The sequence below is a fragment of the Lynx rufus genome, unplaced genomic scaffold, assembly GCF_022079265.1.
Source record: "Lynx rufus isolate CCGP_SWC_20201006 ecotype Redwood Valley unplaced genomic scaffold, mLynRuf1.p SCAF_4, whole genome shotgun sequence".
In the NCBI taxonomy this organism is placed as follows: Eukaryota; Metazoa; Chordata; class Mammalia; order Carnivora; family Felidae; genus Lynx; species Lynx rufus.
In genome coordinates, this window is record NW_025814856.1 from 151,915,979 (window position 1) to 151,987,864 (window position 71,886).

At 46.8% G+C, this 71,886-nt stretch overlaps 1 long non-coding RNA gene across 2 annotated transcripts; it reads left to right on the plus strand.

Moving 5' to 3' along the window:
- Positions 1-782: 782 nt before the first annotated feature.
- On the plus strand, positions 783-31,963 carry LOC124523202 (uncharacterized). 2 transcript variants are annotated; one of them, XR_006964948.1, is made up of 3 exons: positions 783-884; positions 3,169-3,361; positions 31,645-31,963. It is a non-coding gene; the product is annotated as an uncharacterized LOC124523202 (long non-coding RNA). The 2 variants fall into 2 exon arrangements; XR_006964947.1 differs by lacking the exon at positions 31,645-31,963 and adding an exon at positions 19,764-20,116.
- Positions 31,964-71,886: the final 39,923 nt, after the last annotated feature.

The window sequence follows — 71,886 nt, forward strand, 5'->3', positions numbered from 1 at the left end:
GAGCTTGTTGGGAAGGATTCCAACTGCACACCATATCAAGCCAAAGTACAACCACATTTTTAATGAATCCGTGAAAGCAACTCAGTGCCAATGATCGTGGGTGTGGAGGGGGAAAAAAAACCTCTCATTTACAAAAGATCTTTTGGGAGATCTTATCGATGTTACTTACTTTTCTGCTCCCGGGCCAACCCTTTGGAAACCCAGTGGCGTGCTGAGGGATCCAGGACCTTGGCCCTGCGTGTTGGGGTCCTCTGTGGGAGTGTTTCTGAAAGGGCCAGACTGCCCCACCCCCTTGGGGGAGCTTAGGGCTGCCGGGAGCACCCGGAGGGGACGTGGGAGCACCGAGCAGACTCTGATGCCATAGATACTGATGCTGGGCTGGGGGGCAAAATCCAGCTGTGTCCTTCTGGCGGAGGGACCTGGGGCTCATCAACTGCCTCATCCCCTGGTTCCCTCACCCGTGGATGGTCAGAATAGCACCTGCCGGTGGGGTTACTGCGGCCACGCAGGTGCGCTCAGTTATCCTAGTCCCATCAGTCAGTCAGGACTTACTGAACACTGACCACCAGCCCTTCCCTTCATGGAACATTCGTGATTGAAAGCACACACGCTCAAAGGGACACGTAAAGATGACATAAATCCCACCAGGTAACTAAAGGGCCATCCTTCTCTATTAGCCTGCTTTAAAAAGAATAATTTACGTGTGTTTAATTTATTTAATATTTAATGTGTACATTCTAATATATACTTCCCTCTTTTTTTTTTTTGTTTTTAAAGACTGGTTAGCTCCCCTCAGCCCCCCAAGTGGAGCTCTGGCAGGCCCTGGGGGCACAGGGAGTTGGGCCAGGCGTGTCCGGCTTCTAGGCTGGCCTCCCGAACCACAGGTGAGTCATCAGGTCGGTCAAGTTGGTGGGGCCGGAAGAGCCTGGCTGGCCCGGAAAGCTGCCTCCCAGGGCGGAATCCTAGAGAGCACTCGTTGGGAGAGGCTGGGAGAGCCTTGGGACAGAGGGTGTGTTCCTTCTGGGTTTATTTCTACATTTCCGCTTGGGGGCAGGGGGTGGGGGAGGGTGGAGGCCGGGGTGCTGGCGTGGGGGTGGGGGTTGGGGTAAGGATGAAGGCCAAAGGAACAGTTAAGTACGTTTGGAAAAATTGCTGTGTACTTGGGCGTGACTCTCATTCGGTCTTTAAAAGAAAAGGACAGTTGGGTCCTCCTTTTATAATTAGGAAAAAATGTTAAAAATGAAAAAAAAAATCAACTACGTGGAAGACTTTTGATGATGGTTGCGGGACTCTGTCATTTGTGGAGTCCGAACCCTGACGGGAACCACTAATCTAGTGCTTAACACGGGTGCCTCATCGCGTCCTCTGTTTCACCAGTGCTGACTTCCCGTCTCCAGATGGATTTGTTATTATTATGCGGGGGGCAGACCTTCCCCAGGGAGGCCCGGGGCAGTCACTTGGTCCCAGGCTGCTGCTGCTGCAGAACCCTCGGTTGAGCACCCCAAACTTCCTCCATGAAGTTTTTTTCAGAGGTTTAAGTGGGAGGTGATAGCTCACATTTAGAAGGTTCTTCATGGCGTACAAAGCGTCTTGTTTACACTTTGAATGTGACCTTCACCACGAAGCGGGGAAGATAACTTTTGTTACTGTTTGTACGCGACTTGTTAGTGAACCAAAGCTCGGAGAGGTTAAGAAGCTTGCCAGACGTCACACGACCAATTAGAGGCAGAACTGAAATCTCTGGGTTGCTTGCGGGGAAAGCTCATGATGTGCCTCTGAAGTTTCCAAGCCTTGTTACAAGTCAGATTATCTCATTTGCCTTTCTAACAGCCTGTGCATTAGGAGGGTGGATGTTGTCATCTTTCTCTAAGAGACAAATTAAGGAAGGCCCCCAGTGTCGCGCAGGGGCAAGGGGCCGAATGTAATGCCAAGATCTCTTTGCTCTCCTAAGTGTCGCCTCCAACGTTTGTGCGTATCATGAGCAGAGGTGTGTGTGGGTGTGGGTGATGTTACCAGATGGAAAAAAAAAATACATAAAAGGAGAACGCTACATGAATTATTCGTCTCTGGGCAACAATCGCTTCACAGCTCGGCTCAGAGAGCTGGCAAGTCCCTGATCTCAAGCTTAAAAATGAGGGAATAAGAACCTCAGATAAGCGCGGTGGCTTTGCTCCCCGCCCGTGTCACATCCGTTTGCCCTGTGCTTCTCTGTTCCACACTGGCTGCTCCTTTCCCGACACTCTCCCTGAGAACCCGGAGGCTCATCGTCACCCCCGCCGTGCCCCCGCTGTCATGCCCGTCCTCATTCTATTTTGGATCTCTAGAAACACCTATGAGCCTGACTTCTCTTTCCAGCTCTCTTGGGGAGAGAGACCTCAGTCCATTTCAAGCAGTGGAGACCGTCGGGTTGAGCTCTGCACGGAGCGGTCCTCACTGCTGCTCCCTCCGTCCCCAGCATTGATCAACTGTAACTGGCTGGACGGGCGACCGGTATCTGCCACCCGGAGCCGGTCCTGGGCACAGAGAAGAGGTGCCGCGCGGTCCCCAGGGGAAGGAAGTCGGCTGTGAGCGAAAAGCCTCGCCGGGTTCCCTCCTCTCCGGGGTGGACTGTGGGGCCAGTGGGAGTAGCCGTCTGGCACACGTGAATGCTAAGGGTCACCCTTGCTCTCCTGCCACTGGGCCGGCTCTCCCCAGCTGGAAAGATGTACCCAGTCTAGCTCAGGAGCCGCGTGGAGACCTCCATGTGGCCAGCCCGTGGCCAGGGCCCCTAGTCGGGTCCCCCAGGTGGCAGGCCTTTTGCAAGCCAGCACCCAGAGCCCCGGGATACTGGTGTTCGTCCTGGTACCTGCTGTTCACGTGCCCTGTCTGGCTGCAGCAGGGGGTGGGCGGGCAGAGGGGCTGGAGGGAGACTACCCACATCCACGGAGCAAAGATAACTTGGCTCTGGCGTGTCAGAAGGGGCTGTTTTCTGCATTCTCCACCTCCACCCAGATCCCTCAGCGGCTTTGATGTGTTTCAGCGTCCCATCCCCCATCACCTTCTAGCACCTTCTGACTTGTCAAGAAGCATAAAGTAATTGGCAGAGACGAGATAAAAGAGGGGTGTGTGTGTGGGTGCCGGGCGTCTAATTTCCTTCCACCGCCTTATTCTACCCCCCCCCGCCCCCAGATTTCTAATTGCATTTGAGAAAGAATAATGAGCATCAAATAAATACAGAGCAACTTACCCCTGCTCCACCTGTGGGACACCGCCTCCTGAGCGTCATAACACAACAGCAGAAGCAGCAGCGTGTTCCAACACATCTTTTGCTCCAAAAAGGTGACACTTGTCCTCGAACCCTATGGGACTTCAGGAGCTACAGGTATGCCCGGGCTGGTCCTCCCAGTGTGAAGGTAGAGTTCTTACCCCCCTTCCCTTTACAGAAGTGCAAAAGGCGTCCTTTCCTGCCCCAGAAGGGTGGAGGCAGAGACTGCCTCTTAGGGGGGTGGGGACACAGGAATTGGGACCTCTGCTAATTCGACTCTCTCTGGGATTGGGGGACCGGGCTTCCACAGAGAGACTCTGTTTTTGAGCACATCTGGAGTGACTCACGGGGCATGTGATCTCCTTGGCAGTGGGGTGGATAAATATAATTTCTGTACTTGAGTTCCATGTGTTGGATGGACCCACTGGAATTTTTCTTTAGCAAACAGACTCGTGGAACTTGTTAGAGAGCCCGGCAGAGAGCTGGCTGCTGTCCGCATCAACACACACACACACACACACACACACACACAGAGCAGAGCCAGGGGTGTAGACTGCAGGAAGAGCCAGGAGGCTTGGCTGGCAGACCAGACGCTGGGGCTGGCAGCCCAGCCTTGCCTTCAGGACAGCAGAGTCATTGTGGTGTCCGGGCTGAGTGTCACTTGCTGCCCTTCCCCTGAGCTGGGCCTCGCCACGTCGTGCCTGGGGCCGGCTCTGAGAGCCTTCCCCAGGTGGCAGGGTCAGCGGGTTGTGAGGGGCAGAAGCAGAGCAGTGCTGTGGCACGGGGGTATTGTATATGCAGGTAACCATCCAGGGACCCACAGGTGACCCTCTCCTCCCGGTCACATTCATGACGCCCCAATTTCTGGGCTATGTCTAGCTAGACCTGGGACCAAACCGCTTTGATTCTCCTGAGCAAAATGGTAGTGTTTTTCCATGATCTTTTTGGGGGTGACTATTTTTATTGAGGTCTAATTGACATATAACATCGTGTAGGTTTAAGGTGTGTACAACGTGACGATTCGATTCGATGGCCTTCTGTATTGCAATAAGATCACCACGGTGGCGTTAGCTAACACCTCTATCGTGTCACGTAATTATCATTTCTTTTTCGTGGTGAGAACATTTAAGGTCTGTGATCATTTTTTTTTTTTAATTTTTTTTAACGTTTATTTATTTTTGAGGCAGAGAGAGACAGAGCATGAACGGGGGAGGGTCAGAGAGAGGGAGACACAGAATCTGAAACAGGCTCCGGGCTCCGAGTGGTCAGCACAGAGCCCGATGCGGGGCTTGAACTCACGGACCGCGAGATCATGACCTGAACCGAAGTCGGCCGCTTAACCGACTGAGCCACCCAGGCACCCCCGTGATCATTTTTAAAGTACTGCCATGGACACCTTGGTTTTTGTCTCATACCTTCTTGACCTTCTCCGAAATGGTAGATGTGTAATGCCGGAGCTTGAAGGACATTTTAGGATGACTTATGTGCATGGTTTCCCACCTAAAGAGGTGGTGCCCAGGGTGCAATGGCCCCTGGAGAGACCTCAAGGTCTCTCTGCTTTGATCAGAACTGAATTTTTTTTTTTTATCCGTTACAAGAAGTTGCTTGAAAAACAAATTTGACTATAAAATTTGAAAATCACTGATCTGGGATGCCTGGGTGGCTCAGTCAGTTCAGTGTCCAACTTCAGCTCAGGTCATGATGTCACAGCTTGTGAGTTCGAGCCCCACGTCAGGCTCTATGCTAATAGCTCAGAGCCTGGAGCCTGCTTCGGATTCTGTGTCTCCCTCTCTCTCTGTGTTTCTCTCTCTCAGTGTCTCTCCCTTTCTTTCTACCCCTCCCCTGCTCATGCTCTGTCTCTCTCTGTCTCAAAAATAAATAAACATTAAAAAAATAAATAAAAAACCCACCGATCTTACTAATATTGACAGTAGCTATTGGGTGCTTAATTTGTTTCAGGCGCTGTGCTAGGCCCTCTCCTTGTCTTGACTGATTTAATGCTTGCATTGAGCTCTGAGGTCTGTACAGCACTGCTCTCCTGTCTTGTAGGCATATACTGTGAGTCACAAATGTAATTTAAAAATTTCTGGTAGCCCCATTAAAAAAAGTGAAAAGAAACAGTATTACACCAATCATAATGATATATTTTATTTAACCAAATATATCTAAAATATAATTTCTACATGTAATCAATATACGTCTCAACAGACTCTTTCCTATTCTCATGTGTATTTCGCACAGCACATCTCAGTTCAGAACAGCCACATTTTAATTTATTTCCTTGTTTTTAATGTTTATTCCTCTTTGAGGGGCAGAGAGAGAGCATGAGCAGGGGAGGGGCAGAGAGAGAGGGAGACACAGAATCTGAAACAGGCATTAGGCTCTGAGCTGTCAGCACAGAGCCTGATGCGGGGCTTGAACTCAAAGACCACGAGATCATGACCTGAGCTGAAGTTAGAAGCTTAACCGACTGAGCCACCCAGGCGCCCTCAGGACAGCCACATTTGAGGGGAATGCTTACATACATGTGGCTAGTGGCTACTGCACTGAGCAGAGCAGGGCTAGGAGAGGTTCTGTCACCAGATCACCACAGTAAGTTTAGTTATTGCCTCACAGAAGTTCTACTTTCTTAGCAACTGTCACATGTACAAAACAGTGTTATCAGTTCTAGTGTCCATGATATACATCGCATCCTCAGGACATACTTATCTTATAAGTGGAAGTTTGTACCTTTGACCACCTTCACACATTTCTTCTATCTTTGGAAACCACCGATCTGTTCTCTGTTTCTTTTCTTTCTTTTCTTTTTTTTTTTAGGTTTTACATAGAAGTGAGATCATATGGTTTTTGTCTTTCTCTGTCTGGCTTATTTCACTTAGCACAATGCCCTGGAGTTCCATTCATGTTGTAGCAAGTGGCATGATTTCCTTCTCTCCTATGGCTGAGTGATATTCCTGTGTGTGTGTGTGTGTGTGTGTGTGTGTGTGTGTGTGTGTATGCACACACACCACTTCTTCTTTATCCATTCATCTGTCAGTGGACACTAGGTTATTTCATGTCTTGGCTATTGTGAATAATGCTGCAGTGAGGATGGGGGTGACATGGTTGGATCAAATGATAATTCTATTATCAATTTTTTGAGGCCCCCCCCATGCTGTTTTCCACATTGGCTGCACCATTTTGCATTCCCACCAACAGTGCTCAAGTGTTCCCTTTCCTCTACATCCTCACCAACATTCGTAATCGCTTATCTTTTTGATGATGGCCAAGCTAACAGGTGTAAGGTGATATCTCATTGTGCTTTTGATTTGCATTTCTCTGGTGATGAGTGATGTTGCACACCTTTCACATACCTGTTGGTCATTTGTATGTCTTCTTTGGACAAATGGTCAGTTCTTCCGTCTGTTTTTTAATCGGATTTTTTTTTTTGGCTACTGAATTTGTATGAGTTCTTTATGTATGTTGCATATTAGTCCCTTTTCAGATATATGATTTACAAATATTCCTTCCCATTTTGTATGTTGCCTTTTCATTTTTTGGATGGTTTCCTTTGCTATTCAGTGTACTTCTTTTTGTTTAATTAGTTAATTTATTAGTTCAGAGAGAGAGAGAGAGAGCGCACACAGAGGAGAGGGACAAAGGGATGAAGAGAGAGGACCCCACCACTACAACATGGCAGCAGGAGGCAAATGTCTAGGTTCTCCAGGAGCCTCACTGAAGGCTTGGAAACCCCTGGCCTAATACACTGACTTTTTCATGCTCTCCTTGTTTTTCTTATTCATGCAGCAATTCTGTGCACACGGGCTGAGACCAGCAAACCCTGGGCTTCTGTGATGACACAGTAAACCCCAACACTGGAGCTTCCCAGAGTTGCTGATTGTGTAAAGAACACTTTGGGGGGTGGGAAGGATGTTCTACTTAAGGCAACAGCCTTTGAGTCCATTTTCACCTCTGAACTCCCGCTGCCCTTACCCGTGTACCTCTGATCAGCAGCAGTTGCTTTACAGCTTAGTCATACCTAACCATTTACTGAGTTCTGACCACACACCTGATTTTACTTCGTTCAGGTTTCATGGCAAGTCTGTTTGGTGGATACTATAACAGAGCTCATTTTATGTGTGGCAAATTGAAGCTTAGAAAGGATAAACAGCTAGGGTCACACAACTCTTCAACGGTAAATACTCTTATAAGCTACCTAGCAGGGGCTGAGATGAAAACGAAACGCCAGTGAAACAGCTTCTACTCACCGGAAGCATCATGCAGCAGAGGGACTGCGGGGCTGGGCCCTTGCCATATAGAGTAATAGGTGGGGGAAGCTTCTGGTCATTTTGAGGGCTTCAGCACCGAAGTGGGACAGTCAATACCCATTGGTTTGTCATTCACTAATTCATGCATCTAGTCTTTGGGCATCAACTCTTTGAGTTGATCAGGCAATAGGCATATCAAACCGCATGAGGGGTCGTCCCCAGCATCAAGAATCTGTATTCTAATCAGGGAAATTGGCACCTCCATAGATATTTAGAACATGCCGTGTTAGATTTAATGATGGAGGATCCTATGGTAGGAAATGAGAGGGGAGAGTTATCAGGGAAGGCTTCTTGGAGGAGTTGAGACCGGTATTAAGTTTTTAGGGATGAGTTGGATTTAATTAGGTTGTGGAAGAAGGAACAGTGCGGCGGGGGTGGGATAACCCGAAAAATGGCACAGAGGGGAGAGACAGGTTGATGTGTATGTGGAACTAAAAGTGGTGGCCTTGTTGGAAGATCAAGGATGAACCAGGTGGCAGTGGGAGGCAGGCTGGGAGGGAGGCAGGGCCCAGTCAAGGAGAGCCTTTTGTGCCATTCCCGGACTGTGCGCTATCGGGAATAGCGAGTCATCAAGGCCACCGTCGGGGGAGTGAGGTGGCCAGCTTTATGGTGGCTGTGCTGCTGAGGGTGGATTTGACAGAGTAGTGGCCAGTCAAGGAGACAGCAGATACGAAGCCCTAGGGAAACATGATAAGGACCTGAAGCAGGGCCGGGGCTAGTGGTGAATGTGAGGAGTGCATGACTTGAGCAAGCTGGAAGTGGTAAAGTCAGGGGCACACGGTGATCTCACAAAGAGCTGAGAGAGGAGAGAGGGGGCAGACCAGAACTTCTGGGGTGTTCCCAGCTGAGACTGTGGGCACGGAAGGAGGAGGTGCTGGTTTCGGGGATGTTGTGACTTCATTGTGGAGGTGTGGAGTTTGTGTGCGGGGCCCGCGTTGCTTGGTTTCTAGGCACTCGCTCCCTACTGTGCCCTCGGTGGCGTGCAGCTACTGTTTACCTGTGAGCCTTGGGGACGGCTTCTCACTTTCTGAGCACTAACCTCCGCATACGGGGGTTCTCTGCTGTGGTCTGCAGCGGTAAGGATGGGAGACAGCGTAAACTTTTCTCGGAGAGAAGGGTTCTTTGTAGATGGATTGGGATATGAATGAAAATAGATCCCCCATTGGAAGGAAATATGGACACCATGGCATAACTCTTTTGGGGTCTCCCCCCTTAACCAAGAGGGGGGCCTTAAGCTCCCCTCTTTATCTGGTTGACTCCATTCATCCTTTGCATTCTGGCTCAGGTGTCCCTCTCCCTGGGAAGCCCCTCCTGGCCTCCCTGCCTAGAGCGATTTTCCCAAGGGAGCATATTTATAGCGCTGTCAACCTATCCTCTGTATCTCAATCCATTTGTAATTTTACTTTGTGACATTAAAAGAAAATGTTTTATTTATTTTTGAGAGAGAGAGTGTGAGAGTGTGAGCGAGGTGGGGGGGGGGGCAGAGACAGAGGGAGACAGAGGATCAAAAGCAGGCTTTGCCCTGAGAACGTAGAGCCTGATTCAAGGGCTCGAACTCATGAACTGTGAGACCATGACCTGAGCCAAAATCAAGAGTCGGACGCTCAACCGACTGAGCCACCCAGGCACCCCTTTACTTTGTGAGATTTTGATGAAGCCTATTAAACTGTAGATTGTAAGCCCTATGAAGGCAGGGGCTATGCCAATGTTTGCTCACCGTTGTATCCCCAGTACCTTCTGACACTTAGTAGGTGCTCTGCCAGCAAGGCAGCTGGGCAGTAGGGGTCTCTGTCAAGGTCCTGGCAGAAAACAGGTGGCACTCTTTAAAAAGGAGCTGAAGCATCTAACGTAGAGACTCTTTACAAGGAGAGAAAGCATTAAGGGACCAGTTCAGGGACTCATCGCAGTGGAGGCTGTTACTATGTGGGTGGGATCGAAATAGGTCCCCCAAGAAGATATTTTGAAGTCCTAACCCCCAGTTTCTGTGAATATGATCTTATTTTGAAATAGAGTCTTTGCAGATATAACCAAGTTAAGATAAGGTCAGTTTGGGTGGGCCCTCATCCCATGTGACTGGTATCCTTCGAAGAGGGGACACAGACAGAGACACGTGAGGAGAAGACGGCCATGTGATGATGGAGACGGAATGGGAGGGATGCACCTGTAAGCCAAGGAATGCCAAGATTGTGGGCCATGATCCGGAGCTAGAAGGGGCAAGGAAGGATCCTCCCCTACGTGTTTCAGGGGGAGCGTGGCCTTGCCAACACCTTGATGTCAGACTTTCTAGCCTCCAGAACTGGGAGACGATACACTTCTGTTGTTTTCAACCATCCAATATGTGTCGCTTTGTCACAGCAGCCACGCGACTCTCCTACACCCTCCCTCCACCTGGGGGACAAAGGAAGGAAATAAACTGTTTGAAATGAGCTTTAGCAGAGAGGCCACCTGCCAAGAGCTGGGGCCCAGGTGAAAGAATACAACCACTGCCAACTACGGTCCAGCAGGGAACAGGGGAATACACGCCTTGACCTCTCTCCTCTCCCCCTTTCTAATTTCCCTCTCCTGCTTCCATTAGTCTAACCCATCTGACAGCCAGAGGGCAAGGGAGTGGGGCGATGGGGTCTGTAGGTGTCAGCCTCCTGGGCACACAGCAGAGTGGCCAAGGGGGAGAGTGATGCGAGGGCCGGGAGAATAGATCCCATCCCGTAAGTAAGTAAAATGAATGGGAGCAGGACAGAGGCAGAACTCCAAGATCATTCTCGTTTCTAGTTTGGGAACGGACAGTTTTATGGCACTGTTCCGTTTCTATCATGCGGAGAAAAGAGAGGAGACCTAGGTTTTAAGAGTTGGGACTTTTGTGTCTGGCTTCAAGCCCTGCCCCCTGGCTCAACACCCAGGTTCTGAGTCTTATGAAGCCTCCCTCTCTGCGTGGCCAGCCGGCACCTTTAGGCTGGATTCTATTTTAAGGCTGTAAGTGAGGTAATTTGGTGTGACAACAGAAACACAGCTGTAATTATGAAGGGCCAGCCTCTAAAGCAGAAAAGTCACCGGCCCTGAAGAGTTGCCAACACAAATGACTCAGTAGTACGTGCACGTTTGTGCCAGGCCGGGCCAGGACACCCCCCGGCAGCACAGAGGTCCCCTGCACACAGAGTAAAAGGAACATTCGGGTGATTCAGCTCCTGTGGCGACATAAGGCCTCCACATCCAGGCGTTGGCAGCTCTACGGGCCCGGGCAGTCATTTGGGGGAGTAAAGGTGAGGCCCACCAATTGATGGGCCAGTTGAACAAAATGGGCCGGATCTCTCCTCTGGTGGACATGCCATCAGGCTCAGGCTGGGCAGCAAAGCCCCGGAAGCCGGGTTTACATGTCACCACAGCATCTGAAATGGGATCAGTTCAGCCGCCTGGCTTCCGCATAGACGACGTGACCGCGTGGTCTCCATTGTAAGTGCAGGTGCCGTGTCTGGGGAGGCCAGAGAGAGGAGAGACTGTGTTTTTGTTTGACTTGTCCAGCCTGGGATCTTTGTGTTTCTCAGATTAAAAATAACCAGTTAGACCCTTTGCTTCTAGCGTGTGTGTGTGTGTGTGTGTGTGTGAGAGGGAGGGAAGGAGGTAAAACAGGGACATAGCATGCATTCAGATTTCACTGGAACAGATTCTAGACATTCCTATCCATCCCTTAGGCTTCCTAACTCTATTCGTGATGCTACTAGTCCCTCTCAGAATTGACCCAGTTGTCTTTATATGACAAACAGGTGTCCACCCCTGCAAGCCACCGTGGAGAAAACATCAGTGGTGGCATTGTCCTCTGAGAGGTTCCAACTTTTTTTTGTTCTTTAGCGAAAGCAACTGCCAAACAGGATCCCCCAAAGCAAGTTACCAGGGAGTCTGAGATAGGCAGATAGGTAGACAGACAGATGGATCGATGGCCCCATCCAATCCAGTGCTCCTGGGGTTGCCTCGCCTGAGGAAGCAGCTGAAGGAGTCTTTGCGGGAGGGGCTCAGATCTTCAGTATGGTTTTCCTCTTCTTCTTCTTTTTTTTTTTTTCAATTTTATTGAGAAATTATTGACAGACATCCCTGTAAAAATTTAAGGCATACAGCATGATGGTTTGATTTGCACATGTTGGGAAATGATGACCACGGTAGCTTCGGCTAGCGTCCATCTTCATGTAGAGGTAGAATAAAAAGAAAAGAAATTCTCCACGTGAGGAGAACTCTCAGGACCGACTGGTCGGGACACCGCTGTCCTCAGCAGTGTCAGCTGTAGTCCCCACACTGTACGACGTGTCCTTAGGACTTTCTTATCTGATAACTGGAATTTTGTATCTTTTGACTGCCTTCCTCCAATTCCCCTCCCCCTGGTATAGTTTTCTTGACTGAGCACAGTCCAGAGGGATCCCTGCTGTGGCTTCCAGAAGGCACTCTGCTTATGGTGACTACATACCCCGGGGAAGTAAAACTCCTCTCCAGCCCTCAGCCCCTCACTGCTGTTGGCACGGCCGGTGAGGGCTAAATACCGTTTGATCCCTCCTCAAGACTTCTCATTTCCTTTGCATTTTGTCCTCCAATGCCCTACCTACATACTAATAAGAACCTGGGTATTTTTGGATATTTAAAGGCAAAGGAGCAAGGGCCTTAGACAATATCAGCTGGATTTCTAGTTACTACCAACTAGGGGATGTTGGTTGAGGCATGCTATTTGCACTGCAAACTGTAAAGAGGGGTGTCTCAGTTACACAAAAAAGTATAAGTCACACTTGCTCAAAGAATTATGACCTAGGGGTGCCTGGGTGGTGCAGCCAGTTAAGCGTCTGACTTGCGCTCAGGTCATGATCTCGTGGTTCGTGAGTTCAAGCCCCATATCAGGCTCTGTGGTGACAGCTCAGAGCCCGGAGCCTGCTTCGGATTCTGTGTCTCCCTCTCTCTCTGCCCCTCCCCAGCTTGTGCCTGTGCCCGTGCCCTCTCTCTCTCTCTCTCTCTCTCTCCTCTCCAAAATAAACATTAAAAAAAAATGAAAAAGAAAAAAAGAATTATGACCTAGAAGGCAAGACATTTAATTAGAAAAAAACTTATAGTCAAGGCAATATCTGCGAAGAGCAGTGGGTATTAAATGTGTGACACAGCCCTGTAGTATGTTAATCCACTGGGATGTTGGGAATGTTTGTTACAGGAATTAGGCCTACCCTGACTAATATTCTGTGTGTGTGTGTGTGTGTGTGTGTGTGTGTGTGTGTGTGTGTTGGGGAAGGTGGGAGTCTGGGGTTGGCGTCTTGGCTGTTCTCCGGCTAAGATTCCATAGAAGGCGAAGACATTGCCGAGACTTTATAAAGGAGGAAGTGATTGGCGTCCCTGCAAGTTAAATCCCACCTCTTGCCCTGAATTCTCGCCTTGCAGGGATTTGATGAATGGATGTGAAAATATGCTCCGAAGCTGTCACTTACAGTAAATGGCGGGTCGGCTCTGCTCGGAGCCAGTGGGTGGCTGGGCTGGGAATGGGGAGGAACAGCCAGGGAGGCGTTGGACGTCCGTGATCCCAGCAGGCTTGGGGAAGAGAGGCTAGTTATGCAGGGAATTTCCTGCCTCTGCAACCCCTAATGCCAATAACCACAGCTTAGCAAATTTACCTCCTGGCCGCTTTTGGTAAAACTGCAAAACAGTGCCTCAGAAGCTCTTTCAGGTTTGTCCTTAAAATCCAAATCCCGTCCATGGCGGGTTACTTTCTGAATCAAATTTTGGTAAATAACTGCCAGCTAGTTGATTTTCATCAGCGATCAAGGGGGAAGAAACTTTCCTTTTTCTTTTCCCTCTTAATGCAGAAATGCTGGGGAAAGCATTTGTTGCGGAAAGAAGAGAGGGGTGGAGGCTAGGGGAGAAGTTAGAAAAATATCTTGGTTTTCGGATGGCATTGTCAGGGCTAGGGGGCACCAGGGGCTGGGCCGGGGCAGTCCGGCGCTCCTTATACATGGGGTTGTCATTTTAAGAGAAGGCTGAGAGCAGCTTTGGGAAAGGACCGAGAAGGAGTCAAGTAACCGACAAGCCCCACCCGGGCCTGCTGTGTGGATAAATGAGAGCGATGAGCACACGGACCTCCTCCTGTTCAAGGACCCAGGCAACAGTTTCACTCCCTATCTTGGAAAAGCAGAGTGGGGAGCATGTGCGTGGGAGGGTGTACGTCTTGATTCGAAGGTGCTGGGAAAACAGCAGGACATGAGGTCAGCCAGTGCACATAAGGTATTCCTGGGGTGACCTTATGGGGTGACCTGAGGAACAAACAGTGTCTGAAGGGGACGCCTAGGAATCTGAGTGGCTTGGGTAGAGGCCATTTTGTTGCAACATCTACACTTGGTTGTCCGCTTCCCTTTACTCATGACCCTGTGCAGTAGAGATCAATAGAGAGATGGGACTATTAGGAAAAGGGAGAGGAGAGGAGAAGTCTGTAAGAAAGGAGAGATCAAGGGCCAAGCTAGGAGGGATGAGAAGAGACCAGGAGGGAATGGGGTGAATTTGCGTCCCCCCAACTGCTCTGCCCATTGTATATCCCGTGTGAGGAGGCTACATGGGTGAAGGGAGGCCATCATTGGTGGAAACCCGTGCCCACAGGGGGCACGGCAGTAATAATTTAGACAATTAGGGCTTCCAGTCTTCGCGGTGCAATAACTATGTGTTGACTAAATCTTAAGGCAAAGTGATTATTTTGTGTTTTTTAAAATGTGTATCCAAATGACTCTTCTCAGTCTTTTGTATGCATGTCCAGGAGGAGTATAAAAGTCCCTGCCTGTGGCTAAATGGATGCCCGACTTCATGATGGGCTTTGTGCACTGCAGTTAGACCTTCAAGGTGTACTATGGGTGTGTTAGACAAAATCAGAATCAGAAAGAATATGAAGGAGTGTTTGGAATTCATTCAAGGGTCCGTCTGTTGGAAGTGCTTTGGAGACCTGGTTAGTGGTCCCCCACGGGCGGTAGTCCTTCCTTTCTCAAGGGAGATCAGTCGTTTTCCCACGCAGTGCAGAGAAGTTGGCTGAAGCGGATACATTTATTTACATCTCACGGTGCCCGCTGGCCGCCTTCAAGTTGCTCCCAGTGGGGAAAACAGGAGAGCATCTTTCCTTTGAGACTAGGAGTCATCTGCTGAAGCGAAATGGGTGTGTTTCTTGTACCACAATAAGATCTCCAGTCTTTGCTGGTGAACCCGTAGGTACAGAGTCGCATCCTTGCGTATGAGGAAACACCCACTTTTGCCCTGCGATTTCAGAGGTCATTGTCATAACCCTGTGAAGTAGGTGCTTGGCAGCAGCTTTTAGAGAAGAGGTTGAGTTAGAGGGTTTTATGGTTGAAAGGACTTTAGGTCATCGAGTACTTCTCTCTCTCTCATCTTGCTATGACCTGTGGAGGGTGACTGTCCTTAAAGTTCATTTGAATAGAGAATTGAAATAGGCACCTGAAGCCATTTGCTAAAAAAAAAAAAAAAAAAAAAAAAAAAAAAAAAAAAAAAAAAAAAAAAAAATCAAATGAACATAATAACCCCAAACTAAAACCAATGCAAGTATCCATTAATAAGAGAGTGGATAGGTGTGCCTGGGCGGCTCAGTCGGCTGAGCGTCCGACTTTGGCTCAGGTCATGATCTCACGGTTCATGAGTTCGAGCCCCGCGTTGGGCTTGAGGCTGTCAGCACAGAGCCACTTAAGATCCTCTCTCCCCTTCTCTCTCTGCCCCTCCCCTACTCATTCTCTCTCTCTCTCTCTCTCTCTCTCTCTCTCTCTCTCTGTCTCAAAAACAAATAAAAACCATTAAAAAAATAAGAGTAGATAAACACAATGTGTTACGTTCACACGGTAGACTATTATCCACCAGTAGGAAAGAACAAATTACTGACACATCACGGGTGAGCCTAAACAGCATTATATTGAACAAAAAAATATGAGGTTGATATGATATATATGATGTTGAAGAATAGGCAAAGCTATATATACTATGGCACTAGAAGTATAAAAAAGAGGTTACTTCCTGGAGTGAGGGAGGCTATTGCCTGGAACAGGGCAAGAGCTAACTTTCTGGAATGGTGGAAATGTTTTATATTTTTATCCAGGGGAAATCTGTGTGTGTGTGTGTGTGTGTGTGTGTGTGTGTGTGAGAGAGAGAGAGAGAGAGAGAGAGAGAGAGAGAGAGGAATGATTGAGCTGTATACTTAGGGTCTGCACATTTTACCAAATGTAAATCGTACCAGAAAAAAACCAAACCAGACCAAAAAACAAGCCTCAAAACCAAAACCCAAGCAATGAACACATACGGAACGGGAACTATGCGGTTAACCGACTTAGAGACGTGTATTGGTGGTATGTTCATGAAGCAGATCTAATAGTAAGCAACCCTAGTAGAAGTCCTGTGCCTAGCATTTTAAGTAACTTGGGCACATCACTTAACGTCTCTGAAGTGTACTTTTTTTCCTATCAAAAGAAAAAGGGGTTCACTTATTCATTCCACGCGGAATTGGCCACGTCAGATGGCACCGGTCTAGCAGTGGAGAGGACACACAGGCTCCAAATACAGACCTTGCTGTCACTCTGCCAGCACAGTGAGCCCAGAAACACAGAAAGAAATGGAGCTGCCAATGCCTGCCCTGCCCTGTCTCCCTTTTCCTGCCTTTCTGCTGCAGCCAGCAGCATACTGAAAAGGCCTTATGTTCAGGCCCAGACGGGAGCTTCTTCCCCTCGTCCGGGGCCTGCTGTCCCTGTGCTCCTGCCCGCTGGCCCTGAAGTGGTCTTTCTGTTTGGTGAAGGAGTTTGAAGCCAGAGAGAGAGAGAGAGAGAGAGACAGAGAGAGAAGAGAAGAGAGAAAAATAGAGAGGAGACAGAGAGAGAAAGAGAGAGAAGAGAGAGAAAGAGGAGACAGAGAGAGAGAGAGAGAGAGTGAGTATCTGAGGGCACTGGACTCACACCCAGCCCCGGTCCCTAAAATATGTGGCCAAGAATCCAAGTGTTACTTCCCCTCAGGGAGACAAATGATAGAGATCCTCCTTGGGGCTGTTCCAAAGAGTATATAGAGATACCAACCCCTCCCCAGCCCAGCCCACTACCCCAGGCCACAGAGCTGGTCCTGAGCAGGGTCCTTTTATCCTTTCATTGCCACGGAGCCTCCTAGAGGGAGAGAAGGGGACCGTAGGCTTTGGGCCGAGGCAGCCAAGCAGCATCCGGGTCATTTTCCATCTTGCTTCCTTTACTCACTCATTGCCTCCTGATACAGGGAGGCAGACGAGTTATGTGGATCTTGTTTGCCGATGGCAAAACAGGCTTGGAAGATGGAGGTGTCCTAACCGGAGGCCCTTGGCAAGAGGTTACACCTGCCTTCCCTGATTGAGCCTCAGGATCAACCCAGGAGACAAGCTTATCTCTTTGACCTGGGTGGAGTAAACAGGCCGTGGCCAAGGCATTCTCCTAACCGGGGCAGGGCTCAGTAGAAGCACAGATATTGGCCCAGTAACACCATAGTTCCTTAGACAGGAAGGGACTGGAGATCAGAGACTCCAACTCTATTCCATAGAGCAGGAAACTGAAGCCAGGATGGCGAGTAACTTGCTGAGGGACAAAAGCCAGTCAACGACAGAGCCAGGGAAAGAGCACGAGTGGCCGTGTGAACTCAAATTCCCGAGTCAACGTGATGTACCCCCCCCCCCCCAACCTCAGACATTGCCAAATGTCCCCGGGGCTACAGAATCGCCCAAGGTCGAGCACTTCTGCCACAGAGAGCCCCATCTTTCAGCTCCGCACACAAGGACGTGCTGTGATGCACTTATTTGCAGATCTGTCTCATGCATGAGTCTGAGAGTTCTCTGAGGTCACAGACAGGGTCCCGTTCACCTTTATGTTCTCTGCGTGTGGCATAGGACTTGGCACGGGAGAGATAGGCCGTAAAGGGTTTGAACGACGGAATGGGCAGCTCACGGGGAGACCCTGAAACGTAGACTTTCACTTGCTGGGTGTCTAGTGTTAGATGAAACCCCAGCCTGGAGGGCAGCCAGAGGATATGACCTTCCTGACCTTCTATCAGAGGGAAGTGGGGGCCTCCTGTTCATCTGCTTTGTCATCTACTGTCCTGGCGGGTTTTTTTTTTTTTTTTTCCTTGAGTTCCTTTTCTCATGCTCCAGGCATAATTATGCGGCTTCTTCATTCTTACGACACGATGGAATAGATACTCTACCAGAGAGGTTTTTCTCACTGGGGATAAAGCCAGCATTCTGGCATGTTAAGCCTTGAGATTCTCATGTTAACAAAAAAGCCCCCAAATGCTGCCTTTTCGCAGCCATGAGAGCCTCCGGGGAATATCTGTTATAGAGTCATATAGTTTTGGCACTGGGAAAATCACAAGTAAACTATAAGGAAAAACCCCTACCACAAAATCCGATCTTCTTGTTTTTCTTAGTCTCAGAAATTTTCATCGGTGTTGGCTTTGGGCAAGTGGGATACTCCTCTGTGTCTGTTTTTCCAAACAATCCAATGCTTGAGAGGGTAGAGTTCTTTTTTGTAGGGGGAAAAAAGGGCTTTAGGAAGCCTTATATGAAAGTTACAAAATGTAAGTTCCAGTGAATCTTGAAATTCACTGCAACTTTCTCTTTTATGGTTTGCTTTGGGCAGAAAAAAACCCAGCAGAGACGGAGAGAAAATACAAGTATTTGGTTAGATAGGTCCCGCAGGGGAATTAATTTAACAAGAAGATGGATGGACCTTTCCGAGGACTTTACTGGTCAGTCAGTTCAAATGGACAAACGGATTTCAGTGTGATTAGTGAAAGAGAACACAGTTAAAATAGAGCAAAAGGACCATAAAGGGAATAAAGACATGGCAATGAGGGAGGAATGGGTGGTATTGGGTTATATTACTTTATATATAAATATATTAATGTTTATTTATTTTTGAGAGAGAGAGAGAGAGCGTGAGTGGGGAGGGCCAGAGAGAGAGGCACACACAGAATGCGAAGCACGCTCCAGGCTCTGAGCTGTCAGCACAGAGCCCAACGTGAGGCTTGAACCCATGGACCCTGAGATCATGACCTGAGCGGAAGCTGGTCACCCAACTGACTGAGCCACCCAGGAGCCCCATATTGGGTTAATATTACTTTTAAGGGGAATCTTACCAGGCTGTTCTGCATCAGGGACTACTTCATAACGCCCTCGTGTCTGGCCCTCACTGTGTTAGAATTCACGTGATTGCTTTTGGGGCATCTGGGTGTCTCAGTTGGTTAAGTGTCCGATTTTGGCTTGGGTCATGATCTCACAGCTCATGCGTTCGAGCCCTGCGTTGGACTCTGTGCCGACAGCTCGGAGCCTGGAGCCGGCTTTGGATTCGCAGTCTCCCTCGCTCTCTGCCCCTCCCCCCGCTCACACTCTGACTCTCCCTCTCTCAAAAATAAACATTAAAAAAAAAAAAAAAGAATTCACGAGATTGCCTTCAGCCTAAACTTGGGTAGATGCCTGTTTCTCAGGGATGATGACCCTTGTTTATTATTAACTGGTTTCCCTCGGAGCAGTGGGAGATCTACCAGGACCAGAAGAGGTCCCACAGAACCAGAAGGCTTGGGGCCCAACTCAGATGAGGACCTCCGAACAGGACCCACGTTCAGGATGGGAGGGTGGAGGAGTGTCAGATGATGTGTCAGGAAAAGTTGGGAGACAGTTTGCCACTGGGGCTTCTGGTAAAGAAGTCACTGGGACAGGAGGTGGACCCCTGGATGGTCTGGGACTGGAGTAGGTCTGGGCAGCACCAGAGGGAGGAAGCCTGGACTTTCTCAGGGGTGGATAGACTTACAGAATTTTGATCAGGAAGGGCTTTAGGCATCTAAATGAACCTCGCAGTTTTTAGATGGGGCAGATGGAGATTGACATATGCAAGCCAGAGGTCTCCCTCCTAAACTTCACTATCTCTTCTAATATTTATTTATTTTTTTGAGAGAGAGAGAGAGAGAGAGAGGAGGGAGGGGGAGAGGGGTAGAGAGAAAGGGAGACACAGAATCCAAAGCAGGCTCCAGCCTCTGAGTTGTCAGCACACGGCCTGACATAGAGCTCAAACTCATGGACCCAAAATCATGACCTGAGCCAAAATCAGACGCTTAACTGACTGAGTCACCCAGGCGCCCCGGCTTCACTATCTCTTCTAGGGAAGTGGTCCCTGTTTTATTCTGAGACCATAGAACGTATTTATTCGTTTTTTTAGGTATTCAGCATGACCTCAGGCAAGCGAGTCTGAAGCAGCCAGACATGAAGCATTCCCAGTGAGGTTTATCTCTGACACTGTTCCGTGCCGAACACAGAGCTACATCATTCTACGTGCTTCTGGTGGGGACCCCCATAAATCCTCATCTGCAGCAAAGGAATTCTGTCGTACTTCAGGTGACCAGCCTAGGACTGGATGGTGGCCAGAGCCATCTGGGGGAGAGGGTACAGGAGATAGGGGTGAGAAGGGAGAAATGATGTGATTGGTCGCCAGATTTAGCACATCCGAAAAAATGAATGATTTTTTAGTTTAAATATGTTCCCCAATGGGGCGCCTGGGTTGCTCAGTCAGTTAGGCGGCCGACTTCGGCTCAGGTCATGATCTCGCGGTCCGTGAGTTCGAGCCCCGCGTCGGGCTTTGTGCTGACAGCTCAGAGCCTGGAGCCCGTTTCGGATTCTGTGTCTCCTCCTCTCTCTGACCCTCCCCTGTTCATGCTCTGTCTCTCCCTGTCTCAAAAATAAAGAAAACGCTACTCTCTGCCCCTCCCCCGTTCATGCTCTGTCTCTCTCTGTCCCAAATATAAATAAACGTTGAAAAAAAAAAAAAAGTTTAAAAAAAAAAAAAAAAGGAGCGCCTGGGTGGCGCAGTCGGTTAAGCGTCCGACTTCAGCCAGGTCACGATCTCGCGGTCCGTGAGTTCGAGCCCCGCATCGGGCTCTGGGCTGATGGCTCGGAGCCTGGAGCCTGTTTCCGATTCTGTGTCTCCCTCTCTCTCTGCCCCTCCCCCGTTCATGCTCTGTCTCTCTCTGTCCCAAAAATAAATAAACGTTGAAAAAAAAAAGTTAAAAAAAAATAAAGAAAACGCTAAAAAAAATAAAAAAAAAATATGTTCCCTAATATTGCACGAGATATATACTAAAAATGTATTCATTGTTCGTCCGAAACTCAGATTTAACTAGGCGTCCTGTGTTTTATCTGGCAATCCTTTCTTGAGACTGTTGGCAGCAAGGGAGCCTGAATCCTTGCTGATGGTGGTGAGGTTGGGGGCGTGGCTCTGCCCCTATTTCAGATGAAAAGATGGCTGCCCGGGTCCTCCTTTCTCCTTCCTTCTCTCATCTGCCTGGGTTTTGAGAACACACAGGAAATCCCATTGCCTTGGAGACGTCCAGGCAGCAAAGGAAGGAGAGAGGAGCTCTCGCAGGTCATTGCTACAGCACATTTCTTTCTCTAGTTCCCTTTTGTCTTGCGCCAGCGAGAGGAACAACACACCCTTCAAGGATTTGAGGACAGAAGGAAATGTGGCTAGATAAAGCTAGCACCCACTGTAGCATGTGTCCTGGGGAGATAATGGCTCTGAACCTGCTAAAAGAAATGGCCGGCTTTGTTCTTGAATAATAACCAGCTAGCAGCTTTGTCCTGTCTTCTCGACAGCTGGGTGAGGAGATTCAGATTTCAGGGGAAAGCAGTGACGTAGGGCTGACCATCGTGGACGGGGGGTGAGGTGGGTGGTGGGCAATTTACCACACCAGACAACCCTCTATAGGGTGATACAGCCCCTTGCTACAGAGTATTTCCCCATTGCCTGTCATAACGCCCAAAGTTCTACCGTTAAGTCTTAAGACTAATGACCTTCTCTTTTAAAAATGCACATAAGCCTGGGAAGCACAACATATTAAGCCAGTATCCTTTTAGAGTGAATTAGCTCTTTAGAGTGTTTCTAACCCCACGTTTGGCTGAGAGCAGGGTCTTGGGGTTATTGGATCCTAGGACAGGTAATTCTTGTGAGGACTAAGTGGCAGAGTGGTTGACCCACCGAGAGAGAATATGAAGAAAGCCCAGAAATTAAAGGGTCCAGGCAGTTTCAGGAGAACAGGGGAAGGCAGGGAGAAGGGGGCCGGAGGGGGGTTAGGTGGGGTGAAGCTCCCTGCCTTACCACCGTCTCGGCTGGTGCTCCCACGAGTAGAAGCGTCCCCGGCTTTCCAGACAGATTTGGGTTAAGCATTGCCAAGGTCTGGGCAACTGAATTCCTGTCCTGCTCTACTGCGTCAGTCAGAACAAGTCAGTTCTGCTCAGTTCTCACCCCTCCTGCCAGATGCCAGGAGGACACATGAGAGCCTGGAGAGGAAGGCTCTGCTTGGCCGCAGCAGGGAGAGAACCCACATCCACCAGCTTGAACCTCACAGGGTCTTTTGGTCTCGTGCAGCAGCAAGTTCGGAGTAGCCGGGATGGGCTGGCTTCGTGCTTGAGCGTGCCGTCCGGGATATGGACACTCTCCACGGTCCTGCAGCAGAAGAGGGCAAGGGGTAAGGACTTGAAATCAGTGCTAAGTAAGCTGCAATGCCCCGGAAGGAAATCACTAGAACATAGGCTAGCCCTGGCATTCGGGACCTTTTATCCATTTGAAGAAAAGTCTACCATGCTGATGTTTTGGTTTCCAGCTCTGTTCACCTTGATGAGTGGTTGAATTTTTAAAAAATGCTTATTTATTTGGGGGGGGTGCAGAGAGAGAGAGAGAGAGAGAGAGAGAGAGAGAGAGAGAGAGAATCCTAAGCAGGCTCCACACTCAGCATGGAGCCCAAAGTGGGGCTCTATCCCACGACAGTCACATCATGACCTGAGCCGAAATCAAGAGCCAGATGCCCAACCGACTGAACCACTCAGGTGTCCCAGTGGTTGAATGTTTTCTTTCCCACCAGGTACTTGACCCTGTGTAGTCTTCACTCATAGCTTCCCCTCCATTTAGGAGGGTCCCAGCCACACTGAGGGGGCCAGTTCCGTGTGTGGATATCATTGGATTCTCTGGGCACAGGATGATTTTTCCCAAACCCTTCACCCAACACCTTTACAAGAGAGCAGTGGTCAGAATTCTTGCTCGTGCTACACAAAGAATTCTTATCCACAGCTAGCGCGCTTTTCATTTTATTTCGGAAGACTAACGCCCCAGAAGAGGTACAGCGTGTGCCTTGAAGGTCAGAAAGCTCAGACCCGCTGGAGGAACACACGTAATTTTCCATCGGGAATGGCTTGTGCTCTCCTCCTCCCCCCCTAGAAGCCCTATCAGTCCCAGAGAGTTCCCTCTGCTCAGGCCTGGCCAGCTGACGGAATAGTTCTAACTCAGATCACAGCAGAATTTGGAGTGTGATAAAGCCAGTTGCAAAACTCCCTCCTCGGATGGATAGACCATCACATAAATGAAGATTAGGGCTTCTAGGGCCAGCGCCTGTACCTGGACTCGAGCCAGCTCTCCTAGAAATGTGTTCTCTAGAATGCGTTCTAAAGAACGTGTAGTGTTTCCCCTCCATGTGACAAAAGCCGTCTGATTGAGTGACGGTAAGAGCTTTGGGATCAGGAGGCCAGAGTTGAATGGTGCTGTACTTCAGGACTTAGGCTCTCAGAGATTGTTTTCTCCTCTGTGAGGAAGGAATAAAAATCCTGGATTGCCTCTGTCATAGGGAGGCCATGGGTGTGAAAGCATGTTTCCAAAGCTGAGCTTTGGAAGTACAATTCCCTGACTGTGATCACAGTTGTGGGTGGAGAGTGTTGATTTCATAATCAAGGGGCAGCCCATTCAGTTGATTCTGCCCCTACCGTCCCGGCCTTAGACAGTGAGTGATCCCTAAAGCAGTGCCTCGAACACCGCAGCTGCTAATCAAAGTCAAGGCGACATGAATTAACCTCAATAAACCAATGGCAAATGCTCCTCATCTCTACTTTAGCTCACCCCAGGACTTGGGACGCTGGGGTCCAGCCGGGCTGTTCAAAGGGATTGTCCGTTACGGGACATCACACATCGCTGAATGTGCCCACGAGCAGAGGCTGGGCACCGGTAAGGCGGAGTCCCGCTACATAAGCCCCTCCGCATGAAAGGACATGAGAACCCGCTTCCCTGGAAACCCTTCTCGGCTACTAGAAAGTCTCTCTTCATTTTCTGACAAAAAAAAAAAAAAATGCTAGTATAAAAAATCATTGGTTATCTCCAAAATGATCAAATAAAGGCAGTTTTCCTGGTAAAACCTGTGGATTCTGGTATCCTGTGCGTTGACGTGGGGGACACAGATGGACAGAAAGAACAATGGCTGATATTTACTGAGTCACTACTATGTTCCAGACACTGCCTGAAACGTTTACACATATTACTGCGTTTAATTCTTACAACAACGCGCTGGGTTGAGTACTCTTCCTACACCCGCTTTACAGATGGGGAAACAGGTTCAGGGAGATCAAGGAATGTGCCCGTACAGCCGGGAAGTAGCAGGGCTGGGCCTTAGACCCAGGACTGTCTGATTCCAAAGCTCATGCTCTTAACCACGGTGCAATTATTTGACCTTTGCTCTTTGCCTTGTTCTTCTCCTCAGTTTGTAACTTGCAATGGATCCAAGTGAAAATGTATCCCTTGTGCCCTCCTGCCTTCTTTCTTCTATTGGGCAGCCCTGGGTTAAATTCCGTAGTCAGGCTCTGCCACACTGGAGGAGACCAGGGTTTGGTGTTGAGCTCCGTCTGGCCCAGGCAGGCTTTGAAGCTGTACTCAGGCTGGCTCCCTCTCTGGCGATGATTACCGCCCCCCGCTGCATCTCCCCCCCTCCCCGCCAACACTAAGGGTGCTGAGATGTCCCTGGCAGTCCTTGTGGTGGGCGGGGGCGCAGAGCTGAAAGGGTCAGGGACAGGATGTTCTGCCACCATGGGGCACTCTCTGAAGCTGGGAGGGCTTCTTCCGCACCTTGCCAGCACTGCCCCCCAGCCCCAACCCCAGAGGCCGCCCAGAGCAGAGCGGAAGTCTCTCTTCTCGCTTTCTCCTTCTTTGAAATGGGCATCCTGATGGGATGATGGGGGCAAAGGGATGAGAATGTGCATTTTGCCAATTGTTTAAGAGAAAAAGATGCTCGGAATCGGTCTCATGCCCCCTCGTTCCGCAAGCCTTGCAGCAGAGCTTCTAGCTGCTCCTTCCCATGTTTCTTAAATCAGCGCTAAAGTCACATCCCCAAGTCCTCCTTGAAGATCCGGGCCGGATAAGGGTACCCTCCCTCCATGCATTCCGCTCTCACAGTGCCTTATTATTGCAACAGTGCCAGTTAGTGCCTCTCTTACCAGTTTGCGCGTTGGTCTCCACCTAGCCTGGAAACTCCGTGAGGGCAGGGCTGCATTTCCTGGCACATAACAGATACTTACCCATGTTGGTTGATCTGGACCATAAAACTGAACCGAAGGAAAGATCGATATCCGTTGCAAAGGTTTTGTTGTTGTGGCTGTACATGTGTATGTGTTTGTTTTTGAATACTCTTTTCACCCCTAAAAGGAGTTGTAGATGTCTTTAGAAGTTTATTGGCCTCACTCAGATCTCTGGGTCATAATTTAGTGTTCCAGAGAATTCTAAGGGAAAAAAAAATTATTTGCTTCTGCAAACCCCGTCGTCCACTGTTCTGATAAAGGATCCCAGCTGTGACAAGGAGATTATTTACTTGAAAGTAACGAGCAAAGCTAATTACTGCAGTAGATTGGGGCAGGGACAGAGTGTACCAGAGCAGGCTGTTGGCAAATGTTCCCAACCCTCCAACTAGGCAACGGGGCCAGTGAGCCCACTGGACGTGCCGGTGCCTTTTGGTCTTCGAATCGCCTCCTCAATAGCAAACAGACTCTAAGACTGTGGTTTGGGACTCACTTGTCTGACAGGAGCCAAGAATGAATTTCTGTGGCTTGTTCTTCTTCTCCCTGGTTCCAATTTTTGTAGAATATGCAATAAAACAATTAAAGTCTGACTTTGTGGAGGAAGTGGGATCCACTCATCACGTCTCCAACTTCGTTCCTCACAACTTGTGCGTGGCTCCTTTCCTCTAGGACAGGGAGCCTGCTTCTTGCCTGTTCCATTCTCTGCCTGGAGTCTGAGCCACGTCCCGCCCAATGCGACTCAAGCTCACCTGCCAGGAAGTCATTGCCACCGACCCCACCTGACGATGCGCATGCCCCTTTTTGGCATTCTGAGCTGTGCTTGTACCAAGCCGCCAAATCCCATTCTAATGAACTATGTGGGACATCCAAATTCTTTCCTCTTGGTGGAATTTTGTTAAAATTAGAGCTGAGAGAAGGTAATAGTGTTACAGCGTAAGAATCAAATAGATGGATTAAATTAAATAACATAAAGTGCCTAGTCTAGTGCTTGACATAACCTATATACGTTTAATTTTTTTTTAAGATAGAGGGTGAGAAAGAGTGCTCGTGTGCATATGCGCGAGCGAGTGGGGAGGGGCAGAGGGAGAGGGAGAGAGAGAGAGAATCTTAAGCAGGCTCCACACTCAACGCAGAGCCTGACGTGGGGCTTGATCTCACGACCGTGAGATCATGACCTGAGCTGAAAATCGAGAGTCAGATGCCTAACCGACTGAGCCACCCAGGCACCTCCTAGACATTTAATTTTAATACGTGTCTTTAGAGCATATATTGGGAGGGCCATCCTGTTCTCTCTACTGAGTACACACACACACACACACACACATAAGCACGAGCACACGAACAGTGGTCTCTGCTTTCAGATGGTTGGCCATTTTGAGGAATGATAAGACACATATGTGTGACAGTCTAGAGACAGTCTTCATTCATGTGACGCATAGGCTACAGGGAGAGAGCAGGCATGGACAGCAGGCAGAGGAGTGCTAGAATTTAAAATGAGGTGAAAACAGCCAAGGGTGAGGCTAATTGGAAAAGGCTTACTGGGGAAGGACGGTCTGAAAGTGTAGGTACGCTTTTGCCAGAAACTATTGGAGAAGGCACCATGGGCATGAGGAGGGGGTGGGGAAGCCCAGAGATGGTTACCATGGCAACAAAGGATGAGTGGACTCAGGGGCAGGGTCCGCAGGAGCCAGGGGTATGATGGCACCCGGGGTTGGATCGTTAGTGAGACTGTCAGGAGGCCCAACAATCATGGCTTCATGAGAGGGGTTGGTAGATGACGGGCATTTCAAAATCTGCATAAGGAAAACATTGGCTTTGCCTGGAATTCTGGAGTGAGGAGCATTACCTAGCTTAAGGTAGAAGCAGGCAGGGAAAGGGTCTCTGTGTTTAAGAGGAATGGGGCTGAGGGGCACTCTGGGAAATGGCAGGTTTGGCCAAGGTGACGGTGGAGGCGAGAGGTGAACGTGGCCTACAACAAAGGTGATTTAGCACTAGGGACTGAAGCCTCACATTACAAATCATAGACACTGTAGCAGAAAGCTCTAGGGCAAAAAAGAGTGGATACCCCCTGCCTCGTTTCCCCCCCCCCCCCCCCACAGAATTAGCAAACACATTCTGTGCTTGGTGCTTTGGGTCCCTAAGGACAAATAAGGAATTGTCATGGATCTATGTTCTCGGAATTTTGTTTTTTAACTGACAATAGAAAGATTCTTATCTCATGCAATTGGTCAAAATAAAGGGGAAAAAAAGTTGTGGAATCAATATAAACATAGGAGCTATACATCTTAAGCATTTTATTTTAACTTAAAATGTAAAATGTACATTCATTCCCTAACGTTTTAATGTCGAGTCTAGGCTTTTTCTCTGACCATGAGCTCCTCATTTTCTTTCTTACATGAGCCACTTTCATAAGGATCAGTAGTGACCACTGATCATTTGCTACTCCTTCCACTGAGAGGTGGAGTTCAATTTTCCTCTGCTTGAATCTGAGCTTGTCTTAGTGACATGCTGGGATTTCTATGGCTAGACTTGGAACTCCCTGCTGGGCTCCTTAGAATGTTCTTCTGAGAGGCCTGAGCTCCATGAGGCAGATGCCGGGTAAGAATTTACTACCTTAAGTTCTCCGGGCTTGAAAGGCCATACATGCGTGCTCCAGAGGATAGTCCCAGCTGGGCTCAGAGTTCCGGGCATCTCCGTGAAGGCACAAGCATGTGAGTGAAGGTGGCTTGGGTTCTTTCTCATTGACATGACCTGAAGCAGAACAATTGCATGGCTGAACCTTGTCTGAATTCCTAGTCCACAAGATAGTGAGGTATTACAAAATGGTGGTTGTTTCAAGCCACTGAGTGTTAGGATAGTTTATTACATAAATAGACACCTGGAATTTTATTGTAAAGAGACCTGGATGCATGTTCATAGGACTTGGAGAGACCTAGAGATCAGGCAGTCACGTTGGAATTCTGAATACTGCCAGAGTCCTCCAGAAATTGATCACAAAACGCGGGGCGCCTGGGTGGCTCAGTTGGTTAAGCTTCCGACTTCAGCTCAGGTCATGGTCCCACGGTTTGTGAGTTTGAGCCCCACATCGGGCTCTGTGCTGACAGCCTGGAGCCTGCTTTGGATTCTCTGTCTCCCTCTCTCTCTCCTTGCCCCTCGCCCACTTGCGCGCTCTTTCTCTCTCTCAAAAAAAAAAAAAAAAAAAAAAAAAAGAAAAGAAATTGATCACAAAATGTGATGATCATACAGAAGGTGTTTGAGCCTCCTTACTTTAGCTTTACCTTCCCTGCCCTTGCACGTGAAGGGTCTCCTGTATTTACCTTACCTAGATAACCTTGCTGGAAAAGTGTCGGTAGGCAGAGTTAGATATATAAATGGTCAGCCCTGTCATTTCACCCATGTGACATTGTTGCAAGAATCTGTTCTTCAGTGGTCGGTGTCTGTCTGCCTCCCCAGGGCCCTGGATAGTCTCTGAGGTCAGGGACTACATTTCCTGTTTGTTTGACAGGAAACAGGGGGGCAACGGCCCAGTTTAGAGAGAGCTGGAGCTTTCTACCTCAATGCTAAGGCTCCTATTGATGAACCCTTGGCCAGGTCTGGCCCTTGGGTGTGCAACTGGTGTGGTTGCCCAGAGCCCCACACATAGGGGAGCTCCGTGCTTGGTTTCACGCTCTGCTATTGCCATCTTGAAATTCTTCATTTCTTAGTTTTTGAACGAGGGGCCTGTCAGTTTCACGTTATGCTGGGCCCTGAAAATTACACGATCAGTTGTGCCATGATTCATGCCGTGTACGGTCAAGACCAGGAGCTGTGGCTATTTCATTCGTGTTACCTGCCCTGTCTCACCGAAAACCAGTGGGATGGTGGGATCAGTGAGGAAGGAAACGCCACACAGAAACGTGAATGCCATATTCTTGTTTCCCTTGTTAGAAGATAAACTGAGGCATCTCAAAAACTTTAAGAGTTTATTTGAGCCGAAATAGATCTGAATCGGGCAATGCCAAGTCGGAAGTGGTTAGGAGTGTTCTGCCCACAGAAGCCAGGAGAAGGAGACAGTGAGGAAGGAAGGAAAAAAAAAAAAAGGAAATTATTTAAAGAGCTGTAGCTTAGATTCTAGTTGGCTCTTTGTGATTGGTTGTCCTTACTGTTTTGATTTCTTTTTTTTTTTTAATGTTTATTTATTTTTGAGACAAAGAGAGACAGAGCATGAACAGGGGAAGGTCAGAGAGAGAGGGAGACACAGAATCTGAAACAGGCTCCAGGCTCTGAGCTGTCGGCACAGAGCCCGACGCGGGGCTCGAACTCACGGACCGCGAGATCATGGCCTGAGCCGAAGTCGGCCGCTCAACCGACTGAGTCACCCAGGCGCCCCTGTTTTGATTTCTTAATCTTGCGCCATTACAAGATTTTGGTTTGCTTGCGTAGGCCGCTTTGGCATTAGAGCAACTTCAGTCTCGTGGCTTTCTCATTTAATTCATCTAATATGCTCTGTATGACGGATTCCCAGCCCCCTCACTCCAATTGACAGAATGACCCACTCTGGCAGGACGCTGGGCGGCTGGATGGCTGGATGGACGAGTTGGGAGGGATGCTTTGCCCAGGATGCGGTTAGAGGCAGACAGCGCCCTACAGCTCCGTCCCGAAGCAATAAAACCCAGACTGCGCTCTCAGCCCTCCTTGCTAGAAACCAAGCTGAGGAAGCTCCTTTGTCCGGTAGCTGGGTTTTCCAACAAGGGGAGATTTGGGGCAGCGGGGAACCAGAGTGGGGCAACCACTGGGGGGGCCGGGCACCCAGGGCTTCTAAGAGAAAGAAGGAATGAAGAGCAAGGCCCCCCTCCCCTGGGGCTTCAGTAGAGATACAGGACGCTGGGGCAGGGGTTGAGGAGACCCGGACCCACTCCTGCCCCAAATATGAATCCTACTCTCTGGCCAAGTGCACCCTCCTCCTAACAAACCATCCCACCCTTGGTAATCATTTTAAAAACTCTTCTGGGGCGCCTGGGTGACTCAGTCAAACATTTTGACTCTTGGTTTTGGCTTAGGTCATGATCTCATGGTTTGTGAATTCAAGCCCTGCATCGGGCTCTGCGCGAAGCCTGCTTGGGATTCCCTCCCTCTCTCTTTGCCCCTCCCTTGCTCGCTCTCTCTCTCTCTCTCTCTCTCACACACACACAATAAATCAATAAACATAAAGCAAACAGACAAACACTCTTCCGCTTGCTTTCAGCATGTCCTCCCACATACGTGCTCAGATCCTATGCAGCTCTCTCTCCTGTGTCAAAATACCCTCAGACTGGGGTCAGAGGTTACCGAGCTGATAATTCTTCACCTTTTCTCTTTGTCTTTACTGTCCTAGAACAGTGATGCTCAAAGCCTGCTGATAAACTGTTAGAAATGCTAATTCTGGGGCTCCACCCCAGACTTACTGGATCCGAATCAGAAACTCCTGGTAATCTGCATTTTAACAAGCCCTACAGATGCTTCTAAGGATCACTAAAGTTTGAGACTCGCCTCTCCTGTGGAGACACATGGCTGGAATAAGGCCCCTTACCAGCACCCAAATTTTCAGAGGTGACACCTGTGAGATGCATCGCGTAGCCTTTTTGCAAGGGTCGGGGGGGGGGTGGTTGCGGGGGAGCGAAGCTGTACGAATTCTTTTACTACAAAACCCCTCCTCCACCCACACGCGCACACATAGAGGGGGAAAGGCTTTGCTTCTCAATCTTTTATTTCACATCTGTTTTCTGTGCTTGGGGTTGTTTGAACAAGAGAGTCAGCGTTAGAATCGACTTGCTCGGAGGGCGTCTGGAAGGCAGGTGCGGCCTGCCACTTTCAGTGCAAGCTGAGAACAAACACAGCACCCGGAGCCCAGATCAGCCTGCTGCTGCCGGAGGCAGAGGTGGAATTTCTGTTTTGCTGGGAGGGTCCCCCCTAAAGCGCGGCCTTACCTTGGGGCCTTAATTAGAAGCAGCGGTGGCCCTCTAGGCCTGCTGAGTCTCCGTTTGATGGGACTGCACAAAAGAGCTGAGCTGGAAAACGAGATCTTTTGTTATTTCACACATTCTGCGAAGCTTTCTCATAAAAGCCCCCTTTCCCGGTTCTTATTTGCCGTCACTCGCACCAGGGTAGTTTTAAAAAGGTTTATACGGGGCAAACAGGTGGTAATATCTGACTTTCCCGTGTTTGCCTTAGGCTGTCAGATTCAATTTATGTAATCTCGGCCCCACCTCGTCCCTCTCCAGGGGCCCTCTCCCTAACCAGCCTCCTTCCCGTTCAGGCCCCCTGCCCTTCCTGCCCCCCCGCCCCCTAGGGGTGGCTCTCCTTCCTCCTAGGGTCTTCCTAGAGATGTCCTGGTGTCTCGTATTGGCTTGGATTCTTAAACATTTTAATTTTTTTTAATGTTTAGTTATTTTTGAGAGAGAGTGAGCGTGAGTGGGGGAGGGGCAGAGAGCAGGATGCGGAGCTCGGACTCACAGACCGTGAGATCATGACCTGAGACGAACTTGGATGCTTAACCTACTGAGCCATCCAGGTGCCCCCGGAATCTGAAACATTAAAAACAAACAAACAAACAAAACGCAGTGTAAGTGAAACTACCCATTCGACGTATAGGTACTTTAATTTTATAATTGCACCCTCGAATCGACCTGATAAATCAAACTAAAGAACTGTGGAGATTTTCTTATGTTTTCTTTTTTCTTTTTGTTTTAATACCAATATAGGCAATAGAAGATATACCACAGGCTGAGGGACACCAGCTGTGACCTATCTGAATGAATGATAAGACAACGGAATGCGAAGAGGTGTGACCATCTTCCTGGGTCTGCCTCCTGTGTTGTGATGCAGCTCTTGGTTTGTGGTGAGTCCTGACTCTCTTCCGTGTGGCACTTAACTGCACAGCAGAGTACCCTTACCCGGGTTAACAGGAAACATAAAAACGGACGTCTCATGACGCGTCAAAGGGGTCTTGAGCCTGGACCTATGGAGCTGCATTGATTGGATGGTCTCACATTGCTCTGTCTTGACTCTCTGGATTTTCACTTTGTGGGTTACTTTTTAAAATTAAAAAAAAATTTTTTTTTAAACTCACTTAGCTCCCTTTAAGCACAAGAGTGATTTATTGGGGGAATACTGGAGTATCTCATAGGCCAATAGTTACAGCCTAAGCTTCATGAAGGCCAGGAAGCAGGAAGTGGAGGGAAAGTCATCAAGAACCTAGTTGGTTATTTCATCCCCACTCTTCTCTCTCACTTGAGGTCACCTGGGCTCTTTTTCTTCTTTTCTCCATGTTTGATCCATGTTCTTTTTGATGTTTGTTTTTTTTCTCTGTAGACCATCTTTTACCTGTTTGGCATGAGCACGGATAAACATGGCTGCCACAAAATGGTGGACTGTTCCCTAGTTCCAGGGAGATCCTTGAGGTTGTCCCGAGTCCCAGTAGTTGGTAGAGTAGCTGAGTAATCTAGGTTGAGTCAGTTGTGACCTAGTCTGTGGCCAGGGACAGAGTCATGTAATACCAACATTACTGCTGTGTTTCATTTCATTAGGTAGAAATTTGTTCTGTTAAGAAGAATTATCACAAATTTGGAAATAAGGCAAAAGGAGGACAGCATGTCCTTTTAATGTCATAGTGGAGCATTGCTTAACCCCTAAGAGTTCTTTGATTATCTAGGGGATGTACCTTTGATTCACTTTCTGCTAGTGATTAAAGGTCCAGACTCTGTGAAGTTTACATGATAATTTATAGATTTTTGTCCAGTAGATATTCAAATTATTTCTATCTGGTAGAAAATATAACCAAAGCTTATGGTTTTATTGCTCAAACACATTAACTAGTTTTGTACCTAACCTAACAATCTTATTCCAACATTTCCTTTCTTTAACGGTGATAAAATCCTTCACCCTATGCCCCTCCTTTGAACCAGCACCCCCCCCCCCCCACCATCTTGCTGATCTCCTCATAAATAGGTTGCCCCATCTTGGCATATGATTATTTTGTATTTGTATGAGAACCATGTTAACTTTTTGAAAATTGTATTTTCATAATTCCCAGAAAAAGGGGGAGGATTGGATCAACACATCAATGGTATCTATTATATTTTCCTTTCTGGTTCCTGTGACTCTCCCACTCCCTAATGGCTGCCACAATATTTTACCAATGATCTGGTCTTTTGCTTTAGTGAAAGTCCAATGTCAGTAAATTTTTTTCAGTCTTTGTTGGTCTGAAATATATTTATTTCATCCTTGCTCCTGAAAGAAACTATCATTGGCTATCTATCTGAAGGTGACACTCTAAGGTGACTCTCTCTTAGGCCTTTGAAAATAATATTCACCTGTCTTCTGGTTTCATTTGTTGCCGTTGAGAATTCAGAAGTCAATCTAATATTTATTCTGTCATGGGTAATTTTTCTCTTCTCTCTGGCTATTTTTTAAGGCCTTCTTTTTCTCTTTAGTATTTTGTCTTGGTAAGAATCTTAATGCAGATTCTTTCTTATTTGTACTTCTTGGAATTCACTGGGCTTCCTGACTCTGAGGATCTGTGTTTTTCATCAGCTCTTGGAAACATTCAGTTAGTATCTCCTCAAATATTACTTTCTTCCATTATTTGTATTATCTTATTCCCAAATTCCAAGAAATAATACATTAAATATCCTTACTCTATCTTCCATTTCATATAACTTCTATTTAATCATCTTTCTTTCCCTCTGTGCTGTATTCTGGATAATTTCTCTAAATCTGTCTTCCTGTTTACAATTCTTTTTTAAACAGTGACTAATATTATCTTCTGCCCAAAAAACATATGAAGCATTATCATCAGGAAAATGCAAGTCAAAATTATTAGTGTATTATCAGGATGGCTAAGAAAACAAAGGTGGTTTCAAGTGTTGATAAGATTGTGGAATATAGTAACCTCACTGCTGGTGAGAGTGTGATTTTGTATGACTCTTGAAAAAAAATTTTTTTAATGTTTATTTTTGAGAGAGAGAGAGAGAGAGAGAGAGACCATGAGCAGGGGAGGGACTGAGAGAGAGAGGGAGACACAGTATCCGAAGCAGGCTCCAGGCTCTGAGCCATTAGCACAGAGCCTGACGCAGGGCTCAACTTCATGAATCATGAGATCATGACCCGAGCTGAAGTCGGATGCCGAACTGACTGAGCCACCCAGGTGCCCCTGGTATGATTCTTTTGGAGAACAAATGTCATTATTACCAATGTTGAAGATTCTCATACCCTTTGAGCTAGCACTTCTACCGATAGGTATGTAACTAACATGAATACAGGCACATATGCACTAAGAGATGTAGCTTGTTCACAGCAACAGGATTCATAATGGCTCCAAACTGGCAACAGCTCAAGTGTTCCTTAAGAGTAGAATGATAACTAATTTGTGATGCCTTCATACAATGGAGAACTATAGCAGTGAAGACAAACACACTCTAGCTATAAACAATGATGTGGATCCATTTCATGAGCATAATGTTGAGTGAAAGAAACCAGACTCAATATATTCTGTATGAGCTCACTTATAAGCAAACAGAAAAAGAAACCAAAAAGTTGCAAAGGAAAACTGTTGTGTTTAGGGGTGAAAACTAAGGGTAAAAACTACTGAAAAAGGATAGGATAACTACAAAAGTCAGGATCATGGTTAGCTTTGGGGAGGGTGGGATAGTGTACTGAAAATAGGAGCTTAGGTGTAATGGGCAAACGAATGGGAAAATGTAACTTATCAAAACAGACTGAAAAGTAAAAGAAAAATGGAATAGTTCCATAATCATTGAATCAAATAAATTGAATTAGTACTAAAGAATCTGCCCATTGCAGGGCGCCTGGGTAGCTCAGCTGGTTAAGCATCCGACTCCTGATTTCATCTCAGGTCAAGATGTCACGGTCCTAAGATTGAGCCCCACATCAGGCTCCAGGCTAGGCGTGGAGCCTGCTTTAGATGCTCTCCCTCCCTCTCTCCCTCTGCCCCTCTCCCCCTCATGCTCTCTCTCTCTCTCTCTCTCAAAAAAAAAATAATAATAATAAAAGAGAATCTTCCCATTGGAAAAATGCTAGGCCTAGGGAGTCTCATAAGTATGTTTCACAGACTTCAAGAAATGGATTACGAAGATATTGCACAAACTCTTACAGAGAATAGAAAAAGAGGGAACACTCCCCAGCTTGGTTTATGAAGCTCATAAAAAATTCTCATACCAAAATCAGATGAAGGCAATATGAGAAAGGAAGATTATACTCATGAACATAGAGACGAATATCCTAAACAGGATTGTAGCAAACTGAATAAACAAGATATAAAAAGACAACAGATCATGACTAAATTGGAGTGGAGCATATTCCAGAAATGCAAGGCTGGTTCAACATTTGAAATCGACTAATATAGTTATCCCATTCATGAAACAAATGAGAAAATTCATGTGGCATGCTCTCAATAAAAGCAGAAAAATTGTTTGATAAAATCCAACATCAACTGATGGCAGAGTCTTAGCAAACCAGGAATAGAAGAGAACTTTCTGAACCTGTTAAAGGACATCTACCTATAAAATTTATAAAAAGTAACTTACAGCAATGCTACACTTCAGGATGAAATGGAAAAAACAGGTCCTTTAGAAATTAGGAACAATCTACTCCTGAAATCATTGTTGCACTGTATGCTAACTAATTTGGATGTAAATTTAAAAACATTAAAATAAAAAAAAAAGAAATTAGGAATAAGACAAGGATTCCTGCTTTCACCAGTCTTTAGCCAGTACAATAAGGCAAAAAAAAAAAAAAAAATTGTAAGTTTCAAGGATTAGCAAGGAAGAAATGAAACTGTCATTCATAGATGACATAATTGTTTGCAGAGTTATAGGCAATTTGTTAGAATTTATAAGAGAGCTTAGCAAGGTTGCCAACGATAAACTCAATATAAACAAGTCCATTGTATTTTTATATTCTAGTAACATTTGGAAAATTTAATTAGATAAAGCTGTCATTTACAATAGCAATAAAAATATAAGGAAATTATGTCCATTTTTTCCAAATTTGAGCTTGAGATTTAAAGTATTTCCAATAAAAATATCAACATGGTTTTCATTTAAGTTGGCAAGCTGCTTCTACTATTTATATGGAAGAGCCAAAGTCCAAGAATAGCCGACACAGTCTAGAAGAAAAAAGGACAGAATGGAGGAATTTGCCCGACTGGCTCTCAAGCCTCATTATAAAGCAGTAGTAACTACGACGGTGAGATATTTGTGCAGAGAATGACAAAATGGTGACAAGCAAAACAGAGAGTCCAGAGATGGACCTGCGCATATTTGGAAACTTGATAAATGGCAGAAGTGGCATTGCAGCAAAGTGGGGCAAGTGCTAGGCCATTCGATAATCATCCATACGAAAATAAATGCCCTATGTCATTCCATGTACAAAAGCCAATCGTGGATCAAGACCTCAAAAGTAAAGGGTAAAACTTTAAGCCTGTTAGAGAAAAGAAAAACACACACATACACACACACACACACACACACACACACACACACACACACGCAACATCTTTAGGACCTCAGGGTGGGGAAGGATTTCTGAAACATTACACAAAAGTGCAAGCCATCAAAGAAAAGACTGATAATCCCACTACCTTAATTAAGAACTATTATAAGACTATAAAAAAGAGGGAGAATAAAGGCTCCAAGTAGGAAGACATTTTCAACACATGTAAATAAAAATAGATTGTTACCAGAATGTATTAAGGAACATCTACAAATCATCGAGAAACATGTAGACCACACAATATGCAAACAGAGAAGACATGAGAACAGTAAACATATAGAAAAGCGTTACAGAGAGGGAAGGAGGTACACCATAAGAGACTCTTCAATACTGAGAACAAACTGAGGATTGATGGATGGGGGGGGAGGGGAAAGTGGGTGATGGGCATTGAGGAGGGCACCTGTGGGGATGAGCACTAGGTGTTGTATGGAAACCAATTTGACAACAAATTTCATAAATAATAAAACAATGAAAACATTAAAAAAAATTAAAAAAGAAAAAAGCATACACAAATAAGAGCGTAAGAAAAAGGTTCAGCCTCATTATTCATCATGGGCTGCAAAATTAAAACAAGGAGGAGATACTCTTTTATGCCACTGGACCGGCAACAATTAATAATTCAGACAATATCACGGATGTGGAGCCAATCACTCCCAGTGGGAGTGCAAATTAGTACTCTGGGAGAAAATTGGCCTTATCTAGAAAAGCTGAAGATGCACAGTACCTCAGTGGCCCACAAATTCCGTGATGTACCCCCTGGGGAAATTCTTCCGTAATGAGCATCAAGAGGGATGTACAACAAATTTCATAGCAGAACTGTTGCTAATAACAAAAAACTGAAAACAAGACAAATATCCACCTAGAAGAAAATGGATATATAAATTGTACTATGTAAGTGAAAAAGGAATGAATGACGGGTCACGCGTAAACCTGGGGGGAAAAGAAATCTCAGCAGCGGTGTTCGAAGAAGCCATTCACAAATGAACACGGACCCAGTGACTCCATTTATCTCAAGTTTGAAAACACGGAAAAACCAAACAAGGTTCCATTCAGGGTACATATATATGCTGACACATATATATGTAGGTATGTATTATTTTGAGAGAGAGAGAGTGTGTGAGTGAGTGGGGAAAAGGCAGAGAGGGAGAGAGAGAATCCCAAGCAGGCTTTGCACTATCAGCGTAGAGCCCGGTGAAGGGCTTGATCTCAGGAACCATGAGATCATGACCTGAGCTGAAAATAAGAGTTGAATGCTTAACCAACTGAGCCACCCACACACCCCTATATATGTATTATTATTATTTTATTTTATTTTTCTACTTAGAGACAGAACACGAGTGGGGGAGGCGCAGAGAGAGAGAGAGAGGGAGACACAGATTGCGAAGCAGGCTCCAGGCTCCGAGCTGTCAGCACAGAGCCCGACGCGGGACTCGATCTCACGAGCTGTGAGATCGTGACCTGAACCAAAGTCGGACGCTTCACCGACTGAACCATCCAGGCACCCCTTGAGTAGAATGTGCCCAATGTGGGGCTTGAACTCACAACCCTGAGATTAAGAGTCGCATGTTCTACAGACTGAGCCAGCCAGGTGGCCCTCTGCAGAGATGTGTTTAAGGACAGCCTTGAACCAGGCACTTTTTATAGGCTAGGCTACTGGCTGCCTGGCACTTTGATTGGAGGACCCTTACCTGCTTCTCTGAGATATGAGGGACTGTAGCCATCCCCAGGCCTGACCACCTGCCCTGCTCCACCCACCTGAGCAGTTCTCTGGAATAACGCCTTGGAGACCAGCCTGGCTGTCTGAACCCTCCCACGCCAGCAGAGGGGGCCGATCAACAGCCTCCATTTTCATCCTCAGCTCCCGGCTGGGCTCTGGGGAGAAGCCACGCCCTATTTTGGGCAGCGAGATAGATGGACTCCTAAATCCCCCGTAAGATGTGTTGACATGAATTTCGTCTTATTCAAGCCAGTCACCCTAGTTCTAGGGATCTTGGGTCTTGCGTGCACGCTCTACTGAGGGATGCTGTTTTTTATGTGGAAGTTATTCGTAGGACATGAGCTAGGAGGCGAACCACGTGACATTTGGATGCACTTGGAGTCACAATCAGGAAACCGGGTCCTGCCTGTGTGTAGGCACCTCAAGACCCAGTTTCTGGCAACGTCGTGTTCATCCGGGCAGGGATCCTATGGCCTGTGGGCTGTGGCCGCTCCTGCCTCCTGTTGAGGGGCTCACGCATCTGCCCCCTGCCCTCCCTGCCAAGGCAACTGTCTGGTGGGATATTAAAGGGGAGGAGGGCAGGGAGGGAGGGAAGGGTGGGGAGGCGTCTGGGGCAGGCCTGGAAATGGAGCTCTGCCATCTCTCAGCCAGGATTCCTTTTGAAATACACCAAGACCTTTTCCAGCAAGTCCCCAGACAGACCCTCCATTCATCTGGACAGCGCATTTTTCTTTGCAGAAAATAACCATTCATCAGCCAGCAGCTCCCAGAATGTGGGCTGAGAAACACAAGCCAGTGGGCCAGCCCTCCTTTGCCCAACTGATGCCAGTGGCCACTGGGAGGTGATATCATGGCCTAAAAATAACCTCCGTCTTACCCCTTCCCCTCCCAGGCCCTGTGCTTTCCAGGGACTCCCCCCTCCCCATGTTGACTTGGTTTGGGACAGGGAGGATATTTCTGGAGGAGAAATATTTCTATCCTGAGCTGCTTTTTCCTTTCAAGTAGGGCAGCTTGAAAACATTTACCTTCAATGAAACGTTCAGCAAGAAAATAGGTGATTTCTATGAAGTTTGAACATTCGATTCAAAACCGAACTCAGTCAGAGGCCAAGTTCCTCTCAGTGCTGTGCAATGAGACCTACAAACACATAATTACATGAGAGTCAAAAGGTAGACGTGGCCCCACCTGCAAATTGATGCCCAGCACTGTTTTGAGTGCAGCTCGTTCAGAGCTGGTAAATTCGAAGCCCAAAACACCCAGTGAGGCTTCGAGTTCAAAAAGAAGGAGCCCTAAATCACAGGAAACCTTTAAATCTCTTCTGAGCTTATGGGCAATGGACTTAAATGTCACACAGCCTAAGAAGCTGTCATTGAAGGGGCGCCTGGGTGGCTCAGTCGGTTAAGCATCCGGCTCTGGCTCAGGTCACGATCTCACGGTTGGCGGGTTCGAGCCGGACACGGGGCCGGATGTTTATTTATTAAATATTAAATATTAAATATTTATCAAATAAATAAACATTAAAGAAAAAAGCTGTCGTTGAGTTAAAATAAGAGAACAGGTGCCTGTGTTGCAGAGCGTCCTGCCTAGACCCTGAAGTCAGGCAAGTTTCCTTCTTCTGAGTACAGAACCACATGGGGGGGGATCCAGTACAGATGATTCTGCCATCACCTTGATGTGCTCCTCCCACGAGCTCACTAATCTCACCGCTGACCTCGGTGACCGTCCTCCCGTCCTGAATCCTGGCTTCTTTCCTACCAGGGGGACGGCTAGTCCTTCCCGTCGAGGCTGTAGAAACCTGAGCATCTTCTGTGAGAATTCCTCCCCGCACTTGACACCTGATACTCAGTCTGTCCTCAAGACGGTGTTTTTTTCCTCCCTTACAAACAGACTCCTTGCTTTTTCTGTCCACGTGGCTCTCATCACTGTAACAGCGCTGCAGGGAGACACCTCCACGAGTGGGGCGGCCCCGCTCAGGTCCTGCGCTGACCACCCTGCATGTCTTTTTCGGACGGGTAGTGCCTGTGTCCTATCCTTATTCGAGAACTCACAACAGCTCCCTATTACCACCTCCACCTGTTTTCGTCCATTTGTTTGTTTGGACGGCTCTGCTTTACCTGTTCAACACCCTGCTGTTTGCCTACGTCCTTTTCTCCAGCAGTCCAGGCCTTGAACTAACTAACTAACTTCCTTCCTTCCTTCCTTCCTTCCTTCCTTCCTTCCTTCCTTCCTTCCTTCCATTCTTCTTCCTTCCTTTCAGCTTTTCACTGGGGCCTTCCCATCAGTTGTACCTTACTCCCTCCCCTTCTGAGCACTTCAGCCCCCTGTCCTGTTTCTTTGATGCAGGTACATTTGATGCAGGAAGCATGCTGGTGCACTTGTTCTCTTCGTGGGCCTGCCCGGCTGTCCGCGGAAGCTAAAATGACCCACTTAGAGATTTGCTACCAGAGATGAAATTTCATCGACCTCTTATGTCCCTGGGCATTCCCTGGGCTTCCTAAATAATCCTCCGGGGTTTGCTAACTGATAGTAGAAGGAAAGGCTTGAGCTCTGCTGTCTCCTAACCATTGGTAGGTCAGCTTTCCTCTCTCCGACCTCATTATTCATGTATCAAATCTTTGCGGAGCACTTAGTGCGTGCCAGGTGATACTTTTGAGTCCTTGACGATTCAGACCGATAAGGCACAACTCCTGGCTTCAGAGAGCTTACAGTTTAGGAGAAAGTAGACATATAGCAAGGCAATTATGGTGCTTGATTATGGTGTATGATTAGTGCTTTGATAAGAGATTGACACAGGACACCAATAAAGAAATAATGGTGGACATACAGTGCAGTAGGAGAGTCAGAGAAGGCTTCTTGAAGGAGGTAGTGCCTTGTGTCTTGAACAATGAATAGGGCTTAAGCAGGCAAGGAAGCCAAAAAAGTGCATTGAAATGGGGTGGACAGTGACTCCAGGCACACAGAGAATCACTGCTTTCTTCGTGGCCCTTTCCTTCTGTCCTTTGTCCCTGCTGCCTTGGGTCACCTGGCTGAGGCCATAGGAAAAAATTTCAGTAGGAGCTTAGCCACCCAGAAGAGGAGCAAAACTCTCCTTTCCAGACATGCTCTAGGGAGGAGGTAGGTCAATAGTGGGCAACCTCTCCATTTCTCCATTTTAACTCAAGAGAGTGACAGCACAGTTCAAGATGCTCCAATGGCTCCCAGAGCCACATTTCTCAAGGAAATCAAGTAATTCATAAATTTGCCTGTGCCTGTGTTATCTAAGACGAGAACTAGCATAATGTATCCAATAGTACACCAGCAAGTGACAGAGCACTCGTCAGGATAAAATATTGCTTCTGAGAGAACTGTGGACCACCGCCATCTTTAAAAGTACACATTATGGAGAACCAGTGGGAGATGTCAGAGGCATATAGGGTTTTTGTTCTTTTGTGCTCTTGCTCCAAAAGCAATGTTTATCTTAAGATGTAATTGCAGATCATTTAGTTGTATTTTCATAATGAGTATTGAGTTTGCATAAACTCATTAAATTTTTACTATATGGTTTGGGAATAAGCTTTAGTTTCCCAAAGAAAGATCGTCTTGGGCCAGGCTGTCTGGTTTGGATCTTTTTACCATCCCGGGAATGGTTGGGGTGGGGCTCCAAAGCGGGGGGTATGAGCTGACAGCTCACTGTCCCCGTCCTGGGGACTGAGACTCACGGATTGTGGGGTGGAATCCGAGCACGGTGGCCCCTGTGTAATAAGCAGACAGTAGCCAGCTTATGTTTATGACAGGGTGTTTTGTACGAGGGCCTTGAACCACCTGTGCAAAGGAAGTATCGTTTAACCCCCTTGTTCAGCATGTTCTTTAAAAAAATTTCCATTTTCTTTTAAAAAATAGGTAATACATTTCCATGGTTTAAAAATAACAACTACAAATAGAGCCATTGGCTCTGTCCCAAATCTGTCCCCAGTCCTCCCAGTTTCTTTTCCTCTAGTAGGCATCCGATAAGAATTAGTTCCATAGAGTGTCCTTTTAGAGGCACTGTGAAAGGTATAAACAAATGTGAATATAGTCTTTCCTCTCCCAACTTTTGAAAGACAAGTGACAGGGATGTCTGCGTGACTCATTCATGATACCAGGGTCATGGGATCAACCCCCGTGTTGGGCTATGCACTGAGTGTAGAGACTGCTTGGGATTCTCTCTCTCTCTCTCTCTCTCTCCCACACACACACACACCTCTGTCTCTCTCTCCAGCTTGTGCTCTCTGTCTAAAAGAAAGAAAAATTTTTTAAATGTTTATTTATTTTTGAAGGAGAGAGAGAGAGAGAGAGAGAGAGAAAGGCAAGCACAAGCTAGGGAAGGGAAGGGAAAGAGGGAGACACAGAATCTAAAGCAGTCTCCAGGCTCTGAGCTATCAGCACAGTGTCAGACTCAGTCTCCAACCCACAAACTGTGAGATCATGACCTGAGCTGAAGTCAGATGCTTAAACAACTGAGCCACCAAGGTGTCCCAAGAAAAAGAAATTAAAACAAAAATTAAGAAAAAAGAAAGCGAGAAACAATGAGCAGTGTTCTGTATATTCTGTACCTTATTGTTTCCTCTTAACACCTGACGTTGGAGACCTTTCTATCTCAGTTCTTTATGAGTGTTCATGTCCCTTTTTAGAGCTGTGTAGTATTCCATTGTGTGGCTGTACCGCAATTTCTTATTGATATATGTCCAATTTGATTCTAGTGTTTTTGCTACCGCATACAACATTTCAATTAGTAACGCTGGGCATTGGTCATTTTGCACATGTAAAAAAATGGCTCTGGGATAAATCCCTGGACATGAAATCTTTTGGCCAACGGGAACATGCCTTTGTGATTTCACAGACGTTGCTGAATTGCTTCCAAACGGATTGTATCACTTTGCACTCCCACCAGCCATAAGGAAGAGGACCTATTTCCTCTACAGGTTTCTGCCTTATTAAACATTTGGATTCTTGCCAACTTGTTAAGTAGGAAAGTGGAATCTCAGTGGCTTTAATTTGCATCTTTTATTGTGAATGAGGGAAAGCACTTATATTTCCTTTTCAGTTGAGCTCTCGTTTGACCATTTTTCTTTAGGCCACTGATCTTTTTCTTGCCGACGTGTAAGAACTTTTTGTATATATGGGATGTGAGTTGCACGTATTTTTCTATTTGTCATTTGTCTGTGTGTATAATAATTCATTTGGCTGCCTTTCTTCATGCAGAAGTTTTAATTTTTATGAAGTAAAAAATGTTAGTCTTGTGTTTCATGACATCTGGATTTTGAATCATTTTAGAAAGGTATTATCCATTTTGAGGTTGTAAAAGAATTCTCCCATGTTTTCTGATAGGTTTCTTGGGTCATTACATTTAAATTCTTGATCCATTTGAACATTATCCTAGTGTATGGCAGAAGGTATGGCTTACTAACTTTTTCCAGATGGTCTACCCAGTTGTAATAACCCCTTTTATCAAAAAGTTCATGTTTTTCCCACTGATTTCCCAAATTTATTGTACGCCCAATTCCAAATTTATTTTATTTTATTTTTTTTAAATTTTTTAATGTTTTTATTTATCTTTGAGACAGAGAGAGACAGAGCATGAGGAGGGGAGGGGCAGAGAGAGAGGGAGACACAGAATCCGAAGCAGGCTCCAGGCTCTGAGCTGTCAGCACAGAGCCCGACGCGGGGCTCGAACTCACGGACCATGAGATCATGACCCGAGCTGAAGTCGGACGATTAACTGACTGAGCTACCCAGGCGCCCCTCCAAATTTATTATATACCTAATTCCTTTATGGATTCGAGACTGTTTCTGGACTCTCTATTGTTACATTAGTCTGTCTGCTTATTTAAATGCTAGTACTACACAGTTCAAAATTTTGAGACCTAACGATGTAGGTGAATATCACTCATTGGTCTCACTTTTCAGAGTTCTCCTCTTTTATTTTTCTCTGAGAATTTTAGAATCCTCCTGTCTAGCTCTAGAGGAAAAAGAAGTCTGTTGGCACTTACTATTGATATAAAGTTAAGTTTATGAATTCATTTAGAGAATGCTGACATATCACAACATGATATGTCTATCTGTTCAAACTTCTTTTGTTTTCTTCCCACAGGCCTTAAATGTTGTTGGTTAACTTTGTTTTATCTTTTTTCTCTCTGGTTCCTGTTGTAAATGGGGCTTTTTTTTCACATTATATCTTCTGACTGGTTATTCTTTCTTTGTTAATTCTGTAGCCTGCTACCTTACTGAGTAGTCTTATTGTCCGAGGTAGTTTTTCCATCAATTTTCTTGGGTTGTCTGGCGTATCATCATAGAATCCACAAATAATGACGTTTTACTTCTTCCTTTCCAATCTTCATGTCTCTAACTACTTTCTCTTGTTCTAGGAAAATAATGAATGAAATGGCTTTTTAGTGATAGACATGCAAGGCAAGTTCACTTTAATGGAGAGAGTTTGGACACATTTACATATGGAGCACAGGGATCTCCAGGAAGGGAATAGATTCAGACACTAATCCCCTCGTTAGAGAATTCAGGTAGGAATGTAACTTGGTGAGGCCACTGTGGAAAACAGTACGGAAGTTCCTAACAAAATTAAAAATAGAACTACCATATGATCCGGTAATTCTGCTTATGGTTATTTATTCTAATGAGATGAAATTACTGTCCCAAAGAGATATCTACGCCCCTTTGCAACATTATTCACAATAGCCACGATATGGAAACACCCAAGAGTCCACTGAAGGATGAATGGATAAAGAAAATATGGTACACACACACACACACACACACACACACACACACACACACACACTGGAATATTAGTCATAAAAATGAAGGAAACCCTGCCATTTGAGACAACAGGGATGGACCTTGAGGGCATCAGGCTAAACGAAATAAGTCAGATAAGGAAAGACAAATACTGTATAATCTCACTTATAAGTGGAATCTTAAAAAACCAAACTCATAGAAACAGAAATAAGATTTGTGGCTGCCGGAGGCAGAGGGTGAGGGATGGGGAAATGGGTGAAGGTGGTCAAATGGGATAAATTTCTGTTTATAAGATAAATAAGTCCTGGGGATATAATCTACAACATCATGACTATAGTCAAGTGAACTTGCCTTGCATGTCTGTCACTAAAAAGCCATTTCATTCATTATTTTCCTAGAACAAAACAAGAGAAAGTAGTTAGAGACCTGAAGATTGGAAAGGAAGAGGTAAAACATCATAACAATATTGGCTTGTATATTTGGAAGTTGCTAAGATAGGAGATCTTAAAAGTTCTCGCCAGGAAAAAGAAAAAAGTAGTAGTAAGGAAAAAAAATAGTAACCTCATGAAGTGATGGATGTTAACTAAACTTATTATGGTGATCACGCTGCAATATATACGTATATCAAATCATTGTGTTGTACACCTTAAACTTTTACAATGTTATGTGTCAATTTTATCTCAATAACAATGAGAAAAAAAGAAAATTCAATGTCGTCGCAACATATGTCGTATACTGAGTAGCCCAACAGAGGTCAGATGGCAGGAAATGATAAGAGGAGGCTCTGAAGGAAAGATCGCCATAGGTAGGAGAGTCTGGCCCGGGCCTCAGAGAAGGCTAATTTTGGTTGTGGTGTTTGGGTGATCAGGAACTACTCTAAATCCAACCATCTTGGAGCCATGAATATAGCTTCGGGGAAAAATGGCTCTGTGTGTGTGTGTGTGTGTGTGTGTGTGTGTGTGTGTGTGAGAGAGAGAGAGAGAGAGAGAGAGAGAGAGAGAATATCATCCTGCACATATGAATGGAGAGACTAGGTTATTGGATCTGCGACATTTGAATTTCAAGTTCCCACTTTCTTTCACCGGATGCACGTGGCCAGGTGCAATGCTTAGGGATGAGGAGCCCCCACATGTCCGGCAGTTGCAGTGAGCATTTTGCTGCCTTTATTTCTGTGGATTGGAGTCTCCACCACGTTGCCTACATTACATTACACTCCTGGGGTAAATAGGCATGTCCTGGGCTGCTGGGCCCCTGGTAATGGAAGCGACAACGTGTTTCAGGAGCAAAGGAACCAGAATGGAGAACAGGGCTGTTGGGCAACCGATCAGAGCACAGAAGCTTCTCCATCTCCAACCCAACAACCCTCAGAGCCCTGCTTCAGAGCCAAAGTGCACTAACTCTGCCAGCCGCCAGCAGGTAGTGGGAGTGGAGCTCATGTGGGTCCCTTTCCTAGCAGTCATTCTGTTTGTTAGGGGACTCTGTGTTTGCATTTGTATGGTGAGTTATTACTAGACATTAGGGATGGCTAGAAGGACAAAGGGTAGATCAAGCGACACATAGGATATTTGTCAAGCCCCCAAAAGATAAGGAAAAGTGGCCGATGAAATCAAAATTTGCAGCTGTGCTGAGAGGAAGACCATTGTTAGAAGTGTGGGCTTAATGATGGTTCAGGTGAGGGGGGGAGTTTGGTCAGGACCTTAGTGCCTATAGGTGGCAAAAATGTTGCTGCTGAACCATCGCAAGCTGTAGGTGGCCCATGAGTTCAAAGCCCCTTCTTGAGAAATGAAGTTTTTGAAAAATCAGAAGACCGTACTACTGCATATTTTGGGGTCTACTACATTGCCCCTGTGTCCTTGATGCAACCTGGAACACAACCTAGAGCTACACATGGAAGAGAGGGCAGGGTAGAGCTGCTGTGTTCCATATATAGTCCGCTCAGCATCAAAGAGTGAATTTGAGGGGGTGACTGCAGATACATTGGCCTGGAGATCCCAACTGCTAAAGAACTCCTTAAGGTACTTGCAGAGATCATTCAGGAAGGGGGGTACCTGCCTCAACAGTTGTTCAGTGTAGGTGATATTGGCCTAGTCTATTGCTAATTAATTATTTCCCCAGGTTTCTAGAGTGTTAGGTAACATCTCCAGCATACATAATGACATTTAAGATTTACTCTCCTAGTGGGGCGCCTGGGTGGCTCGGTCGGTTAAGCATTCGACTCTTGATTTCAGCTCAGGTCATGATCTCATGGTTCATGGGATTGAGCCCTGTGTTGGGGCAGCACAGAGCCTGCTTGGGATTCTCCTTCTCTCTCTCTGCCCTTCCCCTGCTCATGCTGTCTATCTCAAAATAAATAAATAAACTTGAGAAAAAAGATGTACTCTCCTAGTAACTTTCAAATACATAATATAGCATTATTAGCTATAATCATCGTGCTGTTATGGCCCCAAACTTTTAATCTTAAAACTGAAAGTTTATACCTTTAACCATTTTCTTCCCCACCCCCCTACCCCCACTCCAGCCCCTGGTAACCACCACTCTATTTTCTGTTTCTCTGAGTTTGGCTTTTTTAGATTCCACATATAAGTGATACAATACAATATTTGTCTTTCTCTGTCCACCTTATTTCACTTAGCATAATGTTCTCGAGATTCCTTCAAGTTGTAGCAAATGGCAGGATTTCCTTCTTTCTTTTTAAAAATTTTTTTAAGAGTTTCCTTATTTCTTATAGCTGAATAATATTTCACTATATTTATATATATGTCACATCTTTATCCATCATTCTTTTTCTTAAATATATATATTTTTAATGTTTACTTTATTATTTTTGAGAGAGAGAGAGAACCAGAGCACGAGCAGGGGAGGGCCAGAGAGCAAGAGGGAGACACAGAATCCAAAACAGGCTCCAGGGTCTGAGCTGTCAGCACAGAGCCCGACGTGGGGCCCGAACTTTGGAACAGCGAGATCAAGATCTGAGCCGAAGTCAGACGCCCAACTGACTGAGCCACCCAGGCACCCCTATCCATCATTCTTCCACTGATGGACACTTAGGCTGTTTTCATATTGCGAGTATTGTTGGTTATTGTGAGTAATGCTTTAATGAACACGGGGGTGCAGATGTCCCTTCGAGATCCTGTTTTCATTTCCTTTGGATATACACCCAGAAGTGCGATAGGTGGCTCAGACGGTTGTTCTATTTTGAATGTTTTGAGGAACCTTTATACTGGTCTTCATAGCGGCTGTACCAGTTTACATCTCACAGTACCCAAGGGCTGCCTTTTCTCTACATCTTTGCCAACACTTGTTACCTCTTGTCTTTCTGACAGCCACATTGGCCTATTCTAGAGAAGACCGCCCCCATACACATGTATCATCCACAAGTGGTGTTAAAGCTTCACATGTTGAATCACAATCCTGTTGGTGCCGGTGAATCTGGAAATGGTTTGGTAACTTTAGATGGATGACTCCTTGGAATTGGATCGGCTTTAAGCGGGAAAACTTATGTGCCGGGCTGCCGCGTGGTGAGCAGGGCGCATGCCTTTTGGTCTGCGTTAGAAGGACGGGGGTTGTGTGGAATGTTTTTTGGAAGAAAATTCTGGAAGTAGGTCTTGGCTTCTTACCGACCCCGGGCAGCTGGGGGCTTAGAGACTTGATAAGAACTGTGGCTTTCTTTTGCCTTCCGGGCTAGTGAATGGAACACAGCAGTTGGATCCTGCCCTTCCTTCCACGTGTATCTCCAGGTTGTGTTCTCAGTTACAGTAAGGAAACAGAGGCAATGTGGTAGACCCCAAAATATGCAGCAGTGAGGTCTTCTGATTTTTTCAAAACTTTGTTTCTCAAGAGGATGCTACCCCACGATTGCTAAACCAACCGAACCGGCTCGAAGCTCTGCCAGTACTGCTGTCTTGAACCACGGACACATGGCCACTGGTCCTCAGTCAGAATCTGGTGTCCAGTGTGCGAGTGTGAAAAGAACCAGAAGACTTCGTCAGGACCTTCAGTTCTGGCCACAGGTCCGAGTTTTAACAGCTCCTGGAGCATTTACAAATCTCATTGCCCAGGCCTCTCCCCACAGAAATCCTGATTCAGTGGGTCTGGGTTGGGGCCCAGTGAGTGACTCAGATGTCCGGCCAGGCTTAGAAACCACCCACCTAGGCTCGTCTGAGCTCCGTCACTAGGGAGCTGAGTGACCTTTGGCAAATCACTTGACTTCCCTGAATCGCAGTTTCTCATCTCTGAAATAAGAACGTGGTTGGATCGGAGGTACCCAAACGAGCCGCAAATCAGCAACTCCCAGGGGGCTTTAGAAATACAGATTCCCCAATCCCACTCCAGACTTACTGAGTCTGAGTCTTTGGGACCAGAGCCCCGGAAGCTGTATCTAAAAACATGGTGGTAAAATACCCGTGACGTAAATTTGAGCAGCTTGACGGTCGTTAACTATGCACTTCAGCAGTGTTACATACATGCACATTTGCAGCCTAGCCCCAAAACTTTTTCATCCTGCTAAACTGACACTCTGTACCCATGAAACAGCTCCCCATTCTCTTCCTCCCCCCCCCCCAGTCCCTGGCAACCACCATTTGACTTTCTGTCCCTATGATTTTTGACAACTCAGTACCTCACGACAACTGGAATCACAAAGTATTTGTCTTTTTGCGACTGGCTTATTTCACTTAGCGTAACGTCCTCGGGGTTCATCCATGTTGTACTACACTGCAGACCTTTCTTCCTTTTTAAGGCTGAATAATATTATATTTTTATATGTTTTCTTTGCCTGTTAATCTGTCCAGGGTCGCTTGGGTTGCTTCCACAGTTTAGTGATGCTGCTGTGACCATAGGTGTACAAATATCTCTCCCAGATCCCCCTTTCAATTCTTAAATGTTTTATTTTTTTTTTTGAGAGAGAGAGCGAGCGAGCGAGCGAGCGAGGGAGGGGCATAGAGGGGGGAGAGGGGCAGAGAGAGGGGGACAGAGGATCCAAAGCAGGTTCCGTGCTGACAGCAGAGAGCCCGATGAGAACTCACTCAGGAACCGTGAGTTGCACATCCAAAATCAGACACTCAGCCGACTGAACCACCCGGGTGCTCCCCCTCTTTTCAGTCCTTGGAGGTGTGTACCCAGCAGTGCAATTTCTGGGTCATGTGGCACTTTTCATTTTTTTTCAGGAGCTGCCATACTGCTTTTCACAGCCACTGTACCATTTTACGTTCCCACCAATAATACACAGGGGTTCCAATTTCTCCACGCCCTCTCCCTTCCTGGCAGATGTGAGGAACCTGTGTGTTGACAAAGATTGCCAGAAGATTCTGATGCAGCTAGTCACTGGGCAGGGAGCACTGGACTCAGGGGTCACTTGGGCCCCTTCTAGCTTGAAAGCACCTGAATTCACATAACCATGAACTCAGATGGCTCGACTTCTGTCGTATGTCGGCAGTCGTCACGATTTGCCTGCACGCTATGCCTGTTTGAGATTGTTCTCTATGGCTGATGGAGGCGTGAGCGCTTTTCCTCCCCGCGTTGACTTCGGACTGCTAGCTTCCGGGCCTGGCACATGATGGGTGGCTCAGAAACTGAATGAATCAGGGGCGCCTGGGTGGCGCAGTCGGTTAAGCGTCCGACTTCAGCCAGGTCACGATCTCGCGGTCCGGGAGTTCGAGCCCCGCGTCGGGCTCTGGGCTGATGGCTCGGAGCCTGGAGCCTGTTTCCGATTCTGTGTCTCCCTCTCTCTCTGCCCCTCCCCCGTTCATGCTCTGTCTCTCTCTGTCCCAAAAATAAATAAACGTTGAAAAAAAAATTAAAAAACTGAATGAATCAATGAATGAGCAAGGCAGGTCCTTAAATCAGAGATCAGCCTTGTTTATTACGAACCTGTCACTGGGCCAAGCGAAAGTGCTGGCAACATAGTCCATACTAACAGGTGTTCGAGCGTGGACGAGACACGTACCGGACATGTGTCATTTTCGCTGGTATAGAAGCCGGTACCTTGAGCAGGCTGAGTGCCGTGTTGACCCCAGGTGACAGTGTTTTGGTTCTTCCCTTGTACGAGTATTTTTTGGCCAAGGCAGAGCCTACGTAGGCAGCATCAGACCGCACAGGACCTGGGGGAAAGCGTTTAGATGAATCTGTGCATTTCGCTTCCTTGTGCACAGGAGCTCCCAGGGTCAGCCAGCTGTTGTCAGGCAAGCGGGGTGGCACCTTGGAGCAGAATCCATCATCCCAGGGGAGCCGCCCATCCAGCCATGGCCTGACTTGCCCTGCGGGGTTTGCCAGCACCAGAGTTCTTGGCACCGCCCCGGGAGAGCTGGAGTCCTTCCCCGCGGCGTGGCCTGGAGAACCAGGAGGGAAAATGTGGGCTTTGTGCTCTGGAAGGTAGAGCAGGGTGCAACACCACAGCTCCACCGGGCCCTGGAGGTCACAGCCTCCAGGGTGCGTCTGTGGCTGTGTCCTGTGGGCACACCCCCCACCCCACCCCGCAGCCTGCAGCCCTTCTGGCCTGGAGAAAGCAGTCCTGAAGCCTCCTCACCATCATGGTCCTGACCGGCAGGGGCAGGGCGGTGGCTTCATCATGGCCAATGTGTTCAGCCAGTTCTTGCCTCTTAGGTGTTCCCATGGTTACAAAGCAGCTCTTCCCTGGAGCAGACAGCCTAGAATGTACGCATAACATTTACATACAGGGTCACATTGAATCCTGTACAGCGGGTTACATACGAACTGGGCAGGATGGTGAAGAAACACGTATTTTCTTTAACAACGTTGGCCAGAAGCGTGTTTGCCTCTCCAACTCCGCCGTTTTGCCGGCTCTGCTCTGCCTTTCACCTCCGCTCATGCAACACAGAATGTTTATTAGAACAGCAGTTCTCCTCTGGTCTCTCTGACACTGAGTTTTGCCTTGGAAGTGGGCTGTGATTGAACTAGCGAACTGATTTAAGAACCAGGGTACCTCTGTGAGAAGGCCATCAGAGAAGACCGTAGATGTCCATAAAATTAATCATAATAAATTCCCAGCAATAACTGACATCTGTGTGGTGCCCACTAGGAGCCGACTGTCCTAACCGAGGAGAAACTGGAGGCCCTGAGAGGGTGGGTGACTCACACACAGTCACACGGTTGGTTTCAGCGAGGTTGGTGTCTTCTCCATTTTGGTCTGTGTCCCTCACCACCATGCTGCTTCCTCGGGTGTCTGTAGGTCCCCTTTCTTCTCCATTCTCTGCTCCGTGCTCCTGCACTTAAAAAAAAAAAAAAAAAAATGGAGGGAAAATCCAGGCAACATAAAGTTAACCATTTTAAAGTGTACTGTTCAGGGACATTCAGCACATTCCCAGTGTTGTGCAACCATCACCTCTATCTAGTTCCAGAACATTTTTCTTTCTCCAAAAGGAAACCCTGAGCCCATTGAGCAATCACTCCACATTCCCTCTGCTTCCCAGTCCCTGGCAACCACTAATCTGTTTTCGGTCTCTATGGATTTTTATTCTGGACATTTCATATAAATAGAATCACGCGGTACATGGCCTTTTGTGTCTGGCTTCTGTCGCTTAGCATGTTTTTGAGATTCATCCCTGTTGTATCACTATGTCATTCCTTTTGATGACCGAATACTCTTCCATTGTGTGGCTAGACCACATTTTGTTTGTCCACTCCTCTGTTGGTTGCACTTGGGTTGTTTCCACCTTTTGGCCATCGTGTATAATCCTGCTGTGAGCATTTGCGTACTTGTATTTGTTTGAATACCTGTTTTCGGTTCTCTTGGGTATGTTCGCCGAGGAATGGAATAGCTGGGTCAAATGGTGACTAAATGTTTCACTCTCTGCAGAACCTTCCAGTGCTTTTAGGTGGAGTAAATCTCTCCTTACTCTGAGCCTGGAACATGCTGGTGGTAAAGAAAATGCTGAGCCTCCTTCCTCACCTGGAGACAGTCCTCTAGCGTCCCTGCCTTTAGGGGTGACAGGAAAGGCAATCAGGTTTGAGGAAGAAGGCTGAGTGAGTCTGCTTGACTGCCAGAACAAAGCCCCACAGACTGGGGAACTTACCCGACACAAATTAATTTTCTCTCAGTTCTGGAGGTTGGAAGTCTGAGATCAAGGTGTCATCAGGATTGTTTTCTTTTTCTTTTTTCTTTTTTTTCAAGTTTATTTTATTTATATTTATTTATTTATTTATTTATTTATTTATTTATTTATTTATTTTTAATTTACATCCAAGGTAGTTAGCATATAGTGCAACAATGATTTCAGGAGTAGATTCTTTAATGTCCCTTACCTGTTTAGCCCATCCCCCATCCCACAACCCCTCCAGTAACCCTCTGTTTCTTCTCCATATTTAAGAGTCTCTTACGTTTTGTCCCCCCCCATATAGGTTTTATATTATTTTTGCTTCCCTTCCCTTATGTTCATCTGTTTTGTCTTTTAACGTCCTCATATGAGTGAACTCGTATGATATTTGTCTTTCTCTAATTTCACTTAGCATAATACCCTCCAGTTCCATCCACGTAGTTGCAAATGGCAAGATTTCATTCTTTTTGATTGCCGAGTAATACTCCATTGTGTGTATGTATATATATACCACATCTTCTTTATCCATTCATCCATTGATGGACATTTGGGCTCTTTCCATACTTTGGCTATTATCAAAAGTGCTGCTGTAAACATTCGGGTGCATGTGCCCCTTCAAAACAGCTACCTGTATCCCTTGGATAAATACCTAGTGGTACAATTGTGACTGATAGGGTAGTTCTATTTTTAACTTTTTGAGGAACCTCCATACTGTTTTCCAGAGTGGCTGCGCCAGCTTGCATTCCCACCAGCAGTGCAAAAGAGATCCTCTCTCTCCGGATCCTCGCCAACATCGGTTGTTGCCTGAGTTGTTAATGTTAGCCATACTGACAGGTGTGAGGTGGTATCTCATTGTGGTTTTGATTTGAATTTCCCTGATGATGAGTGATGTTGAACATTTTTTCATGTGTCGGTTGGCCATCTGGATGTCTTCTTTGGAGAAATGTCTATTCATGTCTTTTGCCCATTTCTTCACTGGATTATTTGTTTTTTTGGGTGTTGAATTTGATAAATTCCTTATAGATTTTGGATAGTAACCCTTTATCTGGTATGTCACTTGCAAATATCTTCTCCCATTCCATCAGTTGCCTTTTAGTCTTGCTGATTGTGTCCTTCACTGTGCAGAAGGTTTTTATTTTGATGAGGTCTCAGTATTTCATTTTTGCTTTTGTTTCCCTTGCCTCCGGAGACGTGTTGAGTAAGAAGTTGCTGTGGCCAAGGTCAAAGAGGTTTTTGCCTGCCTTCTGCTCAAGGATTTTGATGGCTTCCTGTCTTAAATTTAAGTCTTTCATCCATTTTGAGTTTATTTTTGTATATGGTGTAAGGAAGTGGTCCAGGTTCATTCTTCTGCATGTCGCTGTCCAGTTTTCCCAGCACTGCTTGCTGAAGAGACTGTCTTTATTCCATTGGATATTCTTTCCTGCTTTGTCAAAGATTAGTTAGCCATACGTTTGTGGGTCCATTTCTGGGTTCTCTATTCTGTTCCATTGATAGGGTTGTTTTCTTCTGAGGTTTTTTCCCGAGGTCTTCTCTCTGTGTCTTCTCTGTCTTCCCTCCATGCTTGTCTATGTCCTGATCTCCTCCTCTTATATGGGCACTAGTCGGATTGAACAAGTGCCTGCCCACATGACCTCATTTTGCTTTGACTCCCTCTCTAATGGTCCTATTTCCCAATAGTCACATTCTGAGGTTCTGGGGACTCAGACTTCAACACCTGATTTCAGCCCTGCCTGGAAACAGGTGCATAATGTGGGTAGGGGACAACCTTTCTACCCTGTGGTTTCTCAGCTGTAAAAGAAGAGAATAATACTAGTCCTAAAAATTGGTAAATGTGAGGTAAATTGTGCTCATGTTTCTAGAACTGTGTTTGGCACAAGATAGGCACAAAACAACAACAATTTGTGCTTTTGTTCCCTTACATTCTTAGGGCTTTCTATGTGTTATTTCCCCCAGCAAATATATTTGAAACATGGATTCTTCTCATGTGGCAAATGAAGGCATCATGAGGTGGGGCCCTGTCAGGTCTACGGTTGCAAAGTATCTGTTCTAGCTCCAGGCATCATGTCCATGTTCAGGTGAGAAGAAGAGCAAGGGTGTCACTACCGATAGGTTTGCCTTGTATCAAATAATAAGACCATTTTTAGAAGCCTCCATAATTTTCCTTTAATGTTTCATGTCCAGCCTTGTGTCACATGGCTACCCCTACTCTAGCTGCAAGGGAGGCTGGGAAAGTGAGTATTTAATTGGTAAGTGAGCAAGAAGACAGGGAGGTGGGAATGGCCATTGGATGAGTCCACCATCAGTGTCCGCCATACCTTTCCCTTCTCCATGAGGCTCCATTCTCTCACCTAGATGCAAGGAGCCCTTTTCCCTTCTTGCTTCTAATCCTCTTTGAGTCTTGATTTCAGCACACATATACTCTTTAATCTGGCAGCTAGCGGTTATTTTGTGTTCCTCTGATCTTCCCTTCCAGAATAGAAACTCCCCAGGAGCAGAGGCCATTACTCGTTCATCTTTGCATTCCCTACAGCACCCAGGACTGTTGCTCAAACATACTCTGTATACAAATATTTTGTTAATAGCTCATGAGTAGTGGCTTGAGTTTAAAAAATTGCCTTTTGTGTTATTTGGTTAAAACTCTTTATACTTTGTGAATATTTTAGAATATACATGGCATTATAGCAAACATTTGTGTTCTTACCATTTGTGAAACATGTGATAATACCTGTAAGATGCTCAGTACACTGTAAGGACTCAAGACACATCAACCACCTCCGTGTCCTTCAAGTCTTGTAGAATTCCAGTAGAGTGAGTGCCATTATTATCTTTATTTTACAGATGGGGTAGCTGAGGTTTTACGGAAGTTTGTCCCCTGTTCCCAAACACCTACTAAGTTGCAGAGCTGGGATTTGAATGCTGATCTGTATGAATTCGAAGTCCATGATTTTAACTATTAGCTGTATGATTTCCAGCCTAGACCACCCTTCCTTCCTTACCTTCTCCAACACCTGAAATTTATTGGAGGCTATGTTCTCGGGCACTGATTTTTATTTTTCACACCCTCTCTATCCACCAGGTCAAGGGATTTAGTGTATTAGCCTGTCCTTGTCAGGCTGAAGCCAGACGGGCTATGGACTGTAATTCTCAGTGACTGGGAAAGTCCCCCAAGAAAGCCGTTCTTGAACAGACCCCCCCCTCCCCATCCATGCCCTACAAGGCAGTCCTTGACAAACCTGGACCAGCACTCAGCATGAATCTGACCAAGACAAGGCTCAGTTATGTCAGTCCCATTCATTGAGATGATCCTAGACCTCCTTCCTCTTTTTTTCTGATCTTTAAATGATTATCACTGGATTCCTGACCCCTTTGGTTTTGTATCTGACAATAAAATTTGGCTTCCCTAACCTGGTCCAGAAAACTCCTTAGACCACAGTTTTATTTGTTCTTCATGTTCTTGGCTGCATCATGTAAAATTTGAGTTCAGTTTAGCCCTAGCAGCTGTGATCTCATCCTAGATGCATGGTGTCCCCATTTGGCCCTCTGTGATGGGGGCCTCAGACCAAGTAGAACTTTATCCCAATAAAAATGTTCACTAGCTTTTAAAATATACAGTGACATAGATGAAGCAGGATTCCCTCTTATTGCTAGCCAGCCCTATCCCTTCTTAGACTTTATTATTAAAACTTAACTGTCTTTAGGGGCACCTGGGTGGATCACTTGGTTAAGCATCCAACTCTTGATTTTGGCTCAGGTCATGATCTCATAGTTCATGAGTTTGTGCCCTGAGTTGGGCTTTGTGCTGACAGCATGGAGCCTGCTTGTAATCTTCTCTCTGCCTCTCCCTGCTCACTCATGCACTCTCTCTGTGTCTCAAATAAAATAAACATTTAAAAAAAAACAACCAAAAAACTCAACTGTCTTTATACAATGCCATCAGTCTGAATGAAAAGCCAACTATGTGTATATTCTCGAGGTTTTGCCATCCAAATGTCTGACTCTAAGGGAACCCTAGCACCTGTATGCATTGAACATACAAGCACCCTAACACTTGGAGAAGAATGAAAAACTCTGCAAATACAGGGACCATTGACATTTGTGGAGATGGGGTGAATAACTGACTAGCCTTCACGTTGTTTCAGGCTGGTGTAGACAGAGCCCTGGCATTTTTCACATCAACTGTACAATTAAAGACCGATCCAAGTCAAATGACATAAAAATGAGGGGCAACAGAATCTAATACTCACCTCTCTGCCTACTTTTTCCAGCTTCTGGGCTCAGGGGCATGTGCGGACTTGTACAGCCTCTGTAGCCAGCTTTCTCAGCTCTCGCCTGTTTTAGAAGGCAAAACAACTCCCTTATCCCGACATACCACAGCTGCTTAGATGTGGTGATTTAACCTTCTTAAGATCAAAATCCCATTACTCACCCTGTCCACTATTATACTGGAAAGAGTATCGCCTGATAGATTGATATAAGTAGGCTAGCTAAAAAGATCTCATTCATATCACATCTATTCAAAAAAAACAGAGATCTCTATTAAGCTGATAATTTCCAGAAGTGAGTACATTTGGCCTAAGGTCGATAGACAACTTTCACATAAGCTACGCTGCTTTGTAATTTTCAGAATCCTCACTGCCTTTGGGAAGCGGTGGAAAGAGAAGGGAATTTGACATTAGACCAACGTGGACTCAAGTCTTGGGTCTAGTGTCTCCCAGCTATGTGACTCTTCTCTGTGAGCCTGTTTTGGTTTTGTTTTTATTTGCTTGCTTGTCCACTAGATACCCTTCGGGCCAATGTGAAGATTGAATGGGGTAATGTGTGGTGAGTTCTTTCCTATGTCAGGCGTGTTAGTTCCCCATGCGCCCACCCTTCATCTCTACTCCTTGTAACACTTATTTGTCATACTGCTTATGTTTTTGTTTTCTGTGGTTTAGGGGGTAATTGATGGAGGACACGGCCCAGCAGAATGGCATATCCATGTTCATATAACATTATATAAAAAGCTTACATGTTTTCATTCTATTGAGGTCTTCCAGGAGCCTTGCTTCCTTTTGCTTCTTTGCTTCCTTTTCATCCTACTGCAAGATGAATTAGATCATCCAGAAAGCACATTCTTCACTGAAAACATCAACACACCCTATTTCCTTTGAAGAACGGAATCAAAGGAACGCAAACAAGCACAGCAAAGAAACCCATCGCGCGCAGGCTGGGAAAATGTTGACTGTCTCTGGAATGCTTGGACCCAAGCCCTTCGCTGCAGTTTCCACAAAGCCAGAGGAGCTCCGGGTCAAGGTCCGTCCTCAGTGTCCGGCAGGACAGTGCCCTCTGCCTTCAAAACCCTTTCCTTTCCTTTCACGCTTCCAGAGCTTATGATGGTTGTCTGTCTCAGCTGATGGGGACCACCTCCTTTCCTCCACAGACATTTGGTGTGTGCCAACCATGTCTATCCCTGCAAGCAGGTGGAATTGCATTTTCAGGTCAATGGATCCAATGCTAGTTATACCAATGCATTTATTAGCCTTGGGCAGAGGTGTGTCTTCTCCTCCTTCCTCCTCCCTCCTCCTCCCCCTCCCCTCCTCCCCCTCCTCCTCCTCCTCTTTCTTCTTCTTCTTCTTCTTCTTCTTCTTCTTCTTCTTCTTCTGAGGGGCAGAGATGGAGAGAAAGAGAATCCCACGAGGGGCAGAAAGGGAAAGAGAGAGGGAGAGAGAGAGAGAAGCGGGGCTTGAGCTTATCGGACGCAGGGCTTGAACTCACCAATGGTGAGATCATGACCTGAGCCTAAGTCCCACGCTTAACTGCCCCACCCAGGCCCCCAAGGTGTGTCTTAAAATATTTGTATTTAGACATTGGAGAAAGAGTCAACTTATTCCCATAGCATAAGAACAAAGTCTTGGTTCCCAAGTCTTCAAAATTTAAATAAGGGTTTTTTCCCCCCTACCAGTTGTAAGTGGCACCGTACATAGCCCTCTGCTCTTTCACAATATGTAGAGGTTGTTTGATTGAAGGCAAACGTACTGAGCTGGTTGTTGTTTCCGAGTGTTTTTTTTAAGGGTGTTTTCCCCTCTCCTCCACCCCACATTTCTCCCTGAGCTCTTCCACACTTTCAGAGGAAGCTGGGAGAAACCCGCTTTTCCTTCCCTCTCGCACCTGCTCTGTCTGCAGGAAAGAGGGTGGGGTGACTTCTCTAATCAGTGAACCGATGGGCCTCCGAGCATGCGCACTGCAGCACCTTCTGGGCTAATGAGGCTCAAACGCCACGTCTTGCTCTCTGAAGCATTCTCTGAACCGTCCCACGCTGGAATTTATGTTTTCTCCCTCCATCACCTGAAATCAGCTGGGGCCTCCCAGTGTCACTCTATCTAGCTAAACTTGAACCTGCAGTTTCTTTGAATTCCAGGGGGTGGAGAGATGGAGTCAGGGCCACCTCAGCCTGCTGGTCTCCAAGTCTTTGTGTGTCTCAGGCCCACACCTCAGCCGCCCTGATGCGACCACAGCTGCTTCTTCAGTGGCCAGAAAGTTCCACTCACACCAGTTTGAACATGTTTCCTCCAGTGGGGTGCTTGAGGGACAGGGCGTCCCAGCCCTTCACGCAGCTTTCCGCCACCCTGCTGACTTCGCCCCTCTTCTCCCATCTTTCTGTTGACCTCCTCGTCCTCCCTCCGTGCCCCCACACCCAGCTGTACCACCTCCCCAGCAGAGTGGCCCTGGCTCCCCTCTCGTGGGAAGCTCTCATGCCCAGGGCATCCATGCTCCTCAAGGTTCGCCATTAAGCCCTAGTATTCACCAAGTTACTTATCCAGACAGTTGCCTCTTGAAGAGAAATTCTGGTGGCAGTTATTTAAGATGACAGTTTAGTCCCCAACACCGCTTGTACTGTTGGCATGGTATGGATCCTACCCACAGTGGTGTGCTTTGCGGTACTTGTGAGGTGGCTGGGTGTTCCGTGCTGTCCCTGCTCACAGGAAACTGCCAACACTGATTTCTGTTCAGGCGCCCCTCTGACAGGAACTTGGTTGTCCCTTTGTGCCCCCCACGGAGGGGGTCCCCACATGCAGGTCAGGGGGACTTTACATATATCCAGGGTGTTCTTCATGGGAGAACTTGGCAGGGAATTTCCACCTGGGACAGCTCATTCTCCTTACTGGGCCTCTCTGACTAAAGGGTCTCCTTTCTCCTATTTAAAGTGCTCCTCATCTCTCCAGAGTCCAGACCGTCCTCCACGCCTGTTTTCAGTGGCCACCCTCTTTTGTCTCCTCCCTTTCCTCAGGCCTCTGAAAGGAAAATCTCTGTCTTTCACTGAAGTGGAAGTCATTTTGTTCTTTGCTTTGTTTGCTTGCTTTTGTTTTTTGTTTGTTTGTTCGTTTTTTACTTTGTTTCTGCTTTGGTGTAAGCTAGGGAAGAGAAAATGACCCTGTGGGACAAATAACAGGGAAGAGGGGAGGGAAATACACACATGGCCACAGAAAGGTGCACAGGCTGTGCACTGCACAAATGTAGGGCTCCATTCATATGGACACTGATGTGGTATGCAGAATGGGGTTTGCAACCTAGTGAAAATGCCTCCTTGGAACTCACTTCTCTCGTTCAAGGGTGGTGTGGATGCAGGGAGAGGGTGTTATACTTTGAGCCCCAAAGATCCCAATTTGAACCACTCAGTTCAATCACTATCTCACTGGACGGCTGCGGACTAATCTTTACTTATGAAAGGAAAGTTATAACATCTCATTTATAGAGTTTCTGAGAGAAAGACATGAGGTCTTATATTAAATTCATACTCTGGGGGCGCCTGGGTGGTGCAGTCGGTTAAGCGTCCGACTTCAGCCAGGTCACGATCTCGCGGTCCGTGAGTTCAAGCCCCGCGTCAGGCTCTGGGCTGATGGCTCAGAGCCTGGAGCCTGTTTCCGATTCTGTGTCTCCCTCTCTCTGCCCCTCCCCCATTCATGCTCTGTCTCTCTCTGTCTTAAAAATAAATAAACGTTGGAAAAAAAATTAAAAAAAAAATTCATACTCTGAATGAGGTGCTCAATAAATGCCATTTTTCCAGAAGCGTCGTGCTGGTTGAAGGAGTGGTTGCCAGCATTGCTCCTGGGCCTTTTCGCGTGAAAATATCCGGGGCCCGTCAGAGATGCTGAGTATATCTGTTGGAAGCTGGAAAAGATACAGTCACTCCCCTTGGAACTTGATTGAAGAAAATGAAGAATTTGTCAAGGTGTGTGGCCTGCTGAGGCATCTCAAAGAGTCTTTAACAACAACCACAACAACCGCTTGAGCACACACGATATATTAGGCGCTGTTTTCGACACCTGGAGGTATTATTTGCTCTGGTGAAAATCAACCACTTCTGAACGCAGCACCCAAGACCCCATCCCTAGAATTCTGTGTCTTTGCAAAGGGTGAATGGTAACTTTCCACCCCCCCTTCCTGGCATTGCCTGGTGCTTTTGTAAATGTTTGGATTTCCCAATGCGGTATGTTTCCAGCAGCCCATGTGTCCCTTTCAGCCACTTACTTGCTTCTAAGCGATGAGTGGGAGACATTATCCACAGATGAACCCAAGACGCGGGTCTCTGGGCCAGTGGCTGCTGGAGCCAGCTTGTCCCCGCTAAGAGCCAGCGGTATGCGTCCCCCCCCCAGCTCAGCAGCAGTGACGTCACCTAGGTTCTTGAAATCAGCCACGGTGGAAGAAGTGTCTGCAGCAAGGAAACCAGCAAATGCTACAAAGCAGGACCACCCCTCCTTGGGAGCTGGTTTACCACCACCCCGTTGGCTTGCGCTCAGCACTGTGGCGGCTGGCCCACACCCTCGTGCAGAAAGCCTAACAGGATGTTTCAGACTTGAATGGAGGAGGCTGTAGAAAGCCTCGACTTCACAGACGTGCTTTAGCTGGAGAATTTCAGCTAGGCAGAGTTTCTACTTCTCTCAAGCCCCCAGTTGAAGAAAACGAGTAAGCAGGTCTTCAAAATCTACGCTGAAGGGTGGCTTCTGGGGACCAGGTACACCTGTAGCGTCACCTCCTGTACCTGGCAAACAAGGGACACCTTGTTTCTTTTAATGTGATGTCTCAGGATAGTCTGGGAATGAGACAGGAGGGCACAGCCCTTGCACAACCCCCCCCCCAGAACAAAAATAAAAGAATGGGTCGGCAGGTCCTGGACTTCGCTGTTTCTACACTAGATGGCGCTCTCTTCCTAGGAGAAGGAGGCAGTTGGGCACCTGCTAACAGCTGAACCAGCAGCAGGAGCCTTGGACTCCTCTGCACATCGCCATCGATTGCATCAGGGCAATTGGTTTGAGCTGCGCAATATTGAGGGCAAAGTCACTGGTTTGCTGCCTGTATCTGTGATCACAGGACTCAGCGTTCATCGTTTTTACTCCCGGTGGAAGGGGAGTAGGAAAAACCCACCCAACTGCAAGCCTGACTGCCGAGGAGTCTGACTTCCACAGATGAAGGAGAGGAAATTATAAATGATCCCCTACTTCTAATAAGCGACCTAAAGGCGCATCTGTCTCTAAACAGAAGACGGAGGAGATAGAAGAGATCTCCTGCACCCTGCTTCTGAATTCATGGTTCCTCCTCTTCCCTCCATCTCTGCTGGTCTGTTCTTGCCCCTGCACATCAGCATTTCACATCTAGGATTCGCTCCCACTGCAGGTTGCAGGCACCTGAGGGGACAAATGCCGCTCAGGTGTGGGAAATGGCCCCCACAGTCCCTGTCACTGTCCCAGCCCCGCACAGGTGTATAGGCACCGACCATGCCCTTGAGGTGCTCCCCTCACCGCCTCCTATGTCTGGCTGTCTCCCTGCATCGGCCAACTGGCTGGCCCCGGGATTCCCGTTCTCCTGGGCAGTCCGCCTCCCCTGAGCACCCCAGTCCGAGGCCATGCTTTTTGCCTTGGCCCATTTTGGTCCCAGATGCCAGCTCTTGCTCTCTGACCTGGGATGGAACACAGTCCACATGCTACTGGGCTGGCTCGTGTTTTCCCCAGCTGTCACCTCCATCCAGTATTGTTTGCCGAGCTTCCTACTGATTATGGATCTAGTCTGTTCCTCGGCATCTCTGAGCTGAGCCCTGCCCTTGAAGCCCTCCCCGAAGCTCAGTCCCATGCTGTTGGCTCCCACTTTCCTCATACGCCAGTTGCCCTCGCTCCTGGGTATTTTGCGTGCCCTTCCCCAAGTCCTTTGCTTCGAATCCGCTCACCTCAGGTGTTCCTTTGCCTCATCAGGAAGCCAGGAACCTTCTTAAACTTTACAGCTCTGCTCTCAGGATCCTTCTTTCAGGAGGAATCAACCTTGGGAAGTGGGGTCTTGGGAGTTTCGTGAAATGAATGTCTCATCTCTTTGTGAAGGTTTGAGGAGGCCGCCGACATCTTATGCACGCCGGACTATTCCACATCTCATAGTCAAGATTAGAAGTTACATAAGGGCTTCATATTCCAACCTTTGTGGTCTTTCCAATGACGCAGGTCAGTCAAGATCCCATCTTCCTCTCCGCAGCCAGTCATGACCAGGCCCTTCTGCTCCTCACTTACATCTCACTACACTAGTTTGAAGGGAACCAGTATTCCCTGCTTCCCAGCTACTCCTTTTCTTCCTTGTATTTCAAGAATCCCTGCCCGGAGAGGCAAATGAAGTCAAGTGAGAGTTTATTTAAGGTGAACAGATCATATTTGAATGCAGCAGGGAAAAATCCAGTTGGTAGGGAAAGCAAAAGTATTTGTGATCACCTGCAATGAAGACCAAGATGGCCACTCTTTTCCGATGCTTGCATTGCTCACAGGTATGGAGAGCCAAGAATGGGCCGTGGGGCACGTCTGAGGCTCATCAATCTTTCTAACACTAAAGGCTCACTTCTCCTGCTGACCAATTCTACCATTCCTTTCCTAACATGACCATGGAGATATCCTTCCTTAATTCAGGTCTTGATCTGTGGTTGGAATCCAAATCTCTTCCAGTCTTTTTTTTCTTTCTGGTGCCATGACAGGTTGATGTTGCCAACGGCCCCCATTAATGACCTGTCTGTAACTCTGCCCTTTGCTATGTGGCTTTGCAGTCTCCACCCCCTCCGATTCTGTGTGACTTGCTGTGGCTGATGGGACAGGAGCAGACTGAACCCTGAGATTCTGGGAATGATTAGGCTTGTCTCTTATCTGTCACTCTAGGCTGGTGGGATTAGACTGGGAAAGTGCTGGGAGGCTCTGGTGACATATCTTAATAAAAAAAGAACACAGATGATCGTGGCTGTTTGAGCCAGACCTGTTGGTGTGGTATCTATCTGAACATAGTGAGGGACTTTTGCAATCCTTGCCTGGGCTCCATTATTGCTGCCTCCTGGTCACTAGACTTTAGCCTATTTGAGTTGAAGAAGTGAGCTGCTCCTGCATGAGAGGCACCCTTGTGGACTTCGGGGTTATCACAGTGTAACCCAGCACCTACCCATTGGGAACTAAAGTCAAACAACCAGGGCTTAATTACCTGGATTGTTATTATTATTATTTTAATTTTTAACGTTTATTCATTTTTGAGAAACCGAGTGAGATTGAGCAGGGGAGGGGCAGAGACACACACACACACACACACACACACACACACACACACAAACACACACAGAATCCGAAGCAGGCTCCAGGCTCTGAGCTGTCCACACAGAGCCTGATGCGGAGCTTGAACTCACGAACCGTGAAATCGTGACCTGGGTCAAAGTAGGACGCTTAACTGACTGAGCCACCCAGGCACCCCTAATTACAGACCAATGCATGCTGTCCACTATTGCCAGACTTATCTGTCCCAAATACCACTTCCCTTCTAAATTCTCTCTTCTCTACTCAAAGAAATACAGTGGTTCCCTGTGGCCTTTTGGATCAAGCCTGAATTCAGTCTGCTATGTTCGTAGCCCTGTAATCAGCCCTGTCCTAGTCATTCACTCCCATGTCACACTATTTCCTCCCACTCCAGCGTCCTCACACCCTCTGGTTCACACAAGGCTCTTTGCCTTTCCTGATGCCTCTTCCTCACTCTCATTTCTCTCTCCACCTGCCACCACCCACACTGTCACTACACCTGTGCTGAGCCTACTTGCCTTTCTAGTTTAGACTCAGCCCTTCCCTTGTTCACGAAGCCTCCTTGTTGATGTTTGCCCACTATTTTGAGAACCTACAATACTTGTAACTGGAAGCAAGTCTCACAGCCTCCCCTTTCCTCAGTGGCCGGTCATCAGAAGGCAAAAGCCATTGGCAAAGAATTTAGATGAGTTCTCCCTTAGAATGGTCAGCTCACAGCTTTTCTTGTGCTGAGGGAAGAGCTGCTAAGGAACGTGTGATCTTTTTCTCATTCTGTAAGCAAAGAGGAATAAAGAAAGTAAACACTATTCTGTATGGTAATAGGATTTTCTAACCTCATGGATGGAGGTGGCACGTTGGAGACTATGAAATAGGTAGGAAACATTTCCTTCCCAGGAGAAGCTACTGTCTTTGAGAATTAATGTTTGTGCCGTATGGTGTGTGTGTGTGTGTGTGTGTGCGCGTGTGTGTATACAAATGGATCTGTTTCAACAGGTCCAACAGTTAAAGGGATGGCATATAACCTTTCAGATGAGAGATTGCAAAGGCAATCTGATCTAGAAGATCCTTCTGGACTCATTAGGAACGTGGAAATTCCAAACCCACTGGCTTGCTTTTGGGATTTGAGGGGTTAGTGGCTGTTGGTGGTAACCTAGGAAAACTCTCAGGACCCCCTCCAGACTAAGTGATGGACAAGTACTTACCTGAGGAAAGTATTACCAGGGAGAAAAAAGGTTTTAGCGGGCACTGTGGTCACTTTTGGTGCACAGGGCTTTGGTTTTTCTCAGAAGGTAATTGGAGATTCTAACTTGGCATAAAAGGAGATGCTATAAGGAGAGATTTGAGAATTTCAAGTCTGGGGCCAGGTTAGGACCTCAAGGTGTGCTGTGAGGGCCACCTTATGTGGAGGGATTAACATCTTAGATGCTCTCTTTCCCTTTGCAGTCTGAGAGAGTCCGATTTATACAGTGCTCAGCTTTATCTCTTCCCCTTCAACACGGAGTTCGTGTTTTTAATGCACCTAATTTTTGTGAGCATACCCCAGCGCACCTGGCATGGAGAAACGGGGGGACGGAAGGTCAGAGTGTCAGTGCATCTCAGCCCTCAGGGGTTTCTGATTTCTTTACGGCAGTTTTTTTAACTTTCTGATTTCAATCTGGTGAAAATGTAAGAACGTTGACCCAAGCGAGATCTCCTGGCTGACCATTCAAAGCTGTCATACTTTCGTACCGGCATTTACGCTTTTGTACCCAATCCCATGTGCGCCAGGTGAAAGCCACATGAAGTCACAGCGGTTGTGTGAATGAAGCTTTACAGCTTCAACCAAGGGAGTGAGGGAGAAGGGCTGCGTCCTCTTCCGGCGTGGGGTCCGGGCGCTGAAGACCTACACCCACATGGCTGCACCCGCACACAGGCCTTAGGCAGGGTTCTCCCGAGAAACAGAACCAATAGGATGTACACAGATATATAGAAGGAGGTTTACTATGAGAGATTGGCTCACATGATTATGGAGGCTGGGAAGCCACTTGACTTGCCATCTGCAGGCAGGAGGCCCAGGGAGCCTGGTGAACGTAGTTCTGGTCCAAAGCCAAAGGCCTGAGAACCAGGGGACCGATGGTAGAAGTCCCAGGCTGAGATCTGATGCCTGAGAACCAGGACCCCTGTTGCCCAAGGGCAGGAGAAGCTGGATGTCCCAGCTTCTAATGTCTTCAGGCCCTACTGGATGGGATGATGCCCACCTCCATTGGGAGAGCTTTTTTTGTGTGTTTGTTTGTTTGTTGTTGGTTGGTTGGTTCCTACCAGCTGTCTGGGTATCCCCTAGCCTGGTTCAGTTGACATAAAAAATTAACCATCACAACATATATGCAGATATATTATGGTTCCGTTCGATTCCATACTTTGCAACTTGTAGTTCATTAGTACTAAGTATAACAGTAAATTTACCAAAAAGAAGTTTTCTTCTGTTAATACAGGCAACGATAGGATTAAATTTAATGCAGATTCAAGAATGTCACAATGTTAATCTCATCTTCAGCTGAATTAGACAGCTTTACAGTGTTATCAGATGATACATCATTAAAACAGGCATTTGAGAATTGCATGTGGCAATTTTTGGTTAGGTATGAGGTCTGATTATTTTGAACTAGGAGGCCAGACCTCAAAACCATGAATGTAATTGTGAACAGCACTCTTACATAGATAAACCTTATCTGAATTAGTATTATGAAAGTCAGACTACAAAGTCAGCTGATTAAATAAAGAACCAGACCTGGGGCTATCTCTTTCTGTTATTAAAGACCACGAATTTGTTTTTGACAAAACAGTATGGTTACATTGGTGTTGCTAATTTGAATATTATTGGCTTTTCAATAATTTTTTTGGTATGTCATTTAAAAATTTGGTGTTTACAAATTAAAAAGAAATTCATACCAAATTTTATGTTTATGCTTAATCAAGTAACATACAAACATTTCAGGTCAAACTGGAAGGTCTCTGGAAATATTTTTCCTTTTAGGGAACTATTCACTACTGTAGTTTGAGAATAACTGTGGTCTGGGAGAAACAAACTTGCATTATGTACGTGTTATTGGCACTGTTAATTTGTCTTACATTCTTCTATGATTAATTTTGTGCCTGATAAATTTAGCTCCCCAGTTACTATGCTTTTTTGGTGTGCCCCACAGCAGCTGGCACAAACAGGGCGCATAATAGCTGGTCAGTAAATTTTGACAAAAGGGGAGTGGTCTGGGCTCTAGGAGCACAGCGGCACTGAGAATGGCTTCACAAGAAATAAAGTGAAATGCATCCCTGTCTTGCAAAATGCGTTAGCTAGTCTGTAAGTTCGGATAGTACGAGGGTCTCTGCATCTCCACAGTCATTGAGGTGCTCGGTCAGTGCCTACAAAGTAAAAAGACCTTATCCTCCACAAAAGGAGGAAAAAAAATAAACCACAATCTTCAGAGCCCTGTATATGTACATCCAGGGAATGCATTGCTGCTGTGTATCTTAATACATGCCGTGCATCTCTACCTCTGAGTACACACACGTACGCATGCACACACAGATCTACATACACTCTCTTTCTTTGCAAGGCAGTAGGATCCTCCAAAATAGAACACGACGATGGGGTAGGCCAGTTGAAGCCTTGTCCCCAGGAGGCCTTCCCTGCATCTGGAAATCTGACCTGACCAGCTCAGAGGGGGGGTAATCTAATCCTGGTCACATTTTCAGTGAGTTCTCAAGTATCGGCTGCCTTCCTGATACATACCCAGGGCTGAATTTCCCCATGGGCTAGCCTGGGCTAGCCGACCATTTCAGAACCAGAATACAGCTCCCGTCGGTGTGGGCTTACCTGCAACTGAAGGTGTAGGCAGCAAGAAGAGTTCCCAGCTACCAGAGGTCTGCTAAGTCACTGTCAGTAGGGAGCCAAGCAAGTCTTAGCTGACGCACCTGTCAGAGGTCAAGAGTGGCCTCTGTCCATTTTCTGGGATGCAGAAACAGGGCAAAAGGGAGATGCTGGTTTCTCGCCACCCACTGGAACTCTGGGGCTTTGGATAAAGACTGGTGTGGGGCAGAACCCCCTATGGGTAGGGCCCAGGAATCTGAATGTTAACAAGATGCCCCAGGAGATTCGGATGCCCACCAAAGTTGGAGAACTGTGAGCTTATTCAGGGTGTCAATGCTGTTGGCCTTTGCAGTTCAAGCTCCAACGTGATCTCCTCCTCTGGTGAAGGGCTCCCCCTCGCCCCCAAGATCGGAATGGCAGGGAGTTGAGCCGTCGCCCCCTAACCTCCCTCCACCACCAGACCAGTACCTGGGATGCTGCAGACTTTTAGGCCATGGAGATATGAGCGGCTCTGACCTCCATATCTCAGTCTCCCAATTTTAAACGTCTTCATCATGACCGCAGCCTTCCCCTTCCTCCTGGCCACCTCCCTCCCCTGCAGCAGGCACCTGCGTCTCTCTCTTTTGCCTCAACTCCGTGCCTGTCATGGAAAGAAACAAGAGCAACAGTGGCCACGACCTCCTATCTCTTGCCTGTGTTATGCGTTGTGAGACTCCTCTAGATCAAGGAACTATTATCAATATTAGCAGTCAAGGGCAGGGTGCCAAGGATGACTCAATTCTCCAGGATCAGCTCCAGTAGCAAAGAGGGAGGTTAGAATCTGAATTCTCTCCGACCTTTCGACAATTCTCCCTGCCTCTGCCTTCTTTCCGGTCTCCCCCTTCCCTGTCACATCGCTGCGTTCTGGACCTGACACGAATCTAGAAAGTGTACGGACGAAAGTTTGACTGGCAAAGGGCTCAAGTAGCTTTACCTTGTTATCCTTAGGCTGGTCTCCCACGCTGAAGAGCAGACTCTCCTTCCCTGTACCTTAAAGCAGGCCGAGGAAGTTAGTATTATCATGTTCTTAATTTAGTGTGCTTGTCATCCCATAAATAATCATTATTATCCCGAAGGGCAAATACGGCCCGTCCAGAAAAAACTAACCTGATAACAGCAAGATAGGAAGAGAGCCAGATAAAGCTGTCCTCCCATGGGCCTGCTTTCCTACTTTTGGTGCACAGGGAGTTTCCATTTTTCTTTCTTTTTCTGATAGGGCCTTCTAGGCAGTTGGATTTTGGTGTGCTTTCAACAAATTGAGTACCTACTGCGTGCTCTGCTCCACCAGTGGCTTTTTTTTTTTTTAAGTTTATTGATTTTTATTTTGGGGAGACAGCACAAGCGAGGGAGGGGCAGAAAGAGGGAGACAGAGAATCCCAAGCAGGCTCTGCACCATCAACGCAGCACCCGATGTGGGGCTCGGACCCACAAAGCCATGAGATCATGACCTGAGCCGGAACCAAGAGTTGGATGCTTAACTGACCGAGCCACCCAGGTGCCCGAGGGACTGGTCTAACTTTAAAAGTTAAGGAAACACACACACACACACACACATCAAAGACAAAGAAAGAAGATGGGCATCTCCGTGAACTAATTAGAGAATTCTGCCACCTCTTGGAATTTGAACACAGAGGGGCACTATTGCTAAGACAAGGCCATTTGTGAATTATGCTCCCTTGCCATAGTCCCTGCTGTGAACTTACAGGAAGAGGGCTATCGAGGCTGACCTTGCTCTCTCTTTCTTCAAACCAAAGTTTTTCCAGCTGGAGACACTACAAGACAACTTGTAGGTTCAGGCCACCCTGTTCTTAGTCAGGAAATGCCAAGGGCCCCTAATTCAGGAGCCCAAAAGACCCAAGATCTAAGTCAACCTTGCCCGAGGCTGCTTTGATCTTGTAAGTAGAGTAGCTGGGCTGCTCCTTTTCCTTCTTCTCCTTCTCCTTCTCCTTCTTCTCTTTTTACTTCTTTTATTTATAGTTGATGATGTTATATTAGTTTCAGGTGTACAACATAATGATTCAGCAAATCTATACATTGTGCTATGCTCATAAGTGTAGCTACCCTCTGTCACCAGACAACGCCATTACGATAGCATTGACTGTATTCCCTAGGCTGTTCCTTTTATCCCTGTGACTTATCCATTCCGTAACTGGAAGGCTGTACCCCTCCCTCCTCTGTCCCCATTTTGCCCATCCCGTACCCCTAGAGTAACTGGGTTTCTGCCTTGTGCCAGGAACTGTGCATTCACCATCCCCAGGTTCCCATTGTCGGAGCTGGTTTCCTGTCTTGTGGCCACAGTCTAGAATTTCTGCTTGGCTCCCTTACCTGCTGGTTCTGACTCAGGGACTCTGAGGTGGTTTTGTCAGTTCTTCTCAGAGCCTGTGAATCCAAACCCTCTGACTAGAACTCTTGGTGATTATTCCTTGTTGACAATCTAGGTTGTTCTGTCACGGATCAGGAAAGCCATTTAGCATCTGTGGTGGACTGAGAAATGGCTCCCAAAGATGTCCGTGCCCTCATCCCTGCAACCTCTGAGTGAAATGGTTGGATTTCACGGCAAAGGGGACTTTGCAGATGTAATTAAGGGGACAGACTTTAAAATAGGCAGATTATATTGAATAATTGGGCCCAGGTGAGTCCAGTCTAATCACACAAGCTCTCAAAAGCAGAACTTTCTCTGGCTGAAGAGGGGGAGGTGCAGAAGAGGAGGAAGGCACAGAACGATTGCAAGCCTGAGGAAGATTTGGTTCCCCATCACTGTTCTGAGATGTAGGTGCCCGTGAGCAAGGACCCGAGAAAGGCCTTTACAAGGTATGTGTGGTTCCAGCCAACAAGGGAACAGGGATCTCAGTCTTCTAACTGCAAGGAATTGAATTTATTTAGCTCACAAACTGAATGGGTTTGGAATCCGATTCTCCCCTAGAACCTCCAGAAGGAACACAGTCCTGCCAATACCTTGGTTTTTGGCCCAGTGAGACCTGTGTGGAACCTGTAACTCACAGCAACTGTGGGATAATACATTTGTGTTATTTTGAGCCACAAACGTTGTGATGATTTGTTGCAACACCTCACTGTGGTATGTAAGTCACACAAATAGAATTCCAGCGGAAGCAAAGAATATACAGTCATCATGTTGACATCATCGGCACCAGCGAAAATTAACGTGCTTGCTAACCAAATTCCCAATTTTCTGGGTTCATCCCCCTGCCCTCCCAAATCCATCGATAATCCTTCTTGTGCCTCGTGTTTTCTAACCCAGTAATTGCTAGTCTTGCTAGAGATGGCCGAGGTTTACCATGAGGTGAGCGGCTGATGAAAATACCTTCTATTTCATGATTGCTTCTGATGGTTCACTAGCTTCACTGCCATCCGTGCATTTTGGGGACACAGTAACCATGTGAGAAAGTTACCGTTGTCATCATTTTACGGAGGAGGACGCTGACTTTGAGCGACTT